The sequence below is a fragment of the Camellia sinensis genome, chromosome 4, assembly GCF_055761805.1.
Source record: "Camellia sinensis isolate YWXY chromosome 4, ASM5576180v1, whole genome shotgun sequence".
Classification (NCBI taxonomy): Eukaryota; Viridiplantae; Streptophyta; class Magnoliopsida; order Ericales; family Theaceae; genus Camellia; species Camellia sinensis.
Genome location: NC_138964.1, coordinates 169068889 through 169140977, shown reverse-complemented (window position 1 = coordinate 169140977; position 72089 = coordinate 169068889). Strand labels below are relative to the sequence as shown.

The following is a 72089-nucleotide window of genomic DNA, read 5'->3' as shown; positions in this document are numbered from 1 at the left end:
GACTCGTCTCGTACTTTGAATACAAACACAAAGAATACTAATGTATGGAAAGCATTAAACAATCATAGAGAGTAAAATGCTTGAAAAGATGAACGAAACGATTATTAAAAAACTTCTAAATCATCCATACATTCATTCAAACCAATTTACAATTAAAGCTCATGAAAAATTCCATTACATGACTAGGGTTTCATCAAAACCCTAGAAAAGACGACTAGCCACTCATGGAGGAGTGAGAAGAGGAAGAAGATGAGGAAGAAACCCCCACGGAAGTGTCCTTCAAGCTTTGGTAGAATATCACTTCTTTGGAACCCTAGCCTCTCTCTATTCTGAATTAACTTTTCGAACCCTAGGTTTGGCTATTTTTCTCTCTTTTATTCGCAGCAAAACAAACCAAAAATTCCGTGCATGCGTCCCTAAGTGGGCTGCTCATACGCGCATGTAGGTCGCTTGAGCGATGGTGGGCCGCATGTGCAGTGAAGCTTGTCCGCACGTGCGGTAGTCTGGCTAGCTCGGATTCTTCACTTCTCGCGCGGAGAATCTGCTTTCGCACACTTTTTTATTGAAGTTTCATATTTCCTACCAAATCTGTACAAGTGCACGAAACACATCATCTCCACCAAACAAATAAAATTGAAAGACTAAAACTATAACTTAAGTGGCCTCAATGTGATACCTTTCGGCCAACATCACAGCCCCCAACTTACATTTTGCTAGTCCTCAAGCAAAACAAGAAATAAGAAAAGTAAAATACTTTCAGCCACTTTCGTAGGGATCATGATTACATTTAGCATATGCAACAAGCCTTTAAACCACAAGGTTACCCCAAGTGGACGAGTATAGTCTAGTGAGGGTTTTCAGAAATGATACCCATAAACATCAACATATTCATATCCGCTCAACAACAATTAACCACACTACTCCACACAACAACCAACTTATGTGCCACTACAGTGTGATATTAAAACATGATGAGTCATTAAAGGCATAGTGGACAAGTATGAAGGAATCTATTGAGCTTAAACCACAATTCAGTTTATACAAAAGTAGAGTCTCTTGTACTTGTGAATGCTAGTAGACACATCATTAGTACCCTCGGTGTAAAGTGCAATTTTCATATTAGCTAACTGTCCATTATAATAGCCCGGTATAACTCATAATAACACTCAACATATACAAAAAAACTAAACTGTTGCAACCAAGCTTCTCATTCTTTTTTTTTTTTTTTTTTTTGAATAAAAGACTGTGCAATATCCTGATCTATTAAGCTTTCTAGTCAGCCCATGTAACAAGCATTGGGCCAATGACTCCCAAACCAGACGGTTTTAGGGCACTAGGTGTAGAGACACCCCTACGGGCTTAATAACCCGAGCTGAAAAGGCTACGAATCTGAACTAGTCATTCTCCTTATTTTTCTTTAACTGTGCAATGTCTAGGTCCCTTAAGCTTTCTAATTAACCCATGTAGCAAGTATTGGGCCAATGACTTCCAAACCAGACGATTTTAGGGCACTAGGTGTAGAGACACCCCTATGGGCTTAATAACTCGAGTTAAAGAGACTACGAACCCAAACAAGTCAAGTTTTTTTCTTTTTTTTAACAAGAATCTTGGCTACTCATTTTTCTTTTCTGCAACCTTAGCCATTATCAATGATGTACACCAGGGATTATAATAAAGAGGTCACTACTATGATAGTGTGCTCATGTGAATTAAGGCATACTCATGACAAATGCACTAATACCACAAACACAAATAACTATCCTAGTGCAAACATCACAAGTGAGTATTTACCCAATAAACCATTTTCATACAAGCTCACTATGTTCCCCATTTAACATATGCTCATATCATTACCATACTGGCACAAAGTAAACATTAAGTGAAGTGGTGCAATCAAGTGCAGCAAGTACAAACATGAATGGTTATTACAAATAACCTCACCCCCCAATTGGAATATAACATTGTCCTCAATGTAAGCAAGTATACATTAGATAGTAAAATGAGCGAGAGGATCTTACCAGACAGCGTGGGCGCACATCCAGCGAGGCAAGAACACCCAAACACACACCTTGAATTAATTTTTTTTTTGTACAATATAAAAGAAAAATAAATAAAATAAAATAAAACAAAACAAAATGAATAAGGAAAGAAAATAAAGGAAATATACAGAAATCACTGATGTGGATCTGGCGGTGGTGGGAAATGCCGCTCAAATAGGGCATGCATCAGTGTCCGAGTCTCGAACGCCTCATCATGAACCCTAGTGCCATGCTGATCGAACTATCGATCAAACTGATCAAACCGCTGATTAAACTGATCAAATCGCTGCCCACTCGAATCCCGGTATGCATAAAAGTCAGCGTGCAGAGAGGCAACTGACTGCTGATACCCATTAAATGTCACCTGTGAATAATCCTGGTAAGCCTGGTAGTCGGTTCGGAGATCAACCATAGATTGTTGAAGAGCGGCTTGCTTATCCAAAAGAGCCTAATATTGTGCCCTCGTCATACGGAATGACGGTGGTTCTGGCGTTGGTGTGGCGGCGGGCTCGACTGGGGCATCATTAGGATTTGCCGGGGCCTCGGGAAGAACTAGTGGAGACGGCAGGCGAGCAGTGGTTTGACGCTAGTGGGTTTTACTATAAAATGTGGGCGGCGGAAGGTGAACCTGTGACAACCCTCACCTCTGATTAGTGCTAATATGTGATTAAGCATGATAAGTAACCGATTAAGTTGAAATTCTGACCTGATTGCATGAGTGTGTTGCATTAGTTGCATTTATACCTGTTTGTCATTATATGATCTGATCATGTTTTAATTTCGAACTGCGAATTGAAGGCCTTATCGGCGACCGAATCAGAAATTCATTAGTATTTTATGCTAATTAGGATTTATGTGATTTTATGGTAGGTTTAATTAGAATTCAATTTGGAATGGTTAAATTAGTATTATTGATAAATTAATTGAACCAAGGTTTATTACCTTTTTGCCATTGAGTGGATGGATTCAAAAACCCACCCTTATTATGTCTTATTCATATTTGATGCATCCTTTTGCTCATCCTCTAGGCCAAACCGAGTGAGAAAGGGAGAGTGAGAGAATTGAGTTCTTCAAGAAGGTTTTTTGCTTGAACTTAGAAGAATTGAAAGAGAATTGGCAAAATTGAGCTTCCACATCTAGAATTCAAGACCTAAGGTAGGAATTCACCTTCTTCATTATGAAATTAAGTTGTTTCTTGCATGGTTCATGGAGATTTGGAGTTTAAAGTCAAGAATTAATTTGAAAGAGTTGAATTATGAGCTAATTCATGCATGCATGTACATGTTCTTGCATTTTGAGGTTGTTTTCATGAAAATTCTTACATGCATGTCCACATTTTAGTTGTGGTCCATGAATTCATCATGTTTTTGTAGGGATTGACTCATTTGATTATGTGCTAGAAGCTTTGAATTCAAATGAACACATGTATGATATATTTACATCATGTTCTTGAAGTTTTAATTGAAATTGTGTTCAATTGTCTCACCTTTGGGCTTGATTTTACAAAATTGATCTTCAAAACATGTTGTAGTATGAGTTTGCAAGTGTTTTCCAAGAAATTGGCCCCAAAGGTTGAGTTTTGGTGTGTTGAACGCTTGGTTTGAGCTTTGAAGGCAAATCTGGAAAACCCAGAATTTGGCTTCCTCGCTCGAGCAAAGGACTCCACGCTCGAGTGACCATCTTTTATTCAGAGCTCTGCTCGAGCGACGGAATGCTGGCTCGAGCGTAGATTGCAAGCTTTCAGGTTTTTGTGCACGCAGACGCACGCTCGAGCGACGAGACCTATGCTCGAGCGAAGAGCTGTGTCTCACGCTCGAGCAAGCATCGAGCGGGAATTTTCAACAACCAGTACTTTTACATTTTTATAGACCGCTCGAGCGAAGGAGTTTACGCTCGAGCGACCTCACTGTTTTGGCAAGCTCGCTCGAGCGAAGAAAGCCACGCTCAAGTGAGACCCCTGTTTTCAGCAAATTTTGAAAAGTGTTTTAAAGTACATCTTTGCCTCCTCATCCCATCCTAAGCATTCATAGGCCATGTTTAAGGCATTTTAAGGGGGATATTGATGTAGAACCACACCAAGTCAAGTTTAGGGGCTATGCTATTAATCCCAAGTGTGTAACTTAGTGTGTGTTCATTCTACAACTGTGTAGGGTTGGCATCCGAGAATGCGGACTAGCCTATCTGTAGCCCAGTAATCTGTGAGTAACAATGTTGTAAAGATACGTTAAATTATAACTATTTCTGAATGATTGATTATTCTGCTTTCTGAAATGGCATCGTTTACTGAATGAATGTTTGTCCTATTTGTAAACTGTATCCGTGGCATCCATAGCAACTTACTGTTACTGTTACTGCTACTGTTACAGAGATCGCTGTCGGTTCCAATGTTTGGAACTACTACTGTTTACTGTTATGATGGCCATCAACTGACTGTTCAGTCTGTCAAGACTTACTGTACTGTTTTGCTATTGGATGTACCACATATGACTATTATGGTTTCTGAATAACCGTTATGGCATGAAATATGAGCCACTGATTGAGTAATTGTTTTACTGATACAATTGACGGTTTTAATTACTGAAAGGACATTTATTCTTAACCCCTTTACACAACTGTTATTCACTGGGCTTTAGCTCACTGTTTATATCTATATGTAGGTGTCCAGGCACCGGGCCGAAGCTAGGAGCTTCAAGTTAAGCTCCCATTTTGTCAAGCCAACCTTTATGCCTCACCTCGAGGTTCCAAGTGCATTCAAGCAAAGGCTGTCCTTGGGGTGTCTCAGATTTACCTCCTTTTGTTTCTATTTTGTAATAGTTGAATAAGACTTTCTGACTATACAGTAATGTTGAAGGGACTTGGTCCCTAACCTAGAGGTTATGTATTTATGTTTTAGTTATGAATGTGGCTTGTGCATAAAAGTCTTTTTGCATTCAAGTTTTTCACAGCTCATTGGACATCTTTTATTTACTGTTTTGGCTTCCGCCAGCCCCTCTACTCTGTATTATTGTCATTACTGTTAAGCAGGCCTTTGGTAATCACGGATTATTGGTCGGTTACGATACTAAACCCATAGGGGCGGGTTCGCGTCGTGACAGAACCTCATTGGCCTGAAGTGGGTATGTCTCTTGGGCTTTTATGAGTGCTGTAATGAGGTTGGCAAAAGGGAGGGCCCATGTAGAACTGCCCCGGGTATTGCGCATTTTGACTTTATCAAGGATTCGATGCATCTGATTGTAGATCAAAGTAGGGATGTCAATCCAAAACCCAAAGTCAAATCGATGTAAGGCATGGAGGAAGTTCCCTCGCCCCTCTTCCTTGTGGCCAATAGGAATGAAATTCTTTTTCAGTACCACATTGAGGAAGAGAAGGCGGCGTGGTAAATTAGCCCGTCGGATGCTCGTACGGTTGTCATTCTCTTGACGCCCTTCATAAAACTCAATCACCAGTGCCGGGATGGTGAGTTATCGAGTGAATACCAGGAACTGTTCTGCACTAATAGGGTCCATGGAACAGTGGAGGACCTCGGCAATTGAAGCTGGAGTGACCACTAACTCCACTCCGTCAACAAGGAAGCAAAGAGCTCCCGGGGCCTCATCACTGATGTACATATGTTGATAGAAGAGTCGCACAATGCGCAGGTATGACGGTTTAGTGACGGTACAGATGCCCAGGAGGCCCTGGTCTTCAAGTTGTTGAATACTCCACGCAGTGGTTTGATGGCGATGAAAGAAGTCCACATCAAAGGATGTATCACATGCAACTGGTTTGGTGGCCCAAGCATCGGTTGGCATATCCCTGAATGCAATGTTGGCATTGCGAGGCCGTTTGGGTGCTCGGCGGGATGATGAAGCCATATCTACACAAAATAGTGCACCCAACATAACCAAAAATGTGGAACCATTATATTAACACTCATCAAATATAGCGTGTATGCATAAATCATTCAAAACCGCATCATCCTCACACCACCGAATTGATTGGTATTTATTTATTTACAAACTCACAGTGGAACTACAAATATGAAATAAATAAGAAAATAAAATAAAATTAAACAATCTAAGTTAGTAGAAGAGAAGAAAATAAAATAAACTGAAGTAAAAATTCAGAAAATAAATAAAATAAAATAAAAACTAAACTACTTAACAATTAAAATAAAAATAAAAATAAAATCACTAACTAAACAAGCAAAATAAAAATAAAAATAATCCACTAACTAATTAATCTAACTAGAATCACTAACGAAACAATTTAAACTAAACAAGTAGAGAAAATAAAAATAAACTAAATTATTATTATTATTATTATTATAAACTTTATTTCTGAGTTTTTTTTTTTTTTGAACGGCATGGACTGCATGCACGTACACTGGAGAGGGCCGCACATGCGGCGATCATCTTCTCCAGATCGTTATTTTTTTTTTTTTTAACAAACTAATAAACATGGCTAAATTAGTATACTACAACTAAAGAAACACAAATAAAACAAATAAAATAACATAACAGAAAGAATAAACAACTAAATAAAAAAAAAGTAAATCACTTATGAACAAACTTATTTATTTATATATATATTTATATTTTTCAAGAATGAATCATAGATCAACAATACACAAAAACAAAAACAAAAACTCCACAAATTGACTCCTACATCCACAAATCTACACATAAAAGAAAAAAAATTACCTTGAAAAAGTGGAGAAAGAGAGAAAAAGAATGGAGATTTGCCGGAAAAAAATGGGGGTCGCCGGAGATTCGTCGGACGGAGAGAGAAGTGATGCCGACGGTGAGATGATGGTGGTGAGGAAGAAGAAAGAAGAAGAAAAGGGAAGAAAAAGGAAGAAGAAGAAGGTGGGTTTGTGGGGTTGTGAAAGAGAGAGAGACAGAGAGAGAGAGAGAGAGAGACAGAGAGATCTGTGAGTGTGAGGGATTGTGAGAGAGTGGGTTAGGTGTGTTGAGATAGAGTTGTTGTTGTGTTTTTTTTTTTAATACGAAAATAAAATAAAAATAAAAAAATAAAATAGAATAAAATAAATAAAAGAAGTTGAACAAAGAAATAGATTTCTTTTTTTTTTTTTTTTTGGCGTTGGGCCGCTCGCGCGGTCTATTTTTTTTTTAAATAGGTCACTCGAGCTGGGCCGCTCGTGCGCCAAGTGGGGCCGCACGAGCGCTGATTTGGGCCGCTACTACAGCTTGTTTGGGCCGCTCCTACGGTGGTAGGCAGTAGCCATTTTGGGTTGGGCCGCTCGTGTGGCGAGCCCAACCGCTCATGCGGTCTTTTTTTTTTTTTTTAACACAAAGAAAATAAACTATGAAAGCATGCTTTTTGACAAAGAGGTTAAATACAAATCTTGCCACAAACCTCAAAAAACAAGTTAGGAATGGTTTAATAGGACTAGGGCCACAAAACCATAAGCACCCTAGAACTAGCTTGAATACAACTGGAACCACAAAGCTATAAGTATTCCAGAGGGAACTTAAATAAGACAAAAACCACAAAGTTCTAAGCATTTTGAATGTGGTTGAATACTTGATTTCCCATAAACCACAAAGCAGAAATCAAGGTCTTACCCAGGCTAGGGAGGGTCCCTTCCACCCACACGCATGCAATGACCTTTTCTACTACATTGCAACAGCATAGTTTAACAAAAATAAGAAGCACTCGCAAGCGTACATGCTTCAAGAAAATGGAAAACTAACTCCCAGCACCTAACAAAAGACACCAGAGTTATGGCATAAAGTTGCCATTTCAGAATCCCCCAAGTAATAAAACCTAGCGTAGTTTATGGCCTTCGGGCTACTGACCAAAAACAACAATTAACAAATACATCATTCTTTTTTATATATATCTATATTTACAAAAGATTAAAGAAAATAAAATAAAAACCAAGTACAACCCAAAGTATACTGAACTATTTCTACTTTCAATTGACATCCGATATAAATATAGCATTTTAGAAAATATCAGAATGCCTACTAAAGATATAATCTTCACGCGAAAACCACGGGTACTACTTTTCTCCCTAACTGTGTTTGTAACTTTCCCTATTCTCTAACAGGGTGACATACTAGGTTGATTCGGTATCCAGAATTGAGGCATATAAAGCTACCTCAACCTATGGGGCTGCCATACAGAGTTCAAGCCGGGGTAGTTTTGAAGTAATCTCCACACCCCTGGGTATTTAAACCAGACTCTAGTCTCGAAAATTCTAAACCTTTGTGTTCTAGGCTTTGCCATTCGAACTCTAGTTTCCACCGTCTCAGTTGATCTCCTAGGAACTCACTGCAAACACGGTTATGTGGCTATACCAGACCATCAGATGTCGTTCGGGCATGAGTAACACCAAAGGAATTACACCTTTAGAGGATTTAAAGTCTCCTAGACGCAAATAAAGCACAACAAGAACAAAGAAAAATAGAATGGAATAGAAGGGAAAGAAAGGAGAACAAGAAATCAATCTATCAATCATAGTAAAAAGGGTCCATCAAAGCAATTGACTCAATCATTTCCCCATTCCCAATCCTCTCTATATATGGTTTCAGTCTTTGGCCATTCACTTTGAAAGTGTGGCCATTCTTTGGATCTTGCACCTCAACGGCGTCATGAATAAACGCCTCAACAACCACAAAGGGTCCATCCCATCTAGATCTTAGCTTACCCAGAAAGAGTCTCAATTTTGAAATAAAAAGCCACACTTTTTGGCCGGGTTCAAAGGATTTTCTATTAATCTGCTTGTCATGGAATTCTTTAGTCCGAGCTTTAAAAACTCTCGAACTCTCATATGTATCATTCCGGATTTCCTCCAGCTCATTGAGTTGCAATTTCTGGTTGAGCCCAGCCGCGGCCATATCGAAGTTAAACTTCTTTATGGCCCACAATGTTCGGTGCTCAAGTTCAACCGGGAGATGGCAAGCTTTGCCAAACACCGCTCTATATGGTGACATCCCAATAAGTGTCTTATAAGCAGTGCGATAAGCCCATAATGCATCAATTAACTGTTGTGACCAATCTTTCATATCTGGCCTCACCGTTTTCTCTATTATGTGTTTTACCTCCTTATTTGAGACTTCCACTTGGCCACTAGTTTGAGGGTGGTATGGAGTGCCAACTTTATGAGTGATAGAGTATTTCTTGACTACCGACTCAAAGAACCGGTTACAAAAATGCGTACCCTGATCACTTATTATGGCTCTAGGAAACCCAAAACGACTAAAGATGTTTTCATGCAAGAATTTGATTACAACTCTATGAGCGTTTGTTCGGGTAGCTATCGCCTCCACCCACTTAGACACATAATCTACTGCCAAGAGAATATACTCAAACTTGAACGATGACGGGAAAGGTCCCATAAAATCAATCCCCCAAACATCAAATATTTCTACTGCAAGAAGAGGGGACATTGGCATCATGTCACGCTGAGACATCGAACCCATTTGCTGACAGCTCAAACAAGTTATACAAAATTGATGGGCATCTTTAAAAATTGTGGGCCAATAAATCCAGCACTATAAAATCTTGGCGGCCATTTTATGCCCACTAAAATGACCGCCACATGCAAAAGAATGACAAAATGTAAGAATGCTATGCACCTCACTCTTCGGCACACACCGTCGGATCACTTGGTCGGAACAATATTTAAACAACTCCGGATCCTCTCAAAAATAATACTTGACCTGCGAAAAGAATCAATCTTTGTCTTGCTTAGACCAATTCTGCGGAAGTTTCCCAATGGCCAAGTAATTCACAATATGTGCAAACCACGAAGGACTCGCTCGTGACAGCTCAAAGAGTTGTTCGTCCGGAAACGAATCATGCAAAATAAGAGGGTCACTAGTATACTCAACAAGGATTCAGGAGAGGTGATCCGCCACAACATTCTCAGATCCCTTCTTATCTCGGATCTCTAGGTTAAATTCCTGGAGTAACAAAATCCATCTAATTAACCTAGGTTTGGTCTTTTTCTTTGATAGTAAATACCACAAAACGGCATCATCAGTGAAGACTATGACCTTGGAACCTAGGAGATAAGACCGGAATTTGTCTAAGGCAATGACCACAGCTAGTAACTCTTTCTCAGTGGTAGTGTTATTCAATTGTGCATCCGAGAGAGTGCAACTAGCATAGTATAGAGCAAACTGTGCCTTATTGACCCTTTGGCCCAACACAGCCCCGATAGCATAATCGGAGGCATCACACATGATTTCAAAGGAAAGCGACCAATCTGGTGATTTCATGATTGGGGCGGTGGTCAAGGCCATTCTCAGTGTTTCAAATGCCTTTAAGCATGCCTTATCAAAGACAAAAGGTGCGTCCTTAACCAGTAAACTACACAAAGGACGTGACATCTTACTAAAGTCTTTGATGAACTTACGGTAAAAACCTGCATGCCCTAAGAAAGACCTAATTTGACGCACAGAATTGGGTGGAGAAAGGTCTGCAATGAGGTCAACCTTAGCCTTGTCTACCTTTATACCTCGAGGGGACACAATGTGTCCCAACACTATACCCTCACGAACCATAAAATGGCTCTTTTCCCAACTCAAGATTAGGTTTGCCTCAGTACATCGTTCTAACACTCTAGTCAAGTTCCTAAGGCATTCCTCAAAAGACGGTCCAAACACCGAAAAGTCATCCATAAAAACCTCTAAGAATTTCTCCACCATATCGGAGAAAATAGCCATCATACACCGTTGAAAAATCGCCGGTGCATTACATAGCCCAAAAGGCATGCGCCTTTAAGGAAAAGTGCCAAAAGAGCATGTGAATGTGGTCTTTTCCTGGTCAGCGGGGTACACCGGGACTTGATTATACCCCGAATATCCATCAAGAAAACAGTAAAAACCCTGCCCCGCTAACCGCTCTAGGATCTGGTCAATGAAAGGTAAGGGAAAATAATCCTTCCTAGTCGAGGAATTCAGTCTCCTATAATCAATGCACACTCTCCACCCAGAAGTGGTTCGTGTGAGGACTAACTCTCCTCTCTCATTTTCAATAACAGTGATGCTTGATTTCTTGGGCACCACTTGTGTGGGACTCACCCACTTGCTATCTGAGATGGGGTATATAATACCTGCATCGAACAATTTCAATACCTCCTTTTTTACCACCTCTTTCATATTAGGATTCAGTCTCCATTGCATTTCGCGAGAAGGTTTGGCATCCTCCTCTAGGTGTATATAATGCATGCACACAGAGGGATCTATCCCTTTCAAATCAGCCACTGACCACCCTATAGCACTCCGATGTGCCACGAGAACACTCATTAACTGGCTCTCCTGCTCTACAGTCAAGTCAGATGCAATGATGACTGGTAAAGTATCATGGGGCCCCAAAAATGCATACTTGAGTGTGGTCAGGAGTGGCTTCAACTCAAGTATAGGTGGTGTGACCAAAGATGGTATGGCAAGCTCTCTCGACAGAGGAGGAAGTGACTCAAACCGGGCTTTCCACGGAGGAAAATTCGGTGTAGAAGAAGCATTAAGCAAGACATTCACCTCCTCAACTGACCCATCAATATCAAAATTTTCAAACCTAAAATGAGCTAGACAAGCCTCTAAAGGATCCTCTACAAGAATGGAGGGCAAAACTTCCTCCACAACCTCATCCACAACATCCACAAATAAGCACTCCTCTCTCTCATGGGGTTGTTGGGATGCTTGAAAAACATTAAGTTTCACTTGCATGTTACCAAATGAAATTTCCATAACCTCGGTCTGACAATTAATGCATGCATTGGCCATAGCCAAGAAAGGTCGACCTAAGATCACCGGGATTTGTTTCCTAGAACTGGCTACCGGTTCCATATCTAACACCAAAAAGTCAACAGGGAAGTAAAACCTATCAACCTTAACTAGCACATCCTTAATCATGCCACGTGGCACTTTGAGGGACCGGTCAGCCAACTGAAGAGTAACAGTAGTGGGCTTCAACTCACCAAGCACAAATTCCTCGTACACAGAGTACGGTAACAGATTGACACTAGCCCCTAAATCTAATAAGGCCCTATCAATGAAATGGTCCTTTATAATGCATGCAATGGTTGGGGCACTCGGGTCCTTAAGCTTAGGAGGTGTGTCATTCAACAAGATGAAGCTTACTTGCTCCATGAGTAGGACCTTTTGGGACACATGTGTCCTAGATTTACACTTTCGCGTACAAAGGTCCTTCAGAAATTTGGCATAGGAGGGTACTTGCTTAATCGCCTCCAGCAGGGAGAGGTTGATTTTTACCTGTTTAAAGACCTCCATCATTGCCTTCATAGATGCCGCCTTCTTAGTAAAAGGGGACGGTGTATTAAGGCATTGGGGAAAGGGTGCCTTAGGCACATATGGTGCCTTAGGCACATATGGTGCCTTGGGCTCATGTGAAGTGTTAGGGACTAAGTCATCCCTCTTAAGTGTTTCCCCCTCACCTTTGCTCTCATTAGGTGAACCACCGTGGTCACCCTTCTTAGCTCTAGTTGCATCAGAAGCAACTGACTGAGGCTCTAGCTCCCTCTCACTTCTCAAACTAATCACTATTTGCACTTGCTCATGGTGCTTTCTATTCCCACCCGAACTCTCTGTCCCGTATTGTCCCTTAGGGTTGGCCACAGTTTGACTTGGTAATTTTCCCTCTTTTCTCCGATTCATGTTGTTAGCTATTTGACCCAATTGGGCCTCTAGCTTGGCAATAGAGTAAGTGTGGGAGTGAACTACCGGTGCTAACCCCTTAAGTTCTGAGAGAACTTCCAACACCTGAGTCTCAAAGGCAGAGTTGCCCTGAGGAACAGGCGGAGGTTGTGGGGGTCGATAAGGTTGCGGTGGTTGGTAGGATGATTGGTTGGCAAAATTATTAAAATTCTACCTTAGTGGTGGAGGATTATAAGAAGTGCCTTGTGAAGGGGGTCTCCATGAGAAATTAGGGTGATTTCTCCATCCCAGATTGTATGTGTTGGAGTATGGATCATTACCCGGGTTGGAGAATCCTTGAGCTGCATTCACATGCTCTTGGACTAACTCCAGAAATTGTGATGCCGAAGGGCACTCACTTAAGTCATGAGCAGGGGTCGTACATATAACACATGCCTCGTGAAATGGAGGCTAATCTTGCTGGGTAGGGGCATGTCCCGCAGCTAATAATTGGTCCATCTTGTGGGACAGTGCCTCTACTTATTGGGCTAACTCTAGGTTTTGCCCGACCTCATAAATGCCCCCTCTTTTCGGGGCTCTAACTACTAGTTGCTAGACTTGCCGGGCTGCAGAGGCATGGTGAAGGGAATTATCACTTTGGTTCTCAAACAATTGTCATGCCTTGGCATCATTTTTGGACATGAATGTCCCACCACAGGATGAATCCACCATTTGGCGGTGCGGCTAGCCGTAATAAAACGTTTGAACAAGTTGCCAATCAGGCACTTGGTGGTAGGGACACTGTTGGAGAAGGTCTCGAAGTCTTTCCCACGTCTCATGGAATTGCTCGCCATCTATTTGAGCAAAGTTTGTGATGGCTCGCCTAAGTTGGTTAGTTTTACCTATGGGAAAGTACTTCTCCAAGAACCGTTGCTATAATTGGTCCCAAGTTATGATTGAATTAGCAGGTAAAGAATTTAGCCAGTGTTTGGCTTTATCCTTTAATGAGAATGGAAACAATCGCAACATTAAGGCCTCATTTGTGAAATTCTGGATCCTCACTGTCGAGCAAATTTCTATAAATTCATTCAAATGCTTATAAGGATCATCATGAGTTAGTCCATGGAATGATGGGAGCATTTGTATGGTGCTAGACTTAATTTCTTAATGAGTAGCAGTGGTGTTGCGTAATTGGATGCATGATGGTGATGTATATGCAGTGGGTGTGAAATAATCCTTAAGGGTCCAGTTAGGCACATTAGGGACATCAGTATCTGCCATCTCTAATGGCTCAATGTATGAATATGAATACTCAAGCCTAGGAACACGAGCAAAGGCCCTAAGTCTCCTAAGAATCTTTTCTAGTTCAAGGTCCAAACTCCACAATTCAGGGCGATAAGAACGGAGCCCGTGTATACATTACCCACACACACACAAAAAGTTCGACTCTGTGCACTAAGTTACGAAAGCAAAATGCCAAAGGAGAAATACTCACAGTGGTTCAACGAAAACGTTTAACTCGTCTTGCGGATACTTGACGTGTAGACGTTGTCTCCAACCTCTATTTGAGTTTTGACTTTCGTTTTAGCACTTTGGTGCTTTGCTTGCGAGTGTTTGCTTCTGTTTATGCACTTTATTGCTGTGGTTTTTTTATTTTATTTTTAAAGCTCGGCTATGCTCCACTTGCACTTCGGTGATAGCTCCAATTTCAAACGCTCTGCACACTTAGCAACACAAAAGCATAAAATCCTAAACTAAAAATTAAAATAAAAATGTAACTTTAAATTAATTAATTTCGCCAGAATGGCGCCAAAATTTGATGGGTCGTTGAACACACCAAAAATAAATTACTAAACTATACCAAATTCTATCAGAATAATGGCCAGTCCAGATATCGATCCGCAGGGACAAATGTGAAATTAGATTAATTCAATCGCAAAATTCCTAAATTAATTTTGATTAAAAAGATGAGATTGATTTTATAACTAAATAACAATTAACAGAAATTGAGGAATTAAACTGACAACTAAAATTAGGGTTGGAGATATTAATTTTCGAGAAAAATCCTAAGGTAGAGAATTCACCACTAACCACATGAATGAGACTTAACATCAGTCATCAATTGCAATCCGGTTTGAACTACCCAATATTTCACAACTACAAGTTTGAAATATTAATCAAGAGAGTTGTCACATTCAACGTACAAGCACGAATCATCTCGAGTAGTACGAGTCATTTGCTCTAAACTATGTTAGCAAAACGACCCGTCTCTCATAGCATGACTCATCTCGTACTTTGAATACAAACACAAAGAATACTAATGTATAGAAAGCATTAAACAATCACAGAGAGTAAAATGCTTAAAGAGATGAACGAAACAATTATTAAAAAACTTCTAAATCATCCATACATTCATTCAAACCAATTTACAATTAAAGCTCATGAAAAATTCCATTACACGATTAGCGTTTCATCAAAACCCTAGAAAAGACGACTAGCCACTCATGGAGGAGTGAGATGAGGAAGAAGATGAGGAAGAAACTCCCATGGAAGTGTCCTTCAAGCTTTGGTAGAATATCACCTCTTTGGAACCCTAGCCTCCCTCTATTCTGAATTAACTTTTCAAACCCTAGGTTTAACTATTTTTCTCTCTTTTATTCGCAGCAAAACAGACCAAAAATTCTGTGCACGCGTCCCTAGGTGGGCCGCATGTGCGGTGAAGCTTGGCCGCACGTGCGGTAGTCTGGCTGGCTCTGTCACGACCCAAACCCGGCCCTATGGGTTTAGCACCGTAACCAGCCAGTAATCCGAGATTACCGAAGGCCTGCTTAACAGTAGTACAGTAAAACAGAGTACAGGGCCTGGCGGAAGCCAATACAGTAAATGAATAATGTCCATTGAGCTGTGACAGTCTGAGTGCCAAAAAGATTTTTCATGCATTCATGCATACAAACAGTATAGTCTATACAAAATTTACAGTCACACAGTACCGGGACCTAATCCCTGGATAACAGTACGGTTAGTAGCTGACAGTCTAGACAGTAATCCAAACAGTATGGAGACAGACGGGGGGGGGGGAACAAAGCACCCCAAAGCCATAGCATGGCAACTCGGAACCTCGCAGTGAGGCACAAAGGCTGGCTTGACAAAACTAGAGTCTAACCCACGCTCCTAGCTCCGATCTGGTGGCTGAACACCTACATATATATATACAAACAGTGAGCTAAAGCCCAGTGAATAACATAATGCGTAAAGAGGTTAAGAATGAAATGTCCTTACAGTAATGACAGCAGTTCATTAAACAATACTTCAGTCTTTCAGTCAGAACAGTTATTCAGTCATATGTGGTACATCCATTAGCATAGCAGTAAACAGTAGGTCTTAAAGACCGAACAGTAATGATGGCCATCAATCAGTAAACAGTAGTGGTTCCACAAGGGAACCGACAGAGATCTCTGTAACAGTAGCAGTAACAGTATGCGACAGTTGCTAAGGATGCCACAATACATTTCAGAATATAGGACATACATTCAACAATTAACAATAATTACTTCAGAAAACAGTTTCGTTAAACAGTCAGAAAACGTTCTCAGTTGAACATATCTTTACACAATTGTTACTCACAGAGTTTGGGCTACAGTATGCTAGAGCGTGCCTCCCCAGTCGCCAACCCTACACAGTTCACAAGTTGAACACACACTAAGCTACACAGTTGGGAAAGATAATAACTTAATCCCTAATTTGTCTCAGTGTGTTCTACATCTATGTCCCCAATAAGATGTCTTAAACTAGGTCTAAGAATGCCCAGAATGAGATGAGGATGCAAAGATGCACTTTTAAAAGCAGTTACAGATTTTTCAGAAAACGGAGTCCCGCTCGAGCGTAGGTCACTCCGCTCGAGCGGACATGCAGACAAAGGTACCCGCTCGAGCGTAGAATTACCCGCTCGAGCGTTCTGCAAAAACAGTCAAAAGTGCTGGATGGATGGAATCTCCACTCGACGGACGCTCGACGCCCGCTCGAGCTTGAGACACGTGATTCCGCTCGAGCGCCCAATCCTCCGCTCGAGCGGACTGTAAAACAGTTGCAAGATGCTGGATGCTCGGATTCCACGCTCGAGCGGCACTTCTCCCGCTCGAGCGGAAGTGCAAAATCTAGAAATTCCAGATTGCACCTCCAAGCCAAAAACCAAATTCAAAAGCATTCAAAACCGATCCTCTTGGGCTGAATTTCCAGAAAACACTTGTAAGCATATAGAATGACATGGTTCAAAGCCCAATTTTAAGAAATCAAGGCCCAATGGTGTTTAATTCAAATCCAATTTCAAACCATTTTCATGAACATGAAGAACATGCAAACATGCATGAATTCAAATCAGTTCAAAGCTTCAAAACATGCTCTAGTGAGCCCATTGATTCACAAACAAGATGAAAACATGGCCTACACTCAAGACATGAACATGCATGTGACAATTTGCCATGAATTCAACTCAAAACTTATCAATTCAAACATGCATGCATGAATTATGTTCTAATCCTACATGTATGAACTAAAACAAGTCTTAACTCTACAATTGAAGCATGAATCATGCAAGAATTAATTCTATGACAACAACAAGAAGATGAAAGTCCTACCTTAGTCTTGTATTCAAGGTTTAGGAGTCCAATTTGACAATTTACACTTCAATTCCAAGCAATTCAAGCCAATTCAACAAAATGACCTCAATTCTCTCCTATCTCCTCTCTTGGTCGGCAAGAACAAGGAAAAGGGCTGAGGAAAATGGTTTTTTTGATCAAGCATATACAAGTCTCTAAGTGTGTGAGGTAGTGGCCCACTTAGTGGCAAGTTTGGTAAATAAGTCCAATTCATGTAATTAACTCATTTTAATCTCATTTAATCATACCTAATCAGTTTTCAGATAAATACACTAGAAAATCACATTAATTGTGAGGATCATAGAACATTAATCAATTTCGGATTTGGCCGCCGATAAGGTCTTCAATTAGCAGTTTAAACATAACACGTAAACAGGTCAAAGAAACAATCAAACAGATAGAATACAAATTAACACACATACTCAGTCAATTCAGTTCCAGTTTTTTTCAGTCAGTCAGTTCGGTACTTTAATCAGTTCAGTTATCAGTCATGATTAGTTCAGTTTAACGGTAATCAGTGTTTATCGGTAATCAGTGGTGAGGGTTATTACAGGCTCGGATTCTTCACTTCTCGCATGGAGAATTTGCTTTCGCGCCCTTTTTTATTGAAGTTTCATATTTCCTGTCAAATCTGTACAAGTGCACGAAACACATCATCTGCACCAAATAAATAAAATTGAAAGACTAAAATTGTAACTTAAGTGGCCTCAATGTGGTACCTTTCAGCCAACATCAGTTTGCTTTTGAGAGAGTGATTTTCAAAAAAGTTTTTGGGAAGAGAGTTTAGAAATTTTTTTGGTTTGTTTGGTTGTATATTTTGAAAGTAGTTTTGGAGTTTGGGAGTTTGAGATTTTTGATATTTTGTTGTAATGGAGTAGATTTGTATGACAGAAAAGGTAATTGAGAACGAGAGATGAAAGAGAAAAAGTGATTGATTGATGTATAAGAGAGAGAAAGTGATTTTGAAATTTTTTTGAGAAAAACCACGAACCAAACAAAATTTTGATTTTTTTTTTTAAAAAACAGCTCTCCCAAAAACAAAACAAACAGGCCTGTAAATTTTGTAAGTTGGGTGGGAGTATTTTAGTCATTTTAGTGTGATGTAACACTATAAACAAATATTAACCCCGAAAAACAAAAAAAATAGTTTTTTACCAACTTCCCAAGTCACTTTCTAAAAAAGACAAAAAGCTAGGTAAAAAGTTAAAGTCAACTTTTTACCATCTTCTCAAAATACTCCTAAATCTATAATCCAACAGTTTTACCAAATAGATTAATAGCTTCTGATTAAAGTCATAATCTATAATTTATTAAACTATAATCTATAATTTGTTTTAACAGTTACATCAAACGGGGCCTATAACGTTCTGATCTGAGTTGGGTTAAATTTAGATTTGGCATCCTCTAAAAAAGCCAAAAAGTCAAAAAGTCACTATCCTATTTAAGTCACACCATCTTATTTAAGTCATATCACCTCTCTACCACATCACTTCAAACTCATCTCATATTTCATAAAAAATTAAAAAATACATTTATTTAGAACATACCAAACAAGTTAGCAACTGATTATCTTAGGACTTAGATTTACAGATGTCATAATAATACCTCAAAATATCTTTTTTTTTGATAAAAAAAGAGATTAATTTTGATTTTATAGTGATATTTCGAATTGTTGTTTATATTATAAGATTTTATATCATTTATATAAAAAATTAAATTAATTAAATACACATATTTTTATGATTAAATTAAAATTATTATTTTTTAAGTTATTAAAATTATAAAAGTTTATTTTTTTAAACATAAATCTTATTATGAATTATATATATATAATTTTTTTAGTAAATAATATTATATATAATAAATTTTAGATTACGCTGGCTCACAGCACGTGCCTCCCCAGGTTGTCTCTCTCTCCTTTACTCTTGGCTCTTTCTGTGTTTTTTGAGTGGAGATCCCGCAAATCTACAGAATCTTGATAGACCATTTTTTTTTTTTTTTGGTGGGGAGAGAGAGATAGAGAGAGAGAGAGAGAGAGAGCGCTAATAGTCAAGTCATACGCATTAATATATCATAGACTTCTTCACATACGATTATCAAGGGCTCCATCCATAGTCTTGTATACCTGTCTGTATAATCAGAAAAAAAGAAGAAGAAGAAGAATGGTGTCGCAGACGATTGATCTGTTGAAGGAAGAGCTTCCGGTGGAGCAGGAATCTCTGGTTGTGTCCGGAGACGTCAAGACCGGTCTGGTTATCGTCGACGTTGAAAATGGCTTCTGTACCGTCGGAGCTGGCAATTTGGTACTTTCTCTTCCTCATTTGGTTTCTGATTTACCCTCTGTTTGTTTGCTGAGAAAACCAAGGAAGATTTACATATACTTCTTATCTTTCTTTTTTTTTTTGCCAATGATGAAAACATCGATATGAACTAGCCCAACAGTTTCTAGACTCGAGTTTGTGTGTGTGTGTGTGTGTGTGTGTGGTGCAAAACCGAAATTCTAGAATTTCTACAACTTGAGATCCGAAAAGACTGAAATTTGAAACATGGATTTAAAAGCAGTTAATCAGATTTTATTTTGTGCTCTAAATCATCTCCTTTACTTATTAATATATATTATATGCTGCATATTCTAATTTTGGTTTTGAGTATTAATCGTTTTAGTAACATATTATTATTGTGTTGCTTTCCCCACTTTTTGTTGTTTTTACATGGGGTTTGAGTATTAATCGTTTTAGTAACATATTATTATTGTTTTTTTTCCCCCCCTCTTTTTGTTGTTTTTACATGGCCATTGAATTGTTAAGATTCTCTCCACTAAAAATGTTTAAAATGTTTTATATATGGAAATAGTGGTGCTGACCTCTTTATTTGTGTTGAATTGTTTTCTCTGCAGGCTCCAACGATGCCTGACAAACAAATTTCTGGAATGATCGATGAGACATTGAGGCTTGCCACCGTGTTTTGTGATAATAAATGGCCTGTTTTTGCTTTTCTAGATTCTCATCACCCTGATATCCCCGAGCATCCCTATCCTCCTCACTGTATTGCAGGAACAGATGAAGCAAAATTGGTTCCTGGTATTTTCATCTCCTCTATCCGGCTTGCTCTCTACTTAGTTACTATATATATATATATGTATTAATTTAGCACTGAATTATTACTGGTGACTTAAGAAGCGTGAATAATTTGCTTTCCTTTCTTGATTTCTTTGTATTATGTTTAGCTCTGCAGTGGTTGGAAAATGAACCAAATGTAACTCTTAGATGCAAGGATTGCATTGACGGGTTTCTCGGTTCTATTGAGAAAGATGGTTCTAATGTCTTCGTAGATTGGGTGAAAACCAACCAGATCAAAGTTGTAAGTATTTCTATTTCCCACAAAGTGACCATTCATTTATAATGTTTCATTGTTAAATTGACATCTCCGTGGGAATTAGTTGGGGTTCTATTGCTTTACATGATGGTGAGATGAGAATGCATGTGTAATTTGACCCATATTTTCCTTCTGAAGATATTGGTTGTAGGGATATGCACGGACGTCTGCGTCCTAGATTTTGTCTGTTCTGCGCTCTCTGCGAGGAATCGTGGTTTTCTCACCCCTCTGGAGGATGTGATTGTGTATTCCCATGCCTGTGCTACTTTTGATCTTCCAGCTCATGTTGCCAGAAACATCAAACGCATAGCTCATCCACAGGTAAACATAGATAAAATGTTGGAACATATATTTTTTTGTTGTTGCTGATGTTGTGGGGATGTTAAAACTAGGAGTTAAGTTAAGTGACAGAATTATAATGGGATGGTTTTGGCAGGAAGCATAAAAGTCTCAAAATGAGGATTTTGGAAAGTTAGGATGTGCAGAATTTAACAAATGGAACTAGGCATGAGATAATAAATAAAAAAGAAACGGCAAGGTTCAAATGAGTAATTAGTCTTGTCAAAGATGTTCTGTTCATTTGAGCCTTCCTTGAAAGCCTCACTTGATTTATGTTGGATGCTTAGTTGTAGGAATAGCTAATGGGGTTTCGTTCTAGAACCGCATTGCGGTTCAGAGCAAGAATCTTGTTCAGTCAAGATAGAATCATGCTTCCTACTAGATAACAAATATTGTCATATATTTTGAATTTCCTTTATAGAATTAAAGAAATGTGATTTTTTGATAGATCTTTCAGTTAAAGATGTGTTCTATTGGTGATTAATTGTTACTTTATTGAGAACTGACTGTACTTATATTTTAATAGTTTAAGTGATAGTGTAATGCAGACATTATATGTTACAACCAAGCAACAAAATTGGTTTACAATGTATTTATATATCATAAACACTCTCTTAGGCACTCCCAACTTTAGACTCATTTATGTATCTAGTGAATGTTTGTCCTTCTGTGGTGAATGAAGGAGAAACCTCATTATAGACAGACTAAACCTTCTTTCCATTCGAAGAGACTTTATGTTGGTTCCTCTCCTTGAAACATACAAGGTAAATAAAACTATTACGAGTCTATGCTTGGCATGGTATTATTATGCAAAGTTGATTAATAAAATTGGGAGTCTAAAGGTTGTAGCTTTGTGAGGTTACGATGTGTGTGGCCATTGTGTTTTTCATCTCTCTCCTTTCTCCCTCTCTGTTCTGCAGCAATTTGGTTTCAAAGCCCAATATCGATCAACCCACTTGTTCACTTTCCTGCCTTTCCGAGCCGTTTCCATCGCTGTCTTAACCTGGCCCACCAAGTTTGACCCAAAAATCCAACCAAAACATATAGCCCTAGACCCAACCAACTTTATAACCCTTACTTGACCAATAATAAACCCACATCCCAATTCGGCCTCCATCCAATTTAACTGACTTAGCCTATTTAAGCCACACAATCTAACCCATGTTTAAGCCCAAACAACCATATAACCTTACCAAATATAGCTTCCTTAAGCCCAATAATTTCAACATGAAACAATCTCAAATTTCTATAATTTAATCTAGGAACCAGTGACTCAATTTCAGCTCAGTTCTTTACAAAACCTCTTTTGCATATTTTTTCTCTCTTCATTATGGTAACCAATTCAGAGTTTTATTCAAAGTTTGAAGCCATTTTTGAAGACCAACTAGAGATAAGGAAATGTCATGCGGATTGTCAAAACAAATGAGTCAAATTATTGGCTCACTTTTCAAGAGTTCCTCAAAGGGATTGTGGTGAGGATCAAACAAAAATTGTTGATTAAGAGGTCCAAAGCACATGAATGGTGATGTGGACTTGATGGAAAATTCGGAAGGTATTGAAGTCCAAGAAGTCAAAATTGAAAAGACAAGTACATCCCACACATATAATGCTTTTATCAAAGAAGAGCTTTTTATTGACCCTACACAGACTGATCTGTTGATAAAGGTAAACATGATTGTTGGAGATTTTCTTTGTTTGTTCAATCTGTGTTTGGTGGGCCTGGTCAACTACTTAGGAACTGAGATTAGTAGGATTCGGAAGAGAAAAACCCAGATAAGATATTCTAAGTATTTGATTTGTTGATGTGGATGAGTTCAAAATTTAAAAAGGAACTCGAGTTCGAGTTATTTTTCTCCACTAGGGAGAATGATGCGGAATATAGAATTCAATATTCATGCATGTACGCAACAAATTTGTTATGTTTTTAGGGTTATTAGCTAATAAAGAAGAACGGTTGGTATGGTGTTATACAGATTGATTTGTAGAATTGAGAGTTTAAAAGTTGTGGTCTTGTGTGATTGGGGTTGTGGCCGTTGTGTTCTTTCCCTCTCTCTTTCTTCCTTTCTGTCATCATCCTCTATATTTTAATATGTATAATTTTAATTATTTGGGAAGGTAAAGGGTTAGAAAGTACATATACACGGACTCGAAAATGGACATTCGGCACAATGATTTTCAAAGCGCTAGGACACAATAGGGATACATAAAAAAATGTATATTTGTTTATTTATATTTGCTATGTATATGAATACTATATCAACAAACAATAAAAAATAATGGAAATTGATTAATTTAACATGAAAAAACCACTCTTATAATTTAAACATCATCCAAGATAAAAAATACTATTTTGTTAACCATAACCTCCACATGTCAAAGACATTTAATTTTATAATGAATTAATCCTCCATCAAAGATAAATAATCACAAGTCAAACAAATCCTAGGGCATATCTAGGGGTAGGACACATGTGTTCTTAACGTGTCTAATGAAGAAAAAATTGTGAAATAAACAAGCCATGTGGCGTATTAGATGTGTTACAGGGCTAAGCAAAAAATTCGAAAAAATTGCAAACTGGTCTGATCCAGACCAAACCGCATTGTTTGGTTTGATTTTCTCACGTTTCGGTCGTGGTTCTTAAAATAGGTGAACCATACTTCATGGTTCGGTCTATGGTTTTATAGTCATGATTCTGGTTTGGAACCAAACCGGACCATTTAGGTATATATATAATTTATTATTTATAGTAGACACTCAAGTATCTTATTTGTATCCTGTATATATTCATAAATTGTTAACTCTTTACTTACAAGTGTATACTTGTATAATAGTAGAATTAGTTCTAAACAATCATTTAAACAATTTTGTTTGTAAAATGATAATATATTACTTGATTTTTGAGCAAGTTGTGATTATGTTATGAATGATAACAAAATTCAAGCAAACTGCGGTTTCAAACCGAACCAAACTGCATTTTCATGGTTTAGTTTGCTTCTAAATTTTATGGAACCATAGGTAGTGGTTTGGTCTTAGTTTATTTCAAAACCAAATCATACTCACCCCTAGCGTGCTAGACGTGGATACAATGAACTGCCCATGTTTCATGTGTAGAGGCTTTTGAGAAAATCCTGTGTTCATCTGTAAATTCTCATACAAAGCAAGTTGTCTCACTGAAAACTTGTATTTAAAAATGTATTGGTTGTTGTAACTTTCGCATCTCATTTCAATGATTTGATAGTTACTTACATGAGATCCCCAAGGTTTGGTCTCTTAACTGTTAAGTGGGCAAATAATAGTTACATGATGGTGTTGCAACTACACCTAAAAGTCATTGTGATTCATTGATCGTACTTTAATATAGGAATGGTTCTATTGTTATTTGTAATTAGATTGAGATCTCTATACAATGGGCTATATACATCAATCAGAATAGTCAAGGACATAAATGCTATGAAGCATGGACACTCCAAAATTAGTGCCGTGGCGGTGTCCGACACGGGGACACGCCGGGGACACGTATGGGACACGCCAGATGGCGTGTCCCTTTAATTTAATGATTTTTTTGCAGGGGACACGGCAGGGACACGGCGGGGACACGCGTGTCCATATGGGGACACGGCATGGGACACGGCGGGGACACGGCAGGGCTATTTTTATTTTTATTTTTTTTAATTTAATTTATTTTTATTTTTTTAATCTTTTGCCTCTCTTATTTAGTACTTTTGTGAAAAATATTGTTGGATGTTGAATATTTTCCCCTTCTCGTCTTAGTTCTTGTTATCGTTTATTATGACTTTTTTGTGCATTTTTTGTGAATAGATGATCTATTAATTTGTTTAAATGTAATGGTTATGTTTATTCAATTAATGTTACTATGTTAGTGTTTGTTAATTTTAATTTAGGATGAATGTAATATGAATCTACATAACACATAAAAATATATAAAATAAATAAAATAAAATTCGCCGTGTCCCCCGCCGTGTCCGTGTCCCCATTTTTTGAAAATTGCCGTGTACCGTGTCCGTGTCCGTGTCCGTATCCGTATCCGTGTCTGTGTCCGTGCTTCATAGCATAAATGATGGATCGGTTTCTATTCTTCCAATCAATAGTTTTACGTGAGGGTCCATCCCTTTTCATTTGCTTCAAATGAACTAAATTGGAATGGTTAGCAGAGGTCCCATGTTGTACGATGTTTATCAATAATAGTCAAATATGGGTACATTATGAATTGGAAGATACTAAGAATCAAAGTAAGCAGAACATAGAATACTTAGGTTGCATTTTTTTTGAACAATGCGCATACATACGTTTTAAAGTATTTTAGGTTTTAAAGTACAGGATTCTACTTAATTTTTTTTTTCTTCTTCTTATTATACTCTATATAGGTTTTCTAAGTCCATTTTTTGAATGTTAAAAGAGATTATACTATGATTTTTTAGTAATTTTTGGGTTGGTGAGATTTGGACACCCACATCTCTTACTATGAATCCAATTTCTTAACAATTAGATGGTGTTGTCATGTCCTTATATAAGACCTATTTTACAAGGTATCAAAATCATTTTTTTTTTGTCCATCTATACTGTTGTTCAACATATATTTATTTTTTAATTTTTAATTATAGTTTGTACTAAATCTTAATGGTTCTCTATTCGATTCACTATTCACAAATTAGTGTATCGACTCACGATTTGCAAATTAATATATTGATTCGCGATGTAATTCTTGATTCGACTACTATAGTTAATACACCTCAAATTACACAAGATCTAGCATAAGTTGAAAAAGATTTTTCACAAAAAGAATTGTCACTTGGTAGGCATTGTAATGGGGAAACTCACTAAAACTTAAGGTTTCAATGATAATTGCTATATAAGGAAAAGGATTCACATGATTTAAGTTACTGGAGGAAAAATCTAGCTAGACACAATTAGCTGAGGTGAGGCATCACCATTGGTCAGTGCTGACTTGTCTAGCATTTGACAGACGGAGAAGCCCATGTCAAATGGAGGTTTGATTATGATAATGATGATTTTAGTTGTTGAGATAAAGGTTGGAAGCTGTCACGATCTGAATCCGTCCCTAGAGACTTAGGCTGTGATCGGCCAGTAATCCCAGATTATCCAGCCGCAAAAACAGATAATCAATAATAGCAAACAGGGTACTGCAGAAGCAACGTCCATCGAGCGGTGCATACATGCAATTTTCACAAGTAATTAAAACTTCAACTTCCTTGATAGATATAAACACGTAATTACATCATAACATCTTAGATACATATACAAAAGATCCATACATAACAAGATTCCAAAAACAAAAGAAACTAAACGAAGGGTTGACACAGCTCGGCTCCTCTTGAGTCTGAGCACGCCCCGTCACAAAGGCACTTCAAGCAGCTTTGCAGAAGGGTGGATTCCCGAGGTTATTCTAAACTCGACGCTCCACTTGCTCACCTACATATATGCCATAATTATTTTTTAAAATAGACAATCATTTATTCTTATCAAAATAAAAAAGTGGAATAACATTCTTACAGTAAATCAAAATACATTTTAACAGCATATATTTACAAAGATACTACTTACAGTGGGCTGGTACAGATGTTGGACCTCGGTTGACTACCTACACAAAACACGTAACACAAATACACATTGAAACACACGTTCGTAACAAATAGCTTATCTTAATTTGATTCACTTACGTGAATTTCTAGCTTATTTCATGACTGGAGATGTCTAAATGATGCTTAAGAATGCCTAAAAGGGCATGAGGATGCAAATATGCACTTATGAGTGTTAGTCAAAATTTGCTAAAAACAAGGTCTTCGCTCGATCGCACCTTTGGCCGCTTAAGCGGTGTGACCTGACTGCAAAAGTATTAGTTGCTTGAAATGTACGCTCGATGGTCGCTCGAGCCAATAGCCAAAAGTCAGCAAAAATACTAGATGCATGCAAAGTTCACTCGAGCGACGACTTCACATCTCGAGCGAAGTGGACAAATTCTAGAACTTCTAGAACTAAGTTTGAAGTTCAAAAAAACACCTTTCATGTTCAAAGCTTGCATAGCTAGACTCAAAAGTGTAGGAACTCTTTATAAAACATGGATTCTTAAAAATTATGTAACCATGATTACAAATACTCTTTCAATTCTTCACAACAAAGCTCCAAATTCAATATTCTTGCCTTGCATGTGTTAAATTCAACTCTTTTCTTTACAAAACATGTTCATATGAGATGTTAAGTGTGAAAAACAAGTAGTATAAGCCCCATGCATGAATGAATTTGTAGAAAACTAAGTTCAAATATGGAGAATTATGCATGCATGTACTCAATTTGCCACAACTTACTAACTTCATGGTGATTCTAACTCTTTCCTTTCAAATTCATGCAAGATGATCCTATACTAAGTGAATTCAATTTGCTACATGGATTAATTACAAGAATTGTAGGTGAATTCCATACCTAGAGCTTGAATTTGGCCTTAATATAGCTTAATCCTTTCAATCTCCCTTCAATTCAATTGATTCCCCCCCCCCCCTTCTCTCTCTCTCTCTCTCTCTCTCTCTAAAGTGTTAAAGCTCACAACTCCCTCTCTAATTTTTTCAGCTCAAGAAGATGACGAAAATGAATTCCTAAACATGATTAAGACATATATATAGGTTGATTAATGTTAGGTTAATTAAGTAGGATTAGAACTAATCAATTAATGTTAATTCTAATCAAGTGTAATTAATTTATTCTAATTATTTTGATTTGAATCAAATTTTAATTAAATTTGCCATAAGGTTCTAAATATTTTGATTAGCCTATTGAACTAATAAATTTTGATTTCTGAATCCGTTTGGGCTTTCAAATTCGAATTCGAATTCGAATTCAAAGTTGACATTCTAAGAGATAAGAGATAATTCACAAACAAACAAATAAGCATCAATTAAGCACATAATCATGCAAATATGCTCAAATGAAATAATATATAAAAAGAATACGTTGGTCGGGGTGGTCACAGAAGCAATCCAACCAAATCAAGAAATAGAAATCCAACCAAATCAAGAAATAGAGTTAGGAAAGGAAAGAACTACTCAAGGTAGTCCATTCCTAGTAGAAAGAGCAATCATTAGAGAGCAAGGTAAGCGTGGCTATGAAAGGACATTAACCCTCACCGTTTGGGTACACAGTGAATAGAGACTATTCTCTCTCTCTCTCAACTCTTTTGTGCTTCATTCTTATTCTCTTCCAATCCTTTCTGACTTTAGGTATTGGAATGTAAATATTTATCATGAAGCATGTAAATATTAAATTAAAAGATAAAATTGTGTAGCTATTAGGTTTAAAAGGGAAGCCTTTTGTTTTTTGGCATTCTCACTCTAATTTTTTTAGAGCATTGGATGAAGATGCAAATGCTCTATAGCTAATGTCTATATATTTAGGATGCAGCAAATCCACTCCACTATCCACTTGTCTACATTTTTAATCATTTTTGTGTGTGTGTGGCAGGAACTGATGCATCATGTAGGCCTTTACATGGCTAAGGGAAGGGGAGCCAAGGTGGTGTCACAAGTGTCATTTTGATATGCATGAAGAAACCAGGACCTTAAACTGGTGTGTCTGTTGAATCTGCAATTCAAACTTTCTCAAGTTTGGAGGGGAAGCTCTTAATATTGTAAATGCTTTCATATGGTTGTCAATATATCAGTAAACTATTTGTTGTTTTACGTATGTGTTTGGGCTTGTTTGCTAATACAATAATCTTGGGCTTGTTAGCTAGTACAGTAATCACTTTGAAGTAGATTTGAGAGAGTAGTGTAACCTCTGTGAAATATGTATAAAGTTGGTGTTTGTTGGTTCAGAATTCCACATCAAATGCTATTTTATTTACACTCCAATGCTCTACTGCTATTGATGCTGGTTTGTGTCTGTCTGTAAGCAGCATAGCGTTTCTTCATGGTTGCAAGTTGCAAGTTGCAACCAGCAATATAATATATATATATATATATATATAAATCCCCTTCCTTTGGAATAATTCTTTGCAGAGAAAATTTTATTTTGCCCCTCAAACTGTCGCTTAAAAATCAATTCAAACTTGCACTTTCAATTGTATCAATTTTACATCTAAAATATTCAATTTTAGATCAATTTTTTTCCGTTGTCAATTGCCGTTTAAAATCAAATGGAATTTGTTGATGTGGCACTAGATTTCATTTATAACTTCATTTTACCCTCCTCAAAGTATACCTCAAAAATCAGTTAAACTTCCGAATATAAAAAAAAAAAATAAATAAATAAAAAAAATTGAAATATTTAATTGTTAATTTTTATCTCAAAAATGAGAAAAATAAATTTATATAGTATACGTTACAAAAAAAATAATTAAAAAAATATAAAAATTCTCATTTAGAATTGTCTCTTTTAAGTCTCGAATTACCTCGAGTCGATTTTGGAGAATGTAATTGAGTTCAAAATTCCTTGGCTACTCTCTTTGTATATGTGTGAGCGCATGAAGTGTAGTTAGCTTATTTCGTAAATTAATATTAATAGGATTGATAGACTAATAGTAATTTTAAAATTGGGTGGGTGAAAATTTAGACTACACTTATTATGAGAGAAACATTTTTTTTCTGATATTTGAGAAATTATATTGAATGATGAAAATAAATATGTCGAGGTCTCTACTTAAAAAATCGAGATTAGTACCTACTTGGTCGTATTATGAATTTAATGACAATTTAAGATAAAAGTTAGCAATTTTTTTTTTTGTTTTTTTGGGTGAATACAGAAGTTACAATTACTATCTAAAGAATACTCAACAACAACAATACTTAATTCTTGTTTTAATTTTAAATTTATTTTGCTCACTTTTTTAGATGAAAATTTATTATTAAGTATTTAAATTTATTTTTTTTCTATATTAGGGGTTTAATTGATATTTGTGTGATAGTTTGGGAGGTAAATTGATGTTTTAAATGAAGTTTGGTACCCGTTAATAAATTCGATCTAATTATAGATGACATCCAACGACATGAGTAAAATTGATCTAAAATTGAATAATTTAAGTATAAAATTGATATAATTGAAAGTATGGAGATTGAATTTATTTTTGAGTGATGGTTTAAGGTGCAAAATGAAATATTTCCTTTTTTGAATGAGCATGAGGATAAATTTTTTCTCTTTCGCATCATGTGCATCTGTTTGGTAGGAAATACAATACCCAAATCAAATCAAACCAAACCAAACCAAACCAAGCCTTAAGTCTCATCAAATGGGGTTGACTACATGAATCCTTCTTCTCCATGTGACTCTATCAAAGGCTATTTTGTTAGTCAAATTAAGTAGATTCATATCTCTATTTACAACGCTAGCCAACGTTAATCTAGGCTTACCCGGTCCTCGAACACTTCCATCTACCATCACTGTGTCGCATCTCTTCACTACTATCTCTGTTGGTCTCCATTGAATATGACCAAACCATCTCAATCGATTCTCTTTCAACTTATCTTCTATCAGTGCTACTTCTGCCCATTCCCAAATACACTCATTTCTAATTTTGTCTTGTCTTGTCTTGTCTAGTCTTGCCACACATCCACCTTAGCATCCTCATCTCAGTCACACTCATCTTATTTACATGTTGTTTCTTGGTTACCTAACACTCCGTCTCATATAATATCGCTGGTCTAATAGTCATTCTATAGAACTTACCTTTTAATTTAGTGGGTATTCGTTTATCGCACAGTATCCCAGACGCACTTCTCCACTTACACCATCCCGCCTTAATCCTATGGGCCACATCTATATCAATATCGCCCGCTGTTGTGATAATCAACCCTAAATAATGAAAATGTTCACTCTTAGGTAGTTCTTGGTTATCAATCTTCACTTCTCCTTTACTTTCATTATTACTGTTACTAAATTTACACTCTATGTACCCTGTCTTAGTTCTGCTTATCTGAAATCCTTTAGATTCAAGTGCTTTTCTCCAAATCTCTAACTTTGTGTTAATTCATTCTCTAGTGTCATCTACTAGCACGATATCGTTTGCAAAAAGCATACACCATGGCACGTCATCCTGAATATTTCTCGTCAACTTATCCATAACTAAAGCAAAAAGATAAGGACTTAAGGTGAATCCTTGGTATAACCCTACAATGGTAGGAAAATCATTTGTCTCTCCAACAGGCAATCTAGACCCCTTCATACATGTCCTTAATCATATCAATGTAACCTTTTGTCACTCTTTTCTTCTCTAATACTCACCATATTATATCCCGAGACACTTTATCATATGTTTTTTCAAGGTTGGTAAACACCATATGAATGTTTCTTTTCTTTTCTTCATACTTTTCTATTACTCTCTTCAAAAGATAGATTGCTTCCATGGTTGACCTGCCAGGCATAAACCCAAATTGATTCTCTGTCACTTCTGTTATATCTTGCAATCGGCATTCCATCACCCTCTCCCACACTTTCATTATATGACACATTAACTTGATTTTCCTATAGTTGTTTCAATTCTAAACATCTCCTTTATTCTCATAGATTCACATTAAAATACTCTTTTTCTACTCATCTGGCATGTTCCTAGTCAACAAAATTTTACTAAACAATCTAGTCAACCAAGCAACCCTTTTTTTACCAAAACACTTCCAAGCTTCAGTAGAGATATCATTGAGTCCTAAAGCCTTATTTGATTTCATCTTCTTAAGTGCAATCTCCACTTCAAAGTTCCTAATCTTGCGATAGAACCTATAGTCTTGGTTTATCTTATTACTGGTTATTTCTTCCCTTATTGACGTACCTCTATATTCCTCATTTAATATTTTCTCAAAATAGTTCTCTCATCTTTCCTTAATCTCTTCATTCTTCACCAATACCTTCAAATCCCCACTCTTAATACACTTAACTTGATTAAAATCCATTGTTTTCCTCTTCCGTATCTTAGCAAGTTTGTATACCCTCTTTTCTCCCTCCTTACTATATAGTCTGGTGTATAGGTCATCATAAGCTTTTAACTTCGCTACTCTCACTACTTTATTGACCTCCTTATTAGCCAATCTATAGTTCTTAAGGTTTTCCTCAGTTCTATTCTTCTGCCACTTTTTAAAACTCTTTTTTTCCTTAACTACCGTTTGAACCTCTTCCTTCCACCACCAAGTTTTCCTAGAGCTGGGTCCCGTTTCTTTTGACTCTCAAAACATTTCTCTTGAGATTCTCCTCATACAATTGGCTATCGAGTTTCACATAGTGTTAGCATCATCTTCCAAGTCCCAAGTACCTTCCTTATCCATTTTATTCTTAAATATTTATAATTTATCCCCTTTTAGATCCCAACATCTCGTCCTACGATGCCCACCATCCTTTCTAGCTTGGTATTGCCCTTTAAAACATAAATCTGATAACAGATGAGAAAACTTGTGTGTATTGATTAATCAAAAGATGTACAAATATATAAGCGCTAATAAAATGAAACCCTAACAACCTAAAGTACTAAACTATCGTTAATGAATAATATAAACTACATAATTCACACCCCCCCTCAAACTGAGGATGCATGCGCAGAAAGCATCGAAAGTTTGCCAAGAAGAAAACGAAAACGAGCAACAGTATGAGTCTTCGTAAAAAAATTGGCCAACTGAAGAGAGGAGGGAACAAAAGGGAGAGTAATAGTGCCAGCCTGAAGATGCTCTCTGACAAAGTGACAATCTATTTCAACATGCTTGGTCCACTCATGAAAGACTGAATTATGGGCAATCTGGACAGCACTTTGATTATCACAATACAACTGAGTCGGATTAGAAAGAGTGACACCCATATCAGAAAGAAGCCAACGAAGCCAAACGATCTCGGAAGTAGCATGAGCCATGGCACGATACTCAGCCTCAGCGGTGGAACGCAACAGACTGTTTCTTACTCTTCCAGGATATGAAGGAATCACCGAGGAAAACACAAAGACCAGGAGTGGATTTGCAATTAGAGATGTTACCTGCCCAATCAGCGTTAGCATAGGCACGGAGAGTCAAGTCTGAAGAGGCAGATAACAGCAAACATTGCAACAAAGTGCCACGAAGGTAGCGCAGAGTACGAAGTAAGGCAGCCTAATGTGTGGAACGAGGAGCAGAAACAAACTGACTGAGAATGTGCACAGCATAGGAGATATCCGGACGAGTAACAGTGAGATAAACAAGGCACCCAACCAACTCGCGATACAAAGTGGGATCTTCAAGAGGAACGCCATCAGAAGCAGAAAACTTAGCATGCAACTCAAGAGGAGTGTCAACAATTTTCTCATCAGTGAGATTGGCACGAGAAAGAATATCACGGACATATTTAGTCTGAGAGAGAAGATACCCAGTAGGAGAAGTAGCAACCTCAATACCAAGAAAATACCGAAGAAATCCCAAATCCTTCATCTCGACTCCTGAAACAACTGATGTTTAACCTTCTCAATAGTACTATAATCAAAGCCAATGATGATCATATCATCCACATATAAGAGAAGGAGAACAAGCCTAACAGAAGTGCGCCGAACAAAGAGAGCACAATCATGATGACTAGGGCGAAAACCAAGCTAAAGGGCAACAGAGTGAAATCGCTCATACCAAGCGTGATGAGACTGCTTGAGACCATATAGAGCACGGTGAAGACAACAAACAACACCAGGAGGGTAAGAGAGACCCGGTGGAGGGCGCATATACACTTCTTCAGCAAGATGCCTATTCAGAAAAGCATTTTTGACATCTAGTTGAAACAAGGGCCAATGATGGGTAGCGGCAACAGAGATAAGAGTACGAACAGTAGTCATCTTGGCAACGGGGGCAAAAGTCTGATCGTAATCAATCCCATACTCTTGAGAAAAGCCTTGGTCAACTAGACGAGCTTTGTACCGTTCCAAAGACCCATCAGAAAGGGTTTTGACCTTATAGACCCATTTATAGCCTACAACATTCTTGTCAGCAGGTAATGGAACCAAATCCCAAGTCTGAGTGTTAGCCAAAGCAGTTAACTCATCATTCATGGCGGCAATCCAATTGAGATCATGACAAGCTTCCTTGTAAGACCTGGGCTTAAAATATGTATGAAGACAAGAAAGAAAAGACTGATAGGAAAGGAAAAAACATGCATTACCAAAACCATACCAGTTCGAAGGATGGCGATCTCGCTTTGGGAAGCGATGTGCAGGAGGAGCGGGATCCAAAGAAACAGTTGGAGGGACAGTAGAGCTAGAGACAGGTGAGCTCAGAAGTGCTTTGCGACGTTGATAAACAATAAGAGGAACATGAGAAGCGGGAGCTGGAGATGAGGTAGCTGGAGAGGTATTAGAAGTGCTAGTAAGAGGCAAAGTACAGACCTCAAGGTCAAAAGCAAACTCATCAGGAGAAACATTAGGAGGAAATGGGTCAACATGAACCAATTCATCCTTAGTAATAGGAACAAGGGTGGAAGGTATAGTGCAGTAGGGTAGTTTTTTTAAAAAAGTGACATGCTTAGACACATATAGCTTTTTGGTGGTAGGATCATAGCACCGATAACCTTTCTGATTAATGCCATACCCTAAAAAGACACATAGGACACAACGAGAACTAAGCTTAGAATGCGCTCGTTTAGGAAGGAGCACAAAGCATGCAGAACCAAAAATACGAAGAAGAGAATAATTGGGAGTAACACCAAAAAGATGCTCATACGGAGATGAGCCTGAGAGAAGAGGAGTAGGCATCCGATTGAGAAGGTATGCAGCAGTGAGCACAGTTTCTCCCCAGAAAACAGAAGGGACAAAAGATGAGAGCAACAAAGAGTGAGCTGTATCAAGGAGATGTCGATGTTTACGCTTAGCTCGACCATTTTGTGCAAGAGTGTCAGAACACGAAGACTGATGAATAGTTCCATGAGTAGCTAAATACTCCTCAAACTCAAACAAGTAATACTCACTCTCAAATCAGAACGAAGAATTTTAATGGTGGTAGAAAACTGAGTGCGAATCATGGAGTGAAAATTAGAATATATTTTGTAAAAATCAGATTTTCGAGTCATCAAATAAACCCAAGTAAACCGATTGTAAGCATCCACAAAGCTACATAATATTGTGAACCACCCTTGGTAACTATAGGGGAAGGACCCCAAACATCAGTATGGACCAATTGAAAAGGAGAAGATGAAATGGAACTACTTTTATTAAAAGGAAGAGCAGACGTTTTAGCCAGTTTACAACTACGACACTCAAAAATATCACTAATGGGAAAATTGCCTAAATGTCCAGACTTAACTAACATCCTCAACCGATCACTCGATAGATGACCTAACCTAGAATGCCAAATAAAAAACAAAGAAGACTTATTGTTTAAACAAAAAGAAGACAATGCAGTAGAAGACACTTCTAGAGGAACATGCAAGCTGTCCAAGATATATAGTTCTCCAACTCTACGCCCGATCCCAATCTACCTCTTGGATACCCGGTCATGTACAACACAATGAGAAGAAGAGAAAACAACATCAAAACCGGAATCAGATAATTGACTAATAGAAATAAGACTGAATGAGAGGTTAGGCACATAAAATACAGGAGAAAGAGACAAATGGGAACAGGAAATAGAACCAACAGAGTGTACAGGCATAGAAGAACAATTAGCAGTAGCAATAGTGATAGAAGAAGAAGGAGAGACACAATTACTGAGGAGAGATGCAACAGGGGTCATATGATGTGAACAACCAGAATCAAAGATCCACGAAGTATGGATATTACCTGAAGAGGATGAACCAGACAAATCGAACTGAGTGGTAGTCATAGCGGAGGCTTGGGACGAAAGATTTGGATTGGCCACCGTGAAAGACTTGAACTGCTCAAACATAGACTGCATATTGGAAGATGGATCATTCGCAGAAATTGGTGCAGAAAAGGTGACAAATGAGCGAGATCCTGAAAATGTCGGCTTAGCGAATGGTGAACCAGATAAACGACCCTTAGGCTGCAAAAGTTTAGGACATGCATGTTTCTAATGGCCTTTCTGATAACAGAAGCTGCACTCATCCATGGAAACCCGAGGCTTGGGCTTACCAGTAACTTGAAATAAATGAGAAGATGGGGTAGGCAAGAGCGGAGGAGTGGAAAAAACTGACTGGGACGCAGGAGTACCATGAGCCACCTTAAACCGAGTTTCTTCCGCAATAAGCTCACGGACAACACCATCCACAGAAGACAAGGGAGACCGATGAAGAATAGCTCCCCGAAGTGGCTCAAATTGATTACGAAGGGCCATAAGAAATTGAACAAGATGTTGTTTCTCCAGATACTTGATATAACTGTCAAGTAATTGCAAATCGGACGGTTCCATCAAAGCAAGCTGATCCCAATAAGTAGTCATCTCATTGTAAAACTCCTGAATGGACTTATCTTTCTGATTAGCACTGCGAATAGACATCTCAAGTTCATACTGTTTTGCAAAGTTAGACTCAAGGTGCATAGTCTTCAAATAGTCCCAAACTTGTTTAGAAGTAGAATACTTGGAAAAATTCATACCAATGGTAGTTTGAACTGAATTATGAAACCAAGTAAGAATTTGTGCATTTTCGTTATCCCATTTAGCAACATCGGCCTCAGTTTCTTGAGATTCCATAGGTCTAATAGTCATACCAATAACATAGTTCCATATGCCTTTACCCATTATAAAATTTTCATTACATGAGACCAATAAGAATAATTGGTACCATCTAATTTAGTAGTAATAGCTTGCAATTTATCGTCAGCCATGATACTATAATTAGGCAACACAGTATAGTCAAAGCAGAGCCACAATTAAATATCCAGAGTTACAATTGCTATAATTAAATAATCAGTGAGGTCAAACTTATAATAACCATTGTGACCCAATCATCCTCAAATAGCAATCAGAGAGAGAACCAAGGCAATGCAAAGAGAGAGAGAGAGAGAAACTGAACCTAAACCTAGGTCTGGAGCGAAGTCGATTTCAAATACCAGGTCTGGAGCGAAGTCGAGCACAAGATCAGACTTTGCTTTGATCGTGTGAACCAGAGGGAGAGACAGATTACCAAGCAGAGTCACACAGAATCGATCGAACCAAAGGTACTAGTCGAGGGGTCGAGCTTCGAAGTGCGACGAAGAGAACAGAGAACCCCCGACGAAGGCCTTGCGTAGAGAGAGAAAGAGGCTGCGATGGTGCGATGGTCGATGCTTTCTGCGAAAGGTATGCTAACGTCTGTAACGTGGCTCTGATACCATGATAACAGATGAGAAAACTTGTGTGTATTGATTAATCAAAAGAAGTACAAATATATAAGCGCTAATAGAATGAAACCCTAACAACCTAAAGTACTAAACTATCCTTAATGAATAATATAAACTACATAATTCACAAAATCTAGTACCAAAATCATATGCTGAGAGGCTATGCTGTCTCTAAGAATCACCTTACGATCATTGCATTTTAGGTGGTCTACTTTTCTCACTAAGATGTAATCTATTGGGCTCTTAACTGATCTACTCTTAAAGGTTATCAAATGCTCCTCCCTTTTCTTATACATAGTATTAGCCACCACCAGGTCAGAAGTCAACACAAAATCTAAGATACTCTCTCCAGCCTCATTTCTGTCACCAAAACCGTATCCACCATGCACCATTTCATAGCCTAGTCTATCTATGCCTACATGGCCATTAAAATCCCTACCTATAACCAGGTTCTCTCCTACGGGTATCTCCTGTAAGATCTTATCCATTTGCTCTCAAAAATCTCTCTTAGTCTGATCATCTAATCCTACATGAGGGGTGTATGCACTAATAACGCTCATTATATTCGCTCCAATAACTAGTTTAACTAACATAATCCTATCCCCTTTCCTAATGACCGCTACTACATTCTCCACAAGACCCTTGGCAATTATGATTCCTACCCCATTCCTGGGTCTATCCTGGGAAATACAATAATAAGCTATTTTTTCTCAATAATTACTTCAACACAAATAAGCAGAGCTATGTAATTTTAGTGATTTATATGTTTTCACTTGTCCTGTGCTCTAGTGATTGATATGGTCCTTCTGTCTGCTACATTTTGGTTGGATTAGAAAAATTAGAAGAAAACAATATATATATTTGTCAAGAAAATAATATAAAGTTTTGTTTAGTAATGTATAAATGTATAAAGTAATTCTATTCCTATGTTTTATTTAAAATTTTCATTTCTTTTGAAAAATTCAAGATCCAAACATGATCTAGAAGGTACTCGCAAGTCATAGCAAACAGAACTATTGAGCTTTTACAATTTACTGAGATATGCTGTGTCTGAAGTAGTTGTAGACCACCTTGTATTGTTCTCCCAGTTCTATCATGTGATGATGATGATGATGATGATCACAAACAGATGTTGTCCTACTCAAAGCTGGTGCCTATATATTATATATACTATTATTATTGAAAGTTGACTTATCATTAGGATTTTTCCAACAAGATGGAAAGCTAGAGAACTGCAAGAAAGGCCTAAATAAATAAATGAAAAAGAAAAAAGAGCAATTTGGAAGGGCTTGTTTTGAAACTTCCAAACTTTTGAGTGATCCCAAAATTCACGGTGGTTCAAAATGGACTTCAATTAGCCACAAATTCTATTGGATTAATCCTATTAAACAAAATTCCACCTTTTAAGCATCATTTTAATTTATAAATGCAGGAAACCTTATAGGGTGTGTAACATGCAGGGCTGGCCATTGGGAAAGGCAAGGAAAGTGGCTGCCTCAGGCCCCCAAATTTTGATAAAATTTAACCACCCCAAATAATTTTAATCCTTATAGAAAGCTCTTTTAAGCTTTTTGTGGCTTGTCCTGCATCGAAAACATGAGAAAAAGATAAGTTAATAAACATTCGTGTGGAATATTCTCTTGAATAAAGAATTGTGGGAAAGGTGCTAGATTGTATGCTCAAAAAAAGTTCTGATGAAACAAAAAGAATGCAATCTCGAAGGGCTGAAAAATCTTTGTTGATTTGATACTTCAAACTTTGAACAATGTATGCAGTGTACACAATCATACGTACATCTCCCAGTTCAAAAACAAAGAAGAAAACCTTTCTATCCACCCAAAGATCATCCCTAAGAAAGAGGAAAATGGAGAAAAACAAATTAAATTTTATACTCTACAGTGAAAGCCCAGCTCTTAGATCATGGTACTTTCTATGATGCATACAGGCGAATATTGATGTCTTTTTCTTTGGTTTAGTTCCAAAGATGAATGACCGTAGAGGAACTCGAGTCCGGCTCGTTGAGTGCCTCAATTGTGGTTGATCATTGTTTTTCGATCCAGAGATGTCAAATTCCTCATCCAACTTTGCAAGGGTATTCTCAATTTCCTGTTGGAGTGTGGTTACATGATCCAAACCTGTTTGCAGTTCATCTCTAACCTTGTTGTTCTCTTGTTTCATGTTCACAACCTCGCCTTGGAACTTTGCAGCATCATGACTAGTGAACAACATTTCTTCTTCTTCCGCACCTTCTGTCAACGCATTTGTTATTTCTTCTTGAATGTTGCACAAGGATGAGAACCTGCGCTGCAATTCATCTTTCAACGATGTGCTTTGTTCTATCCAGCGTGTCAGTTCAGTTTGTATCTCTCTCAGGTGCTTGTATATTGGCCGGAGATCTGATTTTGTATCTGTTGTAGCATTAACACTACCCTCTTGACTCGACTTTTCCTTTTCCTTGATTTTTGATATTTCAGCTTGTAAATCTTGGAACCCAGTTTTAAATTTCTGTATTTGATGGAATGAAGTGCTGAATCTTAACCAAAAATCTAGGTTCTCATCCAGTAGTGCATCAATATTTGTCCGGAGCTTTTCTTCAATTAGTGAGATGGATCGCTGTTGATAAATCAAAATCAACTCGACATCTTCTTCTTCCTTCTTTATCAGAGGAACTTCTAGAGCTCCATTTACTATGTTCTCCGTTGCTTCAGATTTGGCATTTCGACCATCCAACATAATAGAGATTGACTGGTTGTTTTCTTTCAAATCCTTCTTTTCATCAAAATTTTCTAGCAAAAGTTTCAGTTTCTGTCGTAAGGAATGAATCTCCTCGTCCCTCTTGGCAATTGCACTCCTCATATCTCTTAGCTGCACTGTCGTTTCAAAGAGGCTGTCCCGATTTTTGTTCTCTACATCACTGAGCTTCTTCTTAACGTCCTTGTAATTCCTCAAAATTGCAGTATATTCTGTCAATAGAATCTTTTCTCTATCCTCCAGGCCATTCTTGAACATCTCTTGCCAGTTTGGCTCATCATCTTTCTCATTTGCCACTTCTTGTGGTTCAGTGTTGACAACATTATCTGCTGTTAGGGACACTCCATTTTTACCAACCTTGTCCAGTGATTGTGGGTATTCTAGTTTGATCTGATTAACTTTTTCTTTTTCTTCTTCTTCTTCTTCCTTTTCTCCTTGATTGTTTACAGACATACGGAGAACCTGTCCATTTTTGTCTTCTCCCACTGCTGCTTTCAATTCTTTGGTGTTTATGGGACCATCTCCAGCAATACAGAGAACCTGTCCACTTTTGCCATCTCCCACTGCAGCTTTCTGTTCATTTTTGTCTTCTCCCACTGCTGCTTTCAATTCTTTGGTGTTTATGGGACCGTCTCCAGCAATGCAGAGAACCTGTCCACTTTTGTCATCTCCCACTGCAGCTATCAATTCTCCAGAATCTATGTATCCAACCTGTCGATTTTTGTCATCTCCTACTGCTGCTTTCAATTCTCCAGAGTTTATGGAACCATCTTTAGGCCTTGGCATGTTTTCTTGTAATTTGAATTCTTGTGTTTTTACTTCAGCAGATGACTCTTCTTGTTCTTCTTGTATCGACTCCATGTGCTCATGCTCTTCTTCAGGCTTCGCACCCTGTAGTTTCTCAGATAGGTGATCAATACTACAACGAGCTTCAATGAAATGTGTTTGGAGATAGTTGTTTTGGCTTTCAACATTCTGGTTTAGATGTTGAAGTCTGTTAAACTTTTCCTCCATCTCCCTCAACTTGTTGGTCAAAGTGTTCGTATCATCAATCAGAGTTATCTTATCATCTTCCAAGGTCTGGATTTGTGCTTGAAAATCGTCAGTTTCTGTCTTCAATCCATCTATGAGGGCAGTTTGAGAAGAAACTGAAGTTTCTAGGCTAATCACCTTACTCACAAGGTCATTAATCTTCTCTGCCAGTTCTGTCACAGTGAGAGATTGTTTGGGATCCACCTCAAAGTGCTCTTTAATCTTCTCCCGTAATGCATCCAATTCTTGCCTCTCTTGCGTCATGCTGCCTGCTTCTGGGTTTAAGCATTGTAGGTTCTCTCTTGATTTCGCAGCTGCATTTGCAGATTTATCATCTTTGTCATTTGGCTTTTTTTCTTCATCAGCAGCTTGTTGGTCAGGAAGAAACTTGTGCTTGAGGGAGTTGAGTTTCTCATGAACATTCTCAACCCTTCTGAACTCTGCTTTTGCTTCCTTGGTCGACCTCTCTTGTTTCTCCTGCAACTGAGTCAAGGTCTCTTCGCATGATTTCAAAGCTGCTTCTGCCATTAAAGTCCGAGCTTCGTCATCCTCAATGACCTTGCCCACGCTGAATTCATCTTGCAAGCTGAAAACTCTCTCTTGCAGTTCTGTGATCTGGTGGTCAATCTCCCAGTACTTGGTAAGCCCACTTTCGTAAGAGCTCTTCACAAACTCCTTGACAGTTTGCAGGGCCAAAATTTCTTTCTGAACCTTGTCAATTTCTTCAACTGCCTCAGATTTGCTTAAACCAGATTTTGGACCAGTTTTATTTTTATTAGATTTTGTTGCTTCTGCTGTCTTCTTCGCTTGCAGTTTCTTGGAGGCTGATGTTAAGAGACACTTCAAATCTCTGGTTGGACACTTTGGAATCTTGGGGACATTATTATTCGCTGATGATGATGAGGATGAGGAGGCGGCTGGTTGTGGAACATTCTTTGGAACTGGAGGAGGACCATAATCATCTTCTTCTTCCATTTCATACTGGACTTGTTCTGGGAAAACAGAAGCAATGGTGTTGTTGGCATTTTGCAACTCCTTGGATATATGGTCATAACGTTCAGCTAAGGCTCGGTAAGCGCGGAAAGATTCTTGAACAAAATTTATAAGCTCTGGCCTTTTCTTGTAGTACATTTCTGCCCTCTTTGCAAACGAGTCTCCATCCTCCTGAATCAGCTTGAGCGTAGTCTGCACCTTCTCTTCCATGTCTGCATAATTCCATAAAAAATTCAAGTTAGTTATAAGAGTTTAACAGAAGCTAGATAATGTGTACTCGTACTACACCCTACTTCTTTTAGAGCTTTTGTGAATGCCAGTCAAACCAAAACCACCAACTTCACAGCCTACAAGTATGAATTCTACTACTATTTCTTTCTTTGCCACTGGTCTATTTTTTAAGTTCTAGTGAAGCTCACAAAACTATCCTGTTTTATTGGTTGATAATTTGTTCATCAATACTTGCAAGATACCATCCAAATATAAAGGTAAGTTATTTAGATCTTCGATTTTAAATTCTTAACAAATGTTTGCAGCATATATGAATGGATTGCCCAAAAAAAAAATTGAAAAGCCCAAGCCACACTTTTCTTAAAACCTAGTTATTAAAGAGAGGGAAAATAGAACTTTATAACTAGCAAAGATTGGACAATTCCAAGTAATGTGGGATATATTCCAACACACCGATGGAGCCTTATAACTAGCACAGATGTGGCAACTCCAAGTAATGTGGGATATATTTCAACACACCCACAGATGGGGCAACTCCAAGCAATGTAATGTGGGACATATTCCAACACTTCGATGGAGCCTTATAACTAGCACAGATGGGGCAACTCCAAGTAATGTGGGAAATATTCCAACACACTGAGAGCAACTCCAAGTAATGTGAGACATGTTGCAACACACCCTCTTAGATCACAAGATACATTAGCCGGACAAACTAGACAGACAAACGGTACACCAGTCACTGATCCAACCAAAATTTGATACCAAATTGAAAAACTCAATTCACACTTCTCCTTAAAACCCAGATATTAAAGAGAGAGAAACTGAAACCTTATAACTAGCATAGATGGAGCAACTCCAAGCAACACATTCTAACAAAAAAAACACCCCAGGATCAATAAAAAAATAATAATAAAAGAGAGAGAGAGAGAGAGAGAGAGAGATATAGAGAAGAAGGTATCTCAAAATATCAGAACTTTTGTACTTGCAAACAGTTAAAATTTTATTTGAGGGTTCAGTCTAAAAAAAAATAAAAAATTTATTTGAGGGTCATGTTCATGTTTCATAGTATTATATTGAGTTCTGAAACTGCAAACAATATATCACTCAATGGAGGAGGGAGTCCGGCAGAAATTTTAAAAACTTAAAATTATTCAGGTTTCCAACAAGAAATTATTTTTGCAATTTACGGTAGAGATTAAAGAAAATTACTATTTTGTAAGCAAATTATAGCGGTAATCCCTACATTTTATTGTCTGTGTCATTTTGATCCCTACAGTTTCAATTGACTTAATTTTAACCTTTAATTTTAGATTTTGCGTCAATTTAATCAAATTGATAACACTGTTAGGATTTTTGACAAAAAATTATTACTGAGTTGGTTGAGATTAAGTAATTGAATTGATTAAATTTATAAGTTTGCCCCTAAAAATATGACACATGCTTCTTATTTGCACATTTGCCATAAAAAATGCTAACAATTAGAACAATTTGAGAGAAAGTAAAAAATTCAGATTAAAATTAAGGTAATTAAAATTGCAAGAATCAAAATACAACGTAATTTGTCCCCTTTTTGATTCGTTTAAGGAATTAGCCTCTCCACAAAAAAAAAAAAAAATTATGGGATGATTTTGGGATAAATTCACATGGGGCCTCAACTTGATACAGTTATACGACCTAGTATTTTTTGTTATAATTTGAAAAAACAACTTGCCAAATATCAACTACTAAATGATGTGAAACAATGTTTCAAGACCAGCAAATAATCAATCCTCCGCATACAATTGAGCTTAAGTATATCTAATTCTTCCCCACAGTGGTACGAGTCTCTTTGGAAAGAACACTACTCCATCTAGTCATGTTCATGTTAAACTAATGAACCATTTCTAAGGCATACTGTATTTAATTTGTTATGTATTTATGTAATATATGCTGTATATTTTTGTAGTAAATATGAAGTAGTTTTTTAGTAAAACGAGGGTATGCACTTTTTTAAAAGTTTTAAATTATAAATTACCATAACTCTGTCAAAAAAATTAATTAACATTTGTCACAAAATTATAACATATACCAAAAAATACATAACAAATTCCATATACACTGAGAAAATACGAGTTTCAATGAAAACCACCTTTAACCCATTGTGATTGGCGGCTTGTGGGGACCAAAACAAAATTATCATCAATCCATTCACAGTTGTACAAATAAACTAAAAATTTAATCTTTTTATAGTGAAAAATAAGGGTAAACTACCAATAGGTTCTAATAGTTGAACTTAATTCCCATCAAGTCCTATTGAAAGTAAGTCTTAGTAAAATTATCGCTAAAAATAATTTTTTTGTGACAAATTTTTATATGTCGCTAAAAATTGACAATTAGTGACTTTTTTGTCATGCTTTTTATAAATTGTTGCTAAAATTTACAATTAGTAATAATTTTTTATGATAAATTTTTCCTATAGGACCTATTAGATAATAAGTCCACTTATTAGGACCTACATGTAAGTACTCCGAAAAATAATCATTCTGGTCATTTTTTTTTTTTTTTTTTGGGCCATCAATCTAGAGTTGACATCTGGAAGAAATTTATTCAATATTTAAAACTTTCCATAGTTTTAGATAAAAGGAGACAAATTAAAAAACAAAAGAAGATATATAACAGGTTAACGGGTGGTTGCGTGTATTCGAGGAGAGTAATATGAATAGAGGCAATAGGCATCTACTTTTTATTTATTTAAATTTTTTTTTTTTAATTTCAACCGTGATAAAATTCAATTACAACAAAATTGGAAATTAGATATTGGTAAAAAGATATGAAATATTAGAGTAAGATGTTAATGACATACATAATAAGGTATCATTTGGCATTTGATTAAAATATTTAAAAAATTAAAATATTATTATAAATTTTCGTATTACCCTCTATTTACTTTATTGAAAATCAACGAAAACCAGGTGGAGGTTTTGAATAATAATAATAGATACCTTGAAGGCTTTGGTCGAGCCATTTGGATTGCTTTGTCCTGATGTGGCTTGCCCACCACCATGAATATGCATTGCTTGCAGCTCTCTGCAGCATCTCTCCAATTTGATCTTCTTTTCTCTCTCTCTCTAAACCACAAACATGAAACTCTTTCTCTCTCCAAACAAGGTTATACAACAACACAGAGAGAGAGCCCTTTAAGGTTTAGGAAGAGAAAAAGAGTTTCATAAAAAAGAAAACATGTTTTTTGAGTTATGAGAAGAAACTTGGAAAAAAAGGGAGGGAATGAATGTCTCTCTGCAGTGGGAGGGAGCTTCCACCTAATTATGGGATCATGGTTGGGAGCTACGTTCGCCCGAAATAAGTGTTGGACCTTCCATTCAATAAATATAAATAAATAAAGCCAGCCAATCAACCTTTTCCAATTTGCCAATGTGGCACCCACTGGCTGTGCCAGGTTGGCACTCACTCACATAAAGAAATTACGTAAATTACAGTATATATTTTTTGAAATTTGCTTAAAATAGAGACTGTCCCTACCGTTTAGAAAATTACAAATTTCAGAATTTTATTTAACACAATTAGCAGAAAAAATGAATTTTATAACTTTTTTTTTCATATAATAATAAAATTATCTAAATTATTAATTAAAATATATTTTTGATATTATTAAAATTGCTAAGTAATTTAATGATTTATTAATAAAATAGATAATTTGTTATGCGATTAGAAACTTGAAAGGACGTGATGTAATTTACAAAAGGGTTAGGCTCCTCTCATGTTCACATCTTAACATGAAAGAATTTGAGGGGGTCGTGGAGTTCACCATAAGTCCCGTTTCGATAATCCGAATCATTCACTTTTTAAGACTCGCTGAGTATAATAGTTATGCAAAAAAAATAAGATAATCAGACATAATGTTTGAATCAAATTTTTATTACAAAAAATGGATGGTTATTATTTAAATTATATTTGTTGTTTATATTTTTAAAACAAATATGATTCACACATATAGCTATCGATATCCAATCATCTTAATTTTTTGCATAAATATTCTACTTAACAAGTTAAAAAAAGTGAACAGTTTGGATCACCAGAATTGGTTTCAAAATGAGCCTACCAAACATAAACGCCCTCTTAAGTTGAGATGACAACTTGAGAGTTACAAAATCATAGAAAACAAATTTTAAATAAGAGTGTTACTATTATCACTCAAATTAATACTTTAGACTCCTCATTTCTTTAAACTTTTATCTACAAAATTTTGAAAATCCTAAAAATTTCTAAGAACATCTCAAATAATACCAAATGTATTATTCTAACAACATCACACCTACCAAAATGCACAACCTTTAACACAACCCATAAAAACACTTCATCTTCCAAAAAACCTTAACTGTTGAATTCTCACCATAAAAACACCATTAATTTTATTATTGGTGACCAATTTTTTCCTCACCAAAAGTTTGAAAATTTGGCACCATTCGACAAATTAGCTGGAAAATCTGTAGTGACAAAAAAAATATAAATAATGACGAAAAATAATTTCGTCACCTAATTTTTTTATTATGTATGTAGATTGGTGACGAAATTTTATTTTTGTCTCTAAAAATGGTACATTTGGAGACAAAAAATTATTTTCTTCACTAAAGGTACGTCTTTCGTAACAAAATTTATTTTTGTCATTAGTTTTCGTCTCCAAAGACACTTTTTGTTGTAGTGATTGAATTCAAGCTTCATCTCACCGTCAATTATTGAACTCTTACCTTGAACTCAAGTTTCCTTTCACCTTCGATAGAGCTCCACCAACAATCTCCGTTTGCCATCAATCTCTCCACCATTGATCTTCTTCATAGCTGATCTCTCTCTGTCGTCGATCTCTTTGCCGCTATTTTCGGACTTATGTTGCCAAACAAACTTTCCATGTTTGGACCTATGTTACTGAACAATTTGTATATATTCAGACATGTGTTGTCAAACATTATAAAATGTAAAATCCTATGTTTGTAAACAAGTTCAAAATTTAATAAACAAAGATAAGTATGCATGAACCAGTTTGATTAACAAATAAAACTAAAGTTCGTCGCATAATCAAAACATAAATATGTATCAAGATTATATCCAAAGTGTCGAACATATGAATAAAAAAGTTCATATTCAAGATGCCGGACATATGAATAATGTTCGATTAAACATTATTGAATTATTACCTTTAATTCAACCTTGTGTTGCTATGTTATGATTAAGTGGGTGAGTGGGTTTAATTGTGAGATAGGATATTCCAAACTAATTCATGTCATTTTGAGTAATTTCATTTAAGATTATTATTGTAATAAAAAAAATACAAGAAATGAGAGATATAAAGTATTAATTAGGGTGCTAATACCAACCCTCTAAATGGGAGGTGTAATGAACTAAAAGTATTGTGCAAGTAAAATTTACTTTTTTCTTAATGCTAAATGAATTCTTGTATCCTAAATTGCCTTTCTTTGTTTCTTAATATATCTATACTATCATTCTCTTTTATTTTTTAATGATTCGTAAATCATTTATAACTGTCTATATATATATATATAATTGTTCTATTTTAAGTACACTCATATAAAAAATGCCTAATCACAAAAGGGTGACATTTGGAATTAGATCTTAAGTAGCCGAGGCCGCAAAGGTCACTCTTAGGTAGTGCTACATAGCAAGATCACTCAACCATGAATTACACTCCTGACATTATGTATGGTTCGCTCAGACCTAAAAGGTTCGTCCTATTAAACGTATGTGTTATTGCCCGAGTGATTAGTCTTGAGGAGAGTTGAGGAGAGTAGAACCTAGGATCTCAAAGTTTATGCCTCAAAACCTTACCAAATTACCACAATCCCTTGAGTTTTATGTACACTCATATGAATATGTACACTTAGCAACTCTAAAATGCATATAGAAGCACGAATGTTTCATAAGTGGTGGGACTCAACATATATGTGTCGTTATGTAATTGATCTATGTATTTTTATTATTGTTGGTATTGCAAACTCCACTTGCTCCAAATTTTTTATTTTTTCATTTATATTTTTAGAAAGTCCTTAAAAATTATTTTTAGTAAAAATTTTAAAATATGGTGAAACGCCAATAAATTTCAAATAATAATCTTATAAACTATTTAGTCCTATCTTTTTTCTTATAGACTCAAAGGTTCTATTTTAGTGTGAATTACATAAAAGGCTAAGCATAAATGAGCATGTGTTATGTATTGAGGGACAAATGCGAGTTTTCTCATAATATTGAAATTACCAAATGCAATACTTCAAAAAAACTCATTAGTGTAACGCCCTAAAATTCATGACCAGAAAAAAAAGAGAAAAAAAGAGAGTACATAATACAACTCAAACAAGATAGATAACCAAACATCTTAATATACACATATAAGCAAAGTTAATACCATATTTAATTCATTTGTGTTCCGCCATAGGATTACAAACACTGACATTCCAAAAGTCAAAGTAAAAAAAAAATTACTAGTCTAAGTCTTCAAGTGAACCACGGCTCCAACATTTCATCTTGGTTGCCTTCGGGATAACTTTCACCATCGTAAACTGCTTCCTCACCTGGCATGACACGCCATGAGCTTGGAATGCCTAGTAAAACCACACACACACACCCATATCTTCTATCAACCAATCAACCATATACATAGCAAATCGGGAAACATAACATACGTTATATAAATTAGTAGTTAGACTAGACATCTAGACTCTCCCAAAGAGATCCTTCTACCCAACTACAAGGATTGAACACCGGACTATTCAGAACTCCCCATTTTGCTGCTTTGCAGACCTTACCACCTATGCCCACCCTCTGCTATTTACCTACCAATGGCATTGATGGACCTCAAAAGGGGCGGCCAAACAAGTGGGTTCGCTTACACCCAAATCGCGCCTAGGGCTCGCTTACACTCTGCACATATCATACTAAATCGTGCCTAGGGCTCGCTTACACCCTGCACATACCATACCAAATCGTGCCTAAGGCTCGCTTACACCCTGCACATACCATACCAAAGGGCTTGCTTACACCCTAAAACCACCGCATAGAGTCTAAATACATCCGTGTTAACCTAGGGGCTTGCTTAGACTACTTGCACAAGATTTAACTCATTTGGTTTTAATTCCATACACATGTATATTACATAAATCATTCTGAAGCACAAGGGTGAACGTCACTCATTACCAACCCCTTTCCATTTCCCATTTATTAGATCTTTTGCCAAGCAAGTTAGTCACATTCGGTAATTCGGTAATATAAAAGAGCATGAGACAAACATATGAGAGGAAATATAGCCCATGATAGTCATGCATAAGTATGGAAAGGCAAGCAAATAACATTAGGCATGCTTTGAAACACTTAGAGACAAATAACATAATAAAACACCATTTCCAGCATTGTTTGGTTCTGCAGGGCTAAAAAGAGTGCTTTGGGAAAAATACTTCCAGGTCAAATTAGGGGCTGAAATTGCACAAAAATAATATTTAACTTGTCTAGTTTCAATTCCAATTCTCAGAATTTGCACAGCACATTCAAAAATTTATCTACAAGCTATATTCGAAAACCTGTCCAGATTTGTCACTCTTTGGGAAAACTAGCTTTCCTCTCAATCTACCCAATGATTTTCACCCAAATAAATTCCATTGGAAAGAGGACTCAAAATCCTAAATTTTTATAGAAGAACCAACCTAAGATGATTTTTCTGGAATTTTATAAAATTGCAAAAAGTGGACTATTTTTCAGAGACTCAGGACCAGATTTTTAGACAAAATATCCAAGCCCTAAAAACACACAATTAGGGGCTAATAAAATTATCACAAGCACTAAACACACCAAATAGCCTACACTAAATTTAGATTTGAGAAATAAATAAATTTGATATTTCTTTTAAATTTTGAGAAGTTACAACAGTGCCTATTTTGACAGATTTGCAACACAATGTCACTAACTCAAACCCGCACTTTTATACACACCAAATGCCCTATTTCCCATTAATATGCAACACAAGAGGGCATCTAAACAATAGGATGAGATGGTGAAAGAATCGGAGAAGACAAGAGGAAGATGTGTTCTTACCTTCTTGAATCACTTTTTTTTTTTTTTTCCTTCTTCTCTACTTCCCTTGATCACACTCTCCCTCTCTCACTCTCTTCCTCAGCTGCTAAAAACGTGAGAGAGGAATTGAGACAATGCTTCTCAATTTCATAGGCCATGAATTGGGTCAAAAGGGCCATTCTACCCTTCTAACTTAATGCCTAAGCAACTTATAAATATCTAGATATTTTTTTCCACTAATTTGCTCAACTAAAAATTAAAATAAATAATAAAAAAATATATATATTTTTAATATATTTATAGCTATTTATTTTCTCAAATAAATAATAAGGATTCAAAGAATTAGTAAATTTGCAACTAGGCTAAAAAAAATAAAATGTATGAATTAATTTAGAAACTAGGAGATTTTAATTCATACATTTTATTTGTTTTAGCCTATTTGAATATTTATTAGTTCTTTGCATCTTTGTTATTTATTTGAGAAAATAAATATCTTTAAATAAATATTTTTATTATTTATTTGAGCAAATTAGTGGGAAAAAAAAATCTAGATATTTATTATTTTCCTTAGTCTTTAAGCAAGAGGGTAGAATGGTCTTTTTAACCCAAATTCATGGCCTATAAATTGAGAGCCTTGACTCCATTCCATACCCACATTTTCAGCAGCCTAGGGAGAGGGTTAGAGAAGGAGAGTATGATTAGGGGAAAGTAGAGAAAAAGAAGAAGAAAAAAAAAGAGAGAAAAGGAAGAAATGATGCCTACTTGAGTCAAGGTAAGAACACACCCCTTCCATGTCTTCTCTAATTCTTTCACCCATCTCATCCTATTGTTTAGATGCCCTCTTGTGTTTCATATTAATGTTAAATAGGGTTTTTTTTGTGTGTGTGAAAGTGTGGGAATGAGCTAGTGACATTGTCTGACAAATTTGTCAAATTTGGCACTGCTGTAACTTCTCTAATTTAAAAGAAATATCAAATTTATTTATTTCTCAAATCTAAATTTAGTGTTGGTTATCTGGTGTGTTTAAAGCCTGTAATAATTTTATTAGCCCCTAATTGTGTGTTTTTAGGGCTTGGATATTGTGTTTAAAAATCTGGCCCTAAGTCTCTAAAAAACAGTCCACTTCTTTCAATTTTATAAAATTCTAGAAAAATCATCTCAGGTTGATTCTTCTGTCAAAATTTAGAAGTCTGAGTCCTCTTTCCAATGGAATTTATTTGGGTGAAAATCATCGAGTAGACGGAGAGGAAAACTAGTTTTCCCAACGGGTGACAAATCTGGATAAGTTTTCGAATAGAGCTTATAGATAAATTTCTGGAGTTGCTGTTCAAATTCTAAGAATTGGAACTGAAACTAGACACGTTGATTATTGTTTTTGTGCAATTTCAGCCCCTAATTTGACATGGAAGTATTTTTCCCAAAGCATTATTGTTAGCCCTGCAAAATTGAATAATGCTGGAAATTGTGTTTTATTGTGTTATTTGTCTCTAAGTGTTTCAAAGCATTCCTAATGTTGTTTTCTTGCTTATCATGGGCTATATTTCCTCTCTTATGTTTGTCTCATGCTCTTTTATATTATCGAATTAGCGAATGTGACTAACTTATTTATCAAAAGATCTAATAAATGGGGAATGATAAGGGGTTGGCAATGGGTAACGTTCACACTAGTGTTTCGGAATAATTTATACATATGAATGACATGAATTATGATGAGATTAAAACTAAATGAGTTAAGTCTTGCGCAAGCGGTCTAAGCGAGCCCCTAGGTTGACACGGATGTATTCAGACTCTATGCGATGATTTTAGGGTGTAAGCGAGTCCTTTGGTATGGTATGTGTAGGGTGTAAGTGAGCCCTAGGCACGATTTGGTATGGTATGTGCAGGATGTAAACGAGCCCTAGGCACGATCTGGGAGTAAGCGAGCCCACTTGTTTGGCCGTCCCTTTTGAGGTCCATCAATGTTACTGACCGGTAAATAACCGGGAGGTGGGTATAGGTGGTAAGGTCTGCAAAGCAGCAAAAGGGGGAGTTCTGAATAGTCCGGTATTCAATCCTTGTGGTTGGGTAGAAGGATCTCTTTGGGGAATTCTAGATGTCTAGTCTAACTACTAATTCATAGAAGCTTGTTGTAATATTGTATGTTATGTTACCCAATTTGTTCTGTGTATGGTTGATTGGTTGATAGAAGAAATGGGGGTGTGTGTGTTTTTACTGGGCATTCTGAGCTCATGGCATGTCGTGCCAGGTGATGAAGTAGTTTACAATGGTGAAGGTTATTTCGAAGGCAAATGAGATGAAGTGTTGAAGTTGTGGTTCATTTGAAGACTTAGACTAGTTGTTTTTTTTTCCTTTTGACTTTTGGTTTGGCAATGTATTGGTAATCTTGTAATGGAACATAAAATGAATTATTTGTGATATTAACTCTGGTTGTATATGTATATTAAGATGTGGGATGGTGAAAGAATTGGAGAAGACAAGAGGAAGAGGTGTTCTCACCTGGTCGAATCACTTTTTCTTTGTTTTTTTTTTTTTTTTTCCTTCTTCTCTACTTCCCTTGATCACACTCTCCCTCTGTCACCCTCTCCCTGAGCTGCTAAAAACGTGAGAGAGGAATTGAGACAATGCTTCTCAATTTTATAGGCCATGAATTGGGTTAAAATGACCATTCTACCCTTCTAACTTAATACCTAAGCAATATATAAATATCTAGATATTTTTCCCACTAATTTGCTCAACTAAAAATTAAAATAAATAATAAGGATTCATAGAATTAGTAAATTTGCAACTAGGTTAAAAAAAAAATGTATGAATTAATTTAGAAATTCAGAGATAAAATAAATAAAAGCCAAGTGTAGGGTATTTCTAATTATAAAGTGGTGTTCTAGGAATTAAAATTATTCTTTGTTGGGCCATTATGCAAACTTTTATGGAACTAGGGGCTAAAATGCTATTAACCTAAGGCTTAGGGTTTCAAGTGTAGTTACCAAACATTAGGGTCTCTACAACCTATCCCCTTTAAATAAATTTTGTCCTCGAAATTAAATCATACCAATAGACACCCCATTTTGACCGATTTTAAGACTCAGACGTCATCGATTAAGCGCTCGGTGATCGCGCATGTTGTGCTCGTTTCGAGGTTTTGGAGTTCTTGGCTGAAAGCCTCACCTCCGGACCTCCGGACCCTTTGTACTTTAACTCGATCCGTGGACCAAGTTTTGTTTTCTCTTCCCAGAGGGAGGGAGAGGTCTTGTAGACCATCTCTCAGTGGTCGTAGACTACTTTTTGTGGACGTAGGCCACTGTTCCCGTTTGGAGACTAGTTTTTGATTTTCGGAGTCGTCGGTCGTGCGCCTCGGTTCGGGACCGCTTAACATTCTCTGTTTGGCACGTTTTTTGGAACACACCTTGTTTCCTCTGTGTAGAGGGACACTGTGGTCCGGGAGACCACTTTTGTGGTCATACGCCACTTTTTGTGCTCAACAGCCAGTTTTCGAGGCCCCCAGCCGCGCGTCTTGCCTCCCGAACTCTCGTTTTGCATCCGTGTTGGTTCGTTCTTGGCACGAACCTTGTTTTCCTTGTTTGGAAGTGGTACAAGGGTGGGAAACCTGCTTTTTTCCTTAGAGACCACTTTTCTCCCCGCCAGTCGATTTTCTGGTCGGGAAACTGGTTTTCTTGGTCTTTGGGCCACATTTTCTGGTTTCCCACCCTACCATTGGCTTGCTTTCAGTGTGGAGACCACCATTTCCCCTGGCCAACCACTTTTTTCCTGGAAAACCACTTTGGGTGGTTGGCCGACCACTTAAAGTAACAGGCCGACCACCTTTTATGGTCGGCCCTTTTCCCCCTGTTTTGTCAGGCTGTGTGGATGCCAGCTGTGCCAGCTGGAGGGCACAAACTGTATCCTCCATACACGTGTATGGAGGGATTTCATCCATGTTTAGATTCTCCAAGAAGCTTAAACCTTTGTTTTTTCTATAAGAGAGGGGCTCCCTCTCCATTCCAGAGGTTCTGAAAATTTCCTAAGGCACAAACACATATCTCTCTCTATATCTCTATATTTTGAGCCAAAAGTGTGTATTGTTCTTGACCTTTAACACCCCAACTCTTAGCCATACATCCTTACCATTGAACTGAGGTTCCTAGAGGTTATTTTTGGAGGTTAAAAGGGTGGTTTTTGGTTGAGGAACTTGCTGGTTTTGCTGAGCTTCAAGGGTAATCTTTGTTCTCTCTTTTTAAGCTTTGTCTTGATCACTCTCTTAGTCATACTCGCATGCTTATTTGAGTTTTGTTGTCAACTGAAAAAAGCTCCATATTTAAATATTTTTCAAGTTTGTTTAAGGCCCTTTTGGTGCTGAGGGTCATCTTCCCTCTTGCATGCCCTATTTGGCCTTGTTTTGTGCCATGCCATAAGGCCTTTGAGTTACCCCTTGCATGGCCTTTTAGCCACTAAACCCAGTGGATTTTCAGTGGTTGGCATGTGGTTTTGAGGCCCTAAATCAGAGAGGGGTGACCCTCTCTCTTTTGGTCTTGTTTGCTTGCATTTTTGGCCTATCAAAGGAGCATGTGTTTTCATACTTTCAAGGCTTGGTTCAAGAACTTTTTGGTGACTTTTAGGGCCTGCCTAGACTCTGTCTATGGCTGGTTTGGTCACCTTGGGTTTGCCTCTTGCATGTGTAGAGTAATCCTTTTTGTGGCTTATCAAAGTAGCATGTTATTCTTGCATGTATTGATCATATTTCGGTGGGTTTTTGGTCATCATTTGGCTTGCCACGACTCTATTTTTAGTTGGTTTGGTAGCCTCTCACATGCTTCATATGCTTGTAGTGTAAATCATGTTTACTATCTTAGAATGCATGATGTTTTGGCCCTCTATTCTAGCATATTTTGGCCATGCTCCACCTTGTTTTTGTTTATATTTTGGGTTGTCTTAGCTCTGTTTTGAGGCCTCTTGGTCGAAAGATGCTTGCCATGCATGCTTGTAGTGTAATAGCCTTGACTAGCTTCGAGTTTTGAAGTCCCTTGCATGCTTAACTTGAGGTATTTTCATGTTTTGGCATCAATGAGCATGATATTTCAGAGCATATATGGCTGTCATACTTCCATGTTTTCCACTCTTTAAGTGCCCTTGAGAGTTGTGCTTTTATATCCTATTTTGTGAGCCATTGCATGAGCTTCACTTTTGTGCCTTTCAAGCCATCATCCCAACTCATTTTGCTACTGTTTTGGGCCTACATAGGGTCTGTTTGGAGTTGGCTTGGCCATTTGAGCATTGCCTTGCATGCCTATAGTGTAATACACTTCACTAGTTTCGATGCTTGAGCCATTCAACATGCATTACATGAGTTGTTTGCATAATTCGAAGTCATTTTGTATGCCCTTTCAGAACTGAAACATGTGTCATTTCACTCCATATTTCATCCTTTCAATGCGTTTGGAAAGTTGTGTTTTGTGCCTTAGACTTGGGGCCGTTGCATTATGCATGATCGTATGTGTTTTGATGCCTTATTTCCATCATCTATTGGCCACTGATTTGGGTGTGGCTGAGGCCCATCCTTTTTGGTTTAAGTCCATTTTGCATTGAGTATGCCATTGTAGTTCATAGCATTGAGTATGCCATGTTGTCGCATGATTGATCATTGCATTGTGCATGCCTTGTTCATCTCATTGTGTATGTTAGTTTCTACGTGCATTGTGTATGCTAAGTGTCATGTGCATTGAGTATGCCATTGTTAGTTCATAGCATTGTGTATGCTAGTTGCATGTTTGCATGTTATCCCTTGCATGTTTGCCTGACTTAGTTGCATTGCATTAAGATTGCATGCTAGAGTTGCATTGGTGCATGCCTTGTTTGTTGCATTGTGTTTGGAATAGAGGTAAGTCCAAACACAGGGAACGAGAGACGTTTCATGCTTGAAATGATGAAACGTGCCTTGATTCCCAGTCGCCGACACTCTTGACTACCCATGACGGAGTTGTTGGCTCTAGGTACTTGTATGTGCATTCATTTCACATTGAGTCGTGCAATTCAACTCCTCGGCCATCATGCATCGAGATGCGTGATTGGTGGCCTGAGGGTCAAGGACTACACTCCCTTGAGCTTATGCAATGATGGGGAGAGTGGTCGTGCACACATGTGTTGCAAATACTTTGCCATCTCTCTCTCTTGCCTTCTATTGCAGAAAACCAGAAACTAGGGGCAGAAACTGGTCGGTCGACCAGATTTAGTGGCTGGCCGACCACTTTTTCTGGTTTTCCACCACAAAAGTGGTCGGCAGGTGGTCTCCAAGGCCAATAGCTGGTCGGCAGCCTTCCCACAGATTCCCAGGGTGGAGTTTCAGCCTTCTGGAGCTTTGTGCAGTGTTCTGAGGTCAATTGCAAATAGAGGGAAGTCGGGGCGTCGCGAGGGATTTCCGAACAAGGCAATTCAGGCATGCATGCATCCTTTGTCATTCAAAGTAGAGCTGAGGCAGCCCACATTCATTTAGTTTGCATGATTGCTTACTTAGTTAATGTTGTGTAATAAGTAGTTGTAACTTGTTATTCATTTCGTCGTGTAATAACTAGTTTAATTAGATTAGCTTAGATTAGTTAGCTGGTTCTGTATTATTTATTCGAACCCTCCGTCGATAGGGCAAATTTTGTAATAAGTGTGCGTGTGTGTGATGCATGTCTTCCAACTCCCATTTCTTTCTCCCTTTTATTTACCAGCTTACGATGATTAGTTTTAGGGCACGTTTCAATTAGCATCCTTATGCTCGCATGTTTGCATCCATTCATCTGTCTTGCATGCACCGGACTCGGCGCATCATACTAACTGTATCGCATTTCAATTCCAAGTTGAATGCGTGTTATCTGTAGCATCTCATATGCCATCTTAGAATAGTCAGGCCTATCTTAGTTGCATTTTGCATGCGTTGCATTAGCCATCTTAAACATGAACTAGGATTATGCATTGATTTCTAACATAGCTTTTGTTTTGGCTCGGAGTACTCGGTAAGTGTTTATGCTTTAGCATCCTTACATGTGTGTGAGTGAGTGCCATGATAGCATGCTTGCCATGAGGCTAACTGCTTATGTGATATAACTGCCTGAATGCCTGTGGGTGAAGGTTGGATTCCTTGAATTGGAACAATTCATTGATTGCGAATTTTAAGCCCACTTGAGAGAGGCAAATCACCATGTTTTCTAAAGCCCACTTGAGGGTGGCAAAATTCGCATTTTAGCCTACTTGCGAGTAGCAAACCGCTTTAAAAAACAAACATGAGATGTTTTGTTCCAACTTAGGCGATCCAGTCTATACTTGTATGCTGTGTGCATCACATAGTAATCCTAGGTTAATAACCGGAATAAGAGCACATGTGTTTTCAAAAACAGGATATCATGTTAGTAAAGGCCGATCTTTGATCGGGCGAGTGGGGGTGCTCATTGCATGACCTTCCCCTCTCGTACCCAAGTTCCCGAGCCGAGGCAACTTTGGTGATGACGGACACGTGGCCTTAGGCACGAGTTAGGGTTTCCTAAATTTTTCAAAAATAAAATATTTAGGTGGCGACTCTATATCTGGAAAAGCAGTCCATGTTTGGCTCTTCTTTCTAAAAATCAGTTTTTTAAAACGATTTGCCGGATTTGAACTCTTTGGTGATTTATCAATCTCGCATTTCACTTTGCAAGATCAGATTAAGAACTGTGACATGAGTCCGAACTGTAGTGAGCCCAATGAACAAAACGGGATTTTCCTGGGATGTTTAGGCGCGTTTACAGTTTCTGGCTACTCCGCTGGGGAGTTTGGAGAACTTGACTCAAACTCATGATATCTTGTTTTGACTACACTTATGTATTTCTTTGCATTGCATGTACATTGGTGCGCCTAGGACACCGTGTTTTCCATCTGCTATTCCTGAACAGTCTGCCGGAGGTTCGCTTTAAGAAGCGTGCCATAAGGCTGACGGGTTACGGGCTCTGCCACGATGGGAACACAAACCCTGATTTTTACCGGGGCACCCTTTTTGACCATTCGACCTAGTGCATATCGGAATCCGTAGTGACCATTCCAAACTAGGACAGGTTACTTACCCGATTATAGGTTGTTTAAAACCACTGTGTGCGTAGTGAAACCCTAGTTCTTGATGAAACTAGGACAGGGAAACCCTACCCTTCCATAGGGGTGTTTTGGCTCTCACTTGCTTGCTATGTGCTTTTGGAGTGCGTCTCTATAAGAATGCATGTATCAGTTTGCAAGTCTGGGCATCGGGCCTGAGGGCATCAATGTTTTGAGAATCAGTTATATCCGTGGGTATCAGATTCATGATTTGGGGCAGTGGTTTGGAAACAATGATCAGTAGTTAAGAACAGTATATTCAGCCTACAAATGCCAACTGTGTGTTGTCATACCGATTGTGTGTTGTGATTATTTAAGCCGTTATGCTGTCCATTTTTCTGGTTGTTTGTTTCCTTATATTGCTTTATTTATCTTTTTTCTAGGTAGTTTAGCACAATTGCTTCCGACCATGCAGATATTCCCCAAGCACTCTGGACTAGAGGCCGCAGACTCCATCGATCTGAGGATCTGATAGACAGACAACCAGTGTTCTACTCTTTACCCCCGGTTGCTAGACGGAGGTCAGTGAGACACAGTGTATCGGTACCGCGGTTCCCAGATCAGCGGTCCTTGAGCAGTGAGGTTGAGATTTTCGAGTCTACTGCAAAGGCAGATATACTGGCAGTTCAGTTAGATCAGGGCAGTATAACAGGAATGGAGGAAATGATGCGTCAACTCCAAGAAAGTATGAAAACTATGTAGCAGGACGCTGTTCGTCAAGCAGAATTTGCCAAACAACAGGCTGAGGTCATGGCTCAACAGGCAGAGTTAATTGCCAGGCTACAACAGCAAACCGGAGCATCTACTTCACACCAAGCTCCTCCCCCACCAAGAGTCTCAATACCCGGGAAGACGGCGAAGGTCCAGAATGTCCAAGAGGATACAGACATCCCAATAGGGCCACCTCCGCCCCTGATTCTACCTCAACTATCCAAGGCACCCACACCTATCAATCTACCGGATTCCCCCTTTGAGTTCGAGGTGGACCCCACGGCATTAAAAGTGAGCAAGCTTGAAAAATTGTTCAAGAAATCTCAAGGTGTGAAGTCCATTTCGGACATTGAGGATGGGTATACCGATGCGGCCGTAACTTTGCCGGACCGGTTTAAGATGCCACATGTTGACCGCTTTGACGGATCTGGGGATCCCATGGTGCATTTGCGGTTGTTTTCGGACATACTAAGGCCGATGGGCCTCACGAGATTACAGAAGCTTTCTTTGTTCGGCCGGATCCTGTCGGGTGTAGCGGCCATTTGGTATGCAAAATTAGAAGATTCCATCAAGAGGAACTGGGAAGAGATGGCCGAGGTCCTCGTAGCTCAATACTCCTACAACACACAGATCGAGTTCACAACTCGTGATCTTGAGATGACTAGACAGGAGCCGAATGAGAGCTTTTCTGACTTCGTAACTCGCTAGAGGGCCAAGGCCTCGATGATGACCATTAGGCCAACTGACAAAGATCAAATACGGATGGTTGTGCGCAACCTCCAGCCCAAGCTCATGCAAAAGATGATCGTCCTCCCTCTCCCCACTTTTGGAGATCTACATGAGATTGGGGTGCAGATCAAGGATGCCTTGAAACAAGGTCTAATTGACAATGACAGAGAGCAGCCCAGGAGAACTTTCAGCCGCAGTACGAATGTAGGCACAAGCAGTGCTGCAGCTACTAGAGCTTCAGATGTGAGCATGGTCGCCACCACCACCCCAAGAACCCTTGCAGCTACACCATTCACCGGCGCGTTTGGAACTAACTCACAAACAACCAAGTACCCACCTCGAGGCCAAAGAACTTTCACCCTACTATACATGTCTTTGTCCAAGGCTTTAGGGGTTTTGATCAGGAAAGGGCACTTGAAGCCCCTAAAGTCGCGGCCATTGCCAGAAAAACTTCCCCCCTCCCACAACCCAGCTAAATACTGCGCGTTTCACCAACAGCATGGTCATGACACCGACCAGTGCTATAGATTGCGTCATGAGATTCAGCATCTCGTTGACAACAGGGTGATCGTGCCTCCAGAGAAACTGAATGTCACAACCAACCCTCTCCCACCACACAACCAAGCTCCACCTCCCAAACGCATCAATTCAATCCAAAATGGGGTTGTGTCATACGACCCTAGCATATACATCACCCCGTCTCACCTACCCAAGCCAGAGGTGTTCATTCCTGACAGCACTGACTTGTGCATGTTGGACATCTCCCGAAACCAACCTGAACCAATGGTGGTGACTATCGAAGATAGAACAGGGATGACTTTGGAGGAAAGTGGGACTAGTGATTCAAGGTCTGAGGAATTTGGGAGCTTTGCCGAGGAGGTATACAATCTGGGTGGCTACATTACGTCAGTGGGCCAGGTTAGGCCGAATGTGGAATTGCTAACGGGGGCAGAGATTTGCGTAGTACGGGAAGATGGACTTGATCAGAGGCTAGATGACTTAGCGAATTTGGAAGAGAACATTGCTAACCTTCAGTCTTTTAACGAACAAGATCCAGCAGACATGACAGTCAACTAGTTTAATTTTGATGGTTCAGCAGAGGTTATAGGGTGGCTTGATGACCAACCAGATGTTGTTGAAGAATCTCAGCCAGAACAGGGCTTGTCGGAGACAAGGACATCAGTTGTGGCCGGAAGGGTCGAAAATCAGCATGCATCGCCGGAGAGCGCCGGTGCCAAGAATTTCGCTCGGGACTTGGGCGTCTTGAATACAGGAAAGGTTGAAAAGCAGGCTACACTGGAACATTTTGAAGGGGAAAGGATCAAAAATTTTGAGAGAGCCAGAAAGGCCAAAGCCCCTGTGGGGACTAAACGTGCTGTGTGCACAAGAACAGAGCGTGCTGCGAGCACATGGACGGAAGGTGCTGTGGGTACAAGGATAGTTGTAACGGAGCCAGACAGATGTCTGTCGGCCGCTGATGGAATATGGTGGGAAGACGATGACCTATGTCTCGCCCACACTAATGAGGACTGGGGGAGCAATCAACTGGATGATACCTGGTATATTGGTGAAGTTGACCATATGACTAGGAGTGGGCGGTATTTCAAGCCCCCGCACCTAGATCAACCAGAGGCGTCCGGGAAGGACAAGGAGTCGGAGAAGCAGAAAGAGAAGCTACTTGAAGAAGAGGCTGTGCTGAAGCAGTTGAAAAAGATACAAGCAGACATCTCCATCTAGGGACTGCCCATGGCTTCGCGTGTTCATAGACAAGCTGTCCTATCGACAATGGACAAGGCCAAACTCTCAATAGACACCACGCCTAAACAGCTGGTGGGATTGGTTTTTCTAGGAGGAGCTTCCCCGATGTTGACCTTTTCTGACAAGGAACTACCGCCTGAGGGTGCGAATCATAACGAACCGCTCTACATCTCTGTGGAGTGTAGAAACAAATGGATACCGGTGGTTCTTGTCGACACGGGATCCGCTATTAACATGTGCCCGTTAAGGACGGCATATGCAATTAGGTTGAAGCCTGCGGACTTTGTGCCAACAGCCCAGGTGATTCGGGCATATGACAACACTAGTAGAGAGGTGATGGGGACCGTGAAGATTCAAACTCAGGTTGGTCCAAGACAGCACGAGATTGACTTTCATGTCTTGGACGTTCCCGCAACCTTTAATTTACTCATAGGGCGACCGTGGCTGCACCAGGTAAAGGCAGTTTCTTCCACCATGCACTAGATGTTGAAATATCCCCACAGGAAGGGGGTGGCTATTGTTTTTGGGAATTCGTCAATTCATCCGCCGCCAGAAGTGTCAATACCAGTTTTGGAAATCGAGCATGGCACGGAGGATGTGTTTCTATCGGGATTTACCCTAGCCGAGGCCCGGGTCGTACAGAACATCTTAGCTGTTGATGAGGGGTTGTACGTTAGCGCTCAGTTAGTATACCTCATGAATAAACTCTAGCACATCCCTGGGATGGGACTAGGAAGAAGTAGCCGGAAGGGCATTGCAGTATCGGTCGAAGTGTCGTACAACCTGCATACCTTTGGCTTAGGTTATCTGCCTACCAAAGAGGACTGGGTGAGGAAAGGCAAGGAGATGGTTGGGAGAGCCAGAGCAAAGCAGGCAAAGAAGCCTTATGAGTTAATGCACCGACCCATCCAGGGTACCCTAAATGGACACTTTGTTCAGGAGGGGGAGGATTTTCCATTTTGTGGCTTCCCAGAGCCATGGTTGAACGCAGAGAAGCGTCGCTTGCCAGGGTTTGAGATCTACTTTGACCTGCAGTTATCCGGGGATGATGTTGCTGAGGAGCAAACAGACCCATCAACTGAAGTTGAGCAGTGTGGGAAAGTGGATTCTGAGAACACTGCGATGGAAATGGGGGTAGCACTGGCTTGTCTACTTTCAGATCCTCTGATCGTACAGAAGTGCTTGGGGGATAACTTCTCGGTGTCCATGATCGGGAATGAAACGGCTGCGAGCCCACCTTCAAATATTTTGGATGCATCCATCGCACCCTCCCTCATCTGGCAGTACGAGGAGGGATTTTTATCAAGCAGCACCGGGTCAGGTAGTGAGCCGGAATCTGATTCCACCGAGTCTGTGAAGTCGAAATCAGGTTCCAGCTCGTCTGAGTCTGAGTCCGGTATTCCTAGGGGTGACAACCCGGATGCCACAATCCTGTCTAGGTCTTTTTTTTCTTTCTCTTTTGAGTCTGTTGTAACAGAGGAATCGAACGATTTGGAAGTGATTAATGAGAATGGAATGGCTGTGGTTTCTGAGTACTTTTCTGTGCCTTTGATTTATTATATTAATCAGGACTTTTAAAATTTTGATGAAAACGACGAGGAAGAAATTCCTCCGATTTTACAGCGTTTAATTGATTACGAGCATGAGAGATTTGTTAAACCCTTGGTTGATGAAATCACTACAGTTAATGTTGGTACTAAGAAGGACCCGCGCCTGGTCCAGATCGGATCCACGTTGTCTTCGGAGGAGCGCGAGCGCTTAGTCGCTTTATTAAAAGATTTGAAAGATGTTTTCGTGTGGTTCTACGAAGACATGCCTGGAATCGATCCTGAGATTGTACAGCACCGGATCCTTCTTGACCCAGAGGCCCGACCCATTAAACAGAAACTCAGGAGGATCTACCCGGACTGGGCTTTCAAGATTAAAGGTCACCAAGCAAATTGACGCAGGGTTCCTGCTGGTATTTGAGTACCCAACTTGGCTGGCCAACATAGTTCCGGTGCCAAAGAAGGATGGCAAGATTCAGGTATGTGTGGATTTCAGGGATCTGAACAAAGCCAGTCCGAAGGACGACTTTCCTTTACTGCATATCGACGAGTTAGTGGACTTCACAGCGGGGCATGCATTGCTCTCATTTATGGATGGCTTTTTGGGCTACAATCAGATTGTGATGGCACCCAAAGATCGGGAGAAGATTGCTTTTACCACCCCGTGGGGGACCTACTGTTATAGGGTGATGCCGTTTGGGCTGAAGAATGCTGAAGCTACATATCAATGGGCTGCGACCACAATATTGCACGACATGATCCACAAGGAGGTTGAGGTGTACGCGGACGACATGGTTGTCAAGTCCAAAGAAAGAGAGGGCCACTACACAACCTTGCAAAAGTTTTTCCAAAGAATTAGAGAATTTCGGTTGCGGCTGAATCCTCATAAATGTACGTTCGGTGTTACAGCAGGGAAAATGCTGGGGTTCTTGATCACACAGAGAGATATCGAAGTCGACCCTTCCAAAATCAAGGCCATCTTAGAAATGCCACCACCAAGGACTGAAAAAGAGGTGCGAGGCTTTCTGGGTAAAGTGCAATTCATAAGACGGGTCATTGCAAAATTAACCTTGACTTGTGAACCACTTTTTGGTCTCCTGAAGAAAGGAACGAAGTTCCAATGGGACGGCCGATGCCAAGTTGCTTTTGAACAGATCAAGCAATACTTATAGAACCCACCTGTGTTGTCACCACCTGAGCTGGGGAAACCGTTGATTTTGTACCTTTCAGTAACTGAAACTACAATGGGCTGTATGCTCACACAGGAGTCCGAGGACAAAGTGGAAAAAGCTATCTACTACCTGAGCAAGAAGATGTTGGATTACGAGACTCGCTACACTCCACTCGAGAAGGCTTGTTTAGCCTTGGTATGGGCTACCAAGAAGCTGCGGCACTACCTGTTAACTCACTCTGTAATGTTGGTTTCAAGATTAGATCTCATCAAATATCTCTTCGAGAAACTAGCACTTACGGGTAGGCTAGCCCGTTGGTTGCTTCTGCTTTCTGAATTTGATCTGAAGTATGTGACTCGCAAGTCAGTAAAGGGGAGAGCGGTAGCGGAGTTCCTAGCCGATCACCCAGTTGAGGGGGATGAAGCAGTTGAGTACTTATTCCCAGATGAGGCTATCTTGCATATTGAAGATGAGTTTTGGATGATGTACTTTGACGGAGTGTCAAACCAGTACGGGTATAGGAGAGGGGTGTTGCTAATAGCGCCCAACAATTCCCGTATACCTCTAACATTCAAACTCTAGTTCAAAGTCCTGAACAATGAGGCAGAGTATGAAGCATGCATTGCTGGTTTAGAATTCGCCCTAGAACTAGGGGCAAAACGGTTAGACATCATCGGGGACTCGAACCTTGTTGTATCTCAAGCAAAAGGAGATTGGAAAGTCAAAGAAGAAAATATGAGAATCTACCACTAGACCTTGGACTTGTTGATTCCTCGGTTTGAAAAACTGAACTTCGTTCATCTGTTAAGAGAAAACAACAGGTTCGTAGATTCATTAGCAACTCTATCTTCTATGATAGACATCCCTTTTGGAGTCCGGATGCGTCCGATCATCATTGACTAGAAGTTTGCACCGGCCTACGAGTCGATTGCTGCCATAGAAGAGGTTCAAAATGAGAATCCCTGGTATTACGATGTCTGGAACTTCTTGAAGAAAGCGTATCCACTAGGGGCAAATGCCAAAGACAAGAGGGCAATCCGAAGAATGGCTGCTCAGTTCATCATCTGCGGAGGAAAACTGTATAACAGAGGTTATCTGGGAATGCATAAGCTGTGTGTTGAGGCTGAAGAGTCAAAGCACCCAATGGAGGTCATCCATGGAGGAGAGTGCGGAGCGCACATGAACGAGGTGATGCTAGCCAAGAAAATCCTCAGACAGGGTTACTACTGGTCAACCATGGAGGAAGATTGTATTGGTTTTGTCCGGCGATGCCATAAATGTCAGGTCCATGCAAACCGCATGAACATCCCACCGTCGAAGTTGTACAATATGACTTCGCCATGGCCATTTTTAGTTTGGGGAATCGATATGATCGGGGCTGTCACTCCGAAGGGATCTAATTGGCATGAGTTCATTTTGGTCGCGATAGACTATTTCACAAAGTGGGTTGAGGCCCAATCTTATGCGGTGTTGAAGGCTTCACATGTTACGAAGTTCATCAGGAACAACATCATTTGTCGCTACGGGGTCCCGAATGAGATTATTTCAGATAACGGTTCCCATTTCAAGAAGGAAGTGATTGACTTGTTGGAAAAATACAACGTGGCTTTTCATAAGTCATCCACATATCGGCCGCAGACCAACGGAGCAGTTGAGGCCGCCAACAAGAACATCAAACACATTTTGCAGAAGATGGTGGAAACCTACCGGGACTGGCCAGATAAGTTGCCATTTGCTCTGTGGGGCTACCGGACTTCAATTAGAACTTCTACTGGGGCGACTCCGTATTCGTTGGTTTACGGGATGGAGGCCGTTCTACCTATCGAAATTGAGGTTCCGTCATTACGAGCACTGGCTGAGTGCCAGATAGCTGAGGTAGATTGGCAGCAGAGCAGGTTTGAAGAACTCATGCTCTTTGACAAGCGAAGGCTGAAAGCACTATACCATGTTCAGGGTTATCAGCGAAGAATCGCCAAGGCTTTCAACAAGAAGGTTAAGTCCAGAAATTTGAAGGAAGGAGATTTGGTACTCAAAGACAATCGAGCTCCCATCCATGACCCTAGGGGCAAGTTCAGACCCAATTGGACCGGTCCCTACATCATTAAGTCTATTTGGTCGGGTGGAGCTGTCGTTCTGATGGACCTAGATGGCCTAGAGTTCTCCCAACCAATCAACATGGACAAGTTGAAGAAATATTTTCCCTAAGTGGCTTGCTAGGCCGAAAACCCGAAAGGGCGACCTAGGCAAAAGTTAGAGTATGAAAATTTTGAAATTATAAAAACTGAGCTCGCAAGGTTGAAAAACCAGAAACGGCGGCCTTGGCAAAAGTTAGAGCGCAAAAGGAGAGAGTTAATACACGAGTGAACCAAAGCCGAACTACGTAAGGCTTGATTCCCATCTTTGGGATACGTAGGCAACTTCATTCTGAAGTCCAGCCATAAACACTTCCCTGATCAACTTTGTCCATGTGATCGCCTTAGTCATCTTTGTCTATTCAGTATTCAAAAGCTCGGTCGTGATCTCCGGTGTAGTGCTATTCAAACTAGGGGCAACTTTCCAGTTGCCGGGATCCAGGGTTGTACATTTCAGTGACAGATTTCAGGCTTGTCCAGTTCTGATCCATATCGAAAATGGTTTTGAAAAGTTTTAATAAAAGTTAATTTTGCTCAAATTAATCTTTTTTACGACTTAGACCATTTTTGGACCAAACGGAAAATTTTTAGTGCCCATAACCTTCAATCACATTGATTTCAGTATAGAGTTCTCCTACTCTTGAATACAAATTGAAGTTATTTTTTATTACATTCATAAAGAAAACTTGAAAGTTCTGATTAAAAGCAAATAAATCTGGGGTATAGTCAAGTGTTCTTGCGTCCCCTCCCAGAGCCGGTCGAAGCCTCTGATGCCAAGCTGGGCCCGATCTATGCCTCTTCATTGAGCTAATCTAAGCATTCATCAGAGAGGGTGCAACTGAAAATGGGAGCGGGGGCCAGAAGCTCTCACGTCCTTCATGCCATGGCATACCGAGCTAGCTGTGCACCTCAGACCAAAAATGCAGCTGGGTACTCTATCCCCTCTATCGGGCAACTCTGATCATGGCTGAACTGGCGTTGGAACCAGAAAGGAAAGTAGAACACGCAGTGTATCAGGCCAATCAACTGAATCCCGGCCTGCCGGGACATGCTGTAGCTCATTGTTGGTAAATTGAACCAAGGACAACACCGAGCAATACGGTCTGCGGACAAACTGCACATCCAATCGAACCACCATCCCTCATCAAGGGCATCGACTAGACGTCACCGGAAGAAATAGCCGCGAGCTAAGTTTGCTGGGCAAGAGTCCACAACCTGCAACTTGTCCATCAACTACACCTGGGGAGGGATGGAAAATGAGAGAATAAATAATAGAGAGGTGTACGTTGAGAGAAAAGTGAGAAAAGGATTTTGAGAGAAAAATCGAGCCCGAGGGCCGAGTGATGTGAGCAATATATATGTGAGACAGGGTGGGAAACATTACCTGCAGCAGTTATGGACTCCCCACGAATCTGGTCATCTCCTGGCGATGGAAAGCGTCCAAGCACATCAATGTCTCGGCTAGTGTCATGGCAATACAGCTATTACCCTCTTTTAGGCCTTGGGTAACTTCGATCAAACGAGTGCTAAACCCTCCCAAGCCTGGGGCAAGCAAGAAATGGGACAGCAAGCACAAGTAGAGTGCATGTCGCCGAAAGCCCTGCCAATGATGGTCACCACGGTCACCGGCATCGGAAAACCAATGAATCAAACTCGAAATGTCCAGCATGCCGTCACAAATCAATGACCGAGCGTCATGCATAGTGAGCCCACACATTCGTCCTAAGGTTTGGGCGTGGCCAAAGCGAAGCTGGGGCAAGATTTCTTCGTTGCGCTCGGGTTCCAACAAAGCTTGGAAGTTTTCGAAGGTAGGACACATCTCTTGCCCCCCAAAACTAAAAACATGTGTTACCGGGTTCCAAAACCTTGCCGCGGCATGGAGAAATGGAAGGTGCAGTGGAGTACGACTCAGCGTGAATAGTGCATTTATGCCGAAGCCTCGGAAGTTCAACTTTTCCGAGCCGTCTAAGGTAGCAATCCAAGTTGTGAGATTTTGGATGAGAAATGTCTCCATTTTGATGTAAAACTGCGATGGAATGAGAGAACCACGAAGCTGGAACTTTTATGGAGGATAAGGCACTGTTTGGGGGACAAGTGTCAAAAATCTGGAGGTCACCATGCCAACTGGTCGGCCGACCAGTTTTTCTGGTCAGCCAGCCAGTTTTTCTGGTCGGCCGACTACGTAACTGGTTTACTGAGCAAAAAAAAACTGGTCGGCCAGCCACTTTTGGTGGTCAGCCATGGAGAAAAACTAGTTTTTGGCCTTTTCCTAGTCTCTATAAGAGATCTCCTAGCCTTTCCATGTGTTGGGAGTGTTGAAGGTCCGAGTTTACCTCTGTTTCGGATGCGTTCCGTCGCCCCGTTTGTCCGAAATGCATTTGCTTATCGAGTTGTTAAGTTTTGCTTATCGAGTTGTTAAGTTTTACCGAGTTGTCGAGTTTTGTTCATCGAATTATTGCCCTTTGTTTATCAACAATTGTCGAAGTTTGCTTATCGAGTTGTAAACTTGCTAAGGTTTTGTTGTTTCTTAGTGAGTTAAGCTGTTTAGTTTGCTATGTTGGCTCATTACCTGACTTGGCGATGTATAATGCTCCATTTCCATTCAATCTCATTTTTGTGCAAAATGATGAGATGCGATGCTAAGAATGCAAAATACAACACTTTTTGAACAAAAAGCTGTTTTATTCCGTGATAGTTTCTTTTGTTACAACATTTTTACAACAGGGTACAAGTTTTAAAGAAAATAAAACTGCCTAAAGCTGATGTGCTACAACTACTAGTAAAAAAAGAAAATAAAGCAAGAACATCTGCATCAGTGTTATCAGGCTCAAGATCGGGAGGCTCTCTTCATCCTCTTCGGTTGAGCAGCCTCTACACCGCCTCCACCAACACCATCATCCGAATCGAAGCTGCCGTCCTCAGAACCCTCCCCGGCATCACCTCCACTCTCAAAACCGGAGCCAGAGTCCTCCTCTCTACCTACGGATGTCTCCGACTGAGGACGCGCAGACTCCTCCTCGCTGGACTCCTCATCATCTCTGATAAGTGCTCTACACCTACCTCGGCTGCGAGTCGAGTCCCCTCTCCTAGCTCCTCGAGAAGGCCTGGATGGCCCAGCCTGTAGCGGTGGCATCTGAAGAAAAAAAAAACAACAAAAAAGGGCAATTTGAATACATCAGCCAAAGTATGTATATCAGATGCAGATGCGGGAATGCTACATAGGATGTGTGCTTGCAGATATAGAATGTGAATGCGGTGTGTCAGATGTGCTCTACATATGTAGTCAACCAATGTAATGAAATGTTCAATTGCAGTGTGTCATCAGAAGTATGATAAATGCAAGGAAATCGAAAAGTACCGAGACGCCGGTGATGAACAACTGCGTCTCTCTCTATAGGACCATGCTCTCGAGTGAGGCCACCACTCCGAGTAACCCCTCAGTGTACCCTCTGGGAGGCTGCAGATATAAGTGCAAGTCATCAGTGAATGAATGAATGTCTAAACAGTTGAGTGATAAATCAAAACTGTAAAGCATACCGGTGGCGAGTCAAGGTCACTGACATATCGATAATCAGGCAATGGAGGCTCCAATGGAATCGGGTAGGATGCCCCATACCGCCAGCCTGTCAACTCGGTCAGAAGATCCGGCCAGCCAGCATACTGATAAGTCAGGGGGATCTCTCTAGCCCCACTCCTCGATGTGCCGACCCTGCTAGTCGAAGGGGTATCTGCAGCCCGAACTTGACTCGATGATGGCATGCCAGCATCCCTCCTCATGGGAGTATAGACACCTGTCAGTGGAGGTATCAAGTATGTATGGCGGTAGGTCGGCGGTAGGTCGCGTAATCTCCCTCCTCTAGCAACAGAACTGCATCAGTACCCAACATAAGCTCCTCGACCTCCCGGGGAGTGAGTCTCTCAGTGGATTGCATGTCCTCTGGAGGTGCTGAGAGGATACCCTGATCAAGGTTGCCCATCGTCTAACGTATGAAGCGATCCCCCAGAAACCAGGCCCTGCCAACGAGCCCCTCAAATAAAGTCCTGTATCGAGAAGAGGCCTACGCCCCAGGGATCGGAACCGGGCATTTCCTAACAAGGGTGCCCAGGGCTGCCAAGAGATCTGCTTATAACAAGTGCATAAACTAATTAGATGTCGTAAATATGCAAGATGAACCAAAGCTGAAAACATGACGAACTGAGAGTTTTGGATTACCTCTGTCGGTCGTACAGTATCAAAGAACTGTTGGAGATAGGGCAAAAGTCTCCCGAGTCCTCGACCGACACCGACCCTCAAATCTGCGAGAGTAGGGGATCTCAAGAGGTGCCTCCACCTCGAGCTCAGGGGCCAGTGTCGGGAAGTATGCATAAACCCATAGCTGTGAAAGGCAAGACAACGACTATCAAAACACAAAATATATTGAAAATACTGAATGCCGAGTGCAGAATATAAATACGAAAAATACAGAATGCTGAGTGCTAAATGCAAAGTACAGAATGTAATGTGTGTCGTGTGTGTAGTGTACAGATAATGAAAAGCGAAAATGTAAATCAAGAGGGCATAATGTACCTCTCAGGCTCTCCAGTAGCCACCCACTATGTTCCCTCGCCCGCGGGAGGTCGCGCTCTTATAACAGTAAAGGGTAGCGAGGCCGGCGCCACCCCAATCATACTGGCTGACCTGTGATAGGTCTACCAAAGCACTGAGCAAGTAAAGTCCAACTGTGTTCCCCTTATCGGAGAAGAGGGTGGTCCCGATGAGGAACATCAAAAAACCCCAGGTATACTACTCTATCTCCTCGACAGTCTTAGGCATAGTCCTCCTGAATCGCTCGGAGAACCAGGTGTACCTAACTCTACCTGATGATCTGTCTATTAGCGGGCGGGCTCCTAGCAGATAAATTCAAGTCGTCTCCCACTTGCCCATGTCTGCGTCATAGGGAACCGATCGGCCGGCCACGTCAAGGCCCGTCAACATAGAGAAGTCATATGGGGTCATCGTCATGTCCCTAGTAGCTGAAAAGTGGAATAAGTTGATGACCATCTCTCCACAAGTGCCCCCATGAGGGTCCTACTCGCCGAATAACGTGATATCCCCACGCAGAAAGGTCCAAATCCTGCCTCGTCCACGATGTGACGTACAGCATCTGGGAGCTCCGTATACCACTCCCTAGCAAGGATCAATCCATAACTCTGTGTGGAACAGGAAGATACTTGCATTCAGAATGAATAGATGTATTCAGTTTCAGAATAAAATGTATGAGCTGCGTGCAAATGAAGTAAATGAACTGTGTGTTCAAAAATGAAGTAAATGAATTGTGTGTTTAGAAATGGAGTAAATGAACTGTGTGATTAGAAATGAAGATGTATGAACTGCGTGTTCAAAGTGAAATGTATGAGCTGCGTACAAACAAAAATGTATGGGCTGTGTGTTCAGAATTAAAAGGTCTGAGCTGTGTGTTCAAAGTGGGATGCATGAGCTGCGTGCAAATTAAATCAAATATTGTGCGTCCAGTATGAGCCACGTGCAAATGAAATGTGTGAGCTGTGTGTTCAAACAGAAAGGTGAGCCGTGTGCCCGAAAATGTGTTGTGTGCCTGAAAATATGCTGTGTGCCTGAAAATGAGCT

At 39.3% G+C, this 72089-nt stretch overlaps 2 protein-coding genes across 2 annotated transcripts; one reads left to right on the top strand and one right to left on the bottom strand.

Annotated features, from left to right (window-relative positions):
- Positions 1-19167: 19167 nt before the first annotated feature.
- On the top strand, positions 19168-28895 carry LOC114289416 (nicotinamidase 1). The gene is made up of 5 exons (XM_028233144.2): positions 19168-19604; positions 20198-20381; positions 20528-20661; positions 20815-20997; positions 28507-28895. Exons 1-5 carry the CDS (start codon positions 19464-19466, stop codon positions 28579-28581), a joined length of 717 nt encoding a protein of 238 aa, XP_028088945.1. The 5' UTR covers positions 19168-19463; the 3' UTR covers positions 28582-28895.
- Positions 28896-38936: 10041 nt separating this feature from the next.
- LOC114289397 (kinase-interacting protein 1) lies at positions 38937-45778 on the bottom strand. Its single transcript, XM_028233127.2, has 2 exons — positions 45229-45778; positions 38937-42228 (listed from the first exon to the last, which is right to left on the bottom strand). Exons 1-2 carry the CDS (start codon positions 45320-45322, stop codon positions 39134-39136), a joined length of 3189 nt encoding a protein of 1062 aa, XP_028088928.2. The 5' UTR covers positions 45323-45778; the 3' UTR covers positions 38937-39133.
- Positions 45779-72089: the final 26311 nt, after the last annotated feature.

Excerpts from the sequence above, each read along its gene's own strand:
- LOC114289416 (XM_028233144.2), top strand. The coding sequence starts at position 19,464 with ATGGTGTCGCAGACGATTGATCTGTTGAAGGAAGAGCTTCCGGTGGAG. Across the intron at positions 20,382-20,527 it reads TGAAGCAAAATTGGTTCCTG|CTCTGCAGTGGTTGGAAAAT; the intron begins GTATTTTCATCT and ends TATTATGTTTAG. Across the intron at positions 20,662-20,814 it reads AAACCAACCAGATCAAAGTT|ATATTGGTTGTAGGGATATG; the intron begins GTAAGTATTTCT and ends TTCCTTCTGAAG.
- LOC114289397 (XM_028233127.2), bottom strand. The coding sequence starts at position 45,322 with ATGCTGCAGAGAGCTGCAAGCAATGCATATTCATGGTGGTGGGCAAGC. Across the intron at positions 42,229-45,228 it reads GCTCGACCAAAGCCTTCAAG|ACATGGAAGAGAAGGTGCAG; the intron begins GTATCTATTATT and ends GGAATTATGCAG.